Here is a 61,455-nt window from a genome sequence, read left to right as displayed (position 1 = left end):
AAAGGTGATTTATTGATATCACAATTTCTAAATTCACTATTCATCTAATTTGACACGATGAACTCAGCTATTTAATCGGTAAATTGAACTAAACATAATGTAATAACAATAATTATTACATCATAAATCGATTTAGTGATGTCAATATTTCATTTTGTAATGTCAATAAAAGAATTACAAAATGAAATCCTTCCTTTTATAAAGCTGGATCCATAGAATGAGTCTTTAAAGGTAATCAACTCCGACTTCTTACCAGGGGATGTTGCGTCCACTCATCCAGACATTAAAACGATAAGTTTATGGACTGGGTAGTTATTTCGAACTATGTTTCTCATTCAGTTGCAATTCATCAATTCAAAGGTTGTAAAGAACTTAACAAACGTACTAAGGACACGAGGCCGCCACAGCTGGGACTAAGAACTGAACTCAATCTCCTGGTGACATGTCACCAAATGACGTGTGAGGTGAAGTTAAGAAACGCCGAAATACCACCCATGTACATTATAATAATAAATATATACAATAACCAGATGTGATTACAAAACGTTCAGTCTACGAGCTGTTCCCAATCCAACACTTCTAAAATATTTGAACACTTTCCAGTTGCTATTGAAAAGTCTAAAGTGGCTACGGGCAAATCAATATGAAAGTAAATGAGATGTGGGTAATCTATAGCAAGCATGTTGTCCCCGTCCACGTTTAACATGTGCCTTCTAACAACCTGCGCCTTAATAGCAGTCAATAACAAGGGCATTGTGATAACAGCCAATGAGGAATCGACAACTCGCTACTACTGCTACATCCGGTTCCTATAAGTGTACACGCGAGCACTTGCGTGTTCAGAAAGAGTTGAATCGTTGTTTTCCATTTCTGGACTCTAGTTCTGTAAGTGAAAGTGACAACGTAAGTATTGGGGGTGAATTTGCTTAATTTCGTTTTCTGTACCCGTACAGCAGATGATAAACCACGTGTGTTTGTTTTTTTATAGGTTCGTGTGACGATGAAGGGCTTCACGTGTGTGTTGTCAATGTGTCTGGCCATGACGCTGGTACTCGCCGTTACCAAAGTGAATGCAGAGAATAAAGAAAAGATAGCCCCGGCTGCCCACGCCCAACACGACCCCTTGGGGGGAGTGAACGAGACAGCTGACGGGGAGAGGAACAAACATCGCGACCACGAAGCAGTCTTAGGTGAGTTGTAAGTACTGCGTGCCTAAAACTAACTAGCCTTTTGTGGGCACTTACAACCGGCACATCATCAATGGAAAGCTGAGTCCACAGTTATCATTTATGGTTATTTAGCATACTGGGGTTGTTTTCTACAGGATTCTTCCAATTTCCGGCGTTCGTTGTGTGCTAACTCAACTTTCATGATGAATATAAAATATAATACACAATGTAGTTAATGTGTACCCTAATTACACAGGAACAGTGTTCAAGTTTCACCTAGTTATCAAAATGTCTAGACCTAGAAAATAGTAGAATGGAAATGGCCACACAGGCTAGTCCTAGTTTTGTCCTTACTGTTTACATCACAGTAGAATTACATGCATTCAACCAAGTACAATCCTGTAAGTCGCCTCTTACGACAAACATAGTCGCCTTTCGGCACATTGTCGTAAGAGGCGACTCACAGGTTCGGGTGGACAGGCTCGCTGACTTGGTTGATTTATGTGATCATATCCCAACTGCGTGGATCAATGCTCATGATATCAATCACTGGATTGTATGGTCCAGACTTGATTATTTACAAACCACCATCATATAGCTTAAATATTGCCGAAGGCTGCGTTAAACATCAAACAAACATCACATTTGATGTCTTGCTTCATGGACTGTTTGATTGGCATTCTAGAAGTTCATAAATAAGTAAAAAATGTACAACTTTATGGACAACAACTCCTGGTTTGTTGCAAATAGTGATGTTTCCATGTACATTCTTACACCGTCATCAAGCTGGAGTGCAATAACCATGTGATGAGAGGTATATATGCATGACATGATAAGCAGCAGATTAACATTGACAACAATGGTAACAGGTAACAAGTAGCATACAGATAATTGGATGAAGCCAAATGTACAGTAAGGATAACAAATAACACCCAGGTAATGAAGCAAACGGGTAGTGAAACCAGACGTACAGTAAGGCTAAGGATTAAAGGGATTATACAGTTGTGACAAGCTGATTGTGTCCTAATTAAACTAGTCTATTGCTTAATTAGATCTTAATAGGCAGGTGAGGTATAATACCCTTGATCTCTGTTCATCCAAGGTTTTGGACGGTTGATTTCTATAGCTTCTGAGAGTTTTCTTGGGGTGAAGTTCTGATGTTTTGTAGAGTGGATTTGTACTTTGTGATACAAATTTGATGGCTAGGGGATTTTTGCTGGTGGTCTGAGTGGGTTGATTTGCTGTCTGCTTTTCTGTTGAAATCTTGTGTTCTTGGATGTGAGTATCTACTGGACGGGAGGTTTCACCACAGTCACAGTTAATTTTATAGATTACTCCTCTGGGGGCTTGCTTGTTGGATGGGGGTTGTGGCCATAAACTTGGAGGATGGTTCTAAGGGATGGGGAGCCTGTGAAGATGGTGTCAATGCTTTTTTTACTTGCTTCATGGAGCTTCTCCATGTTCAGAAGGGGAAGTGTTTTTTTGTCCATTCATAGCAAAGTGATTTCAACCCAACTTTCACATCTTTGTTTTGGGTTGTGTGGTTGTAGTGAAGGGCATTGGCAAGGAGTGAGTCGTCAGCAATATTTGTAAGCTATATCACAGGCTCTTATGAAGTCATCAAGTCTGGGTCAGACAAACCAGTTGTCTGTGTTAGGAGCAACAATCAATAATGTTAGGGTAAAATGATACATGATCAGCAAGGCTCCAGCTGAGAATTGATCTTTCCCGAGTTAAATTTTGTCTAGACTAACAAGTCTTTGCATAGTTCAATCAAAATCGTGTAACAAAATAGACATCCTGCTCATAAACATGGTTCGCAATCAACATGCACATTTCGGTCAACTGCATGATTTGCAAAGCATGTGTAACGTCAGCATTGCGCCAACATAGATTTTGCAAATCTTTGATGTTTTTAATCGAGGTGCTCAACTTGTATGATGCACTTCGCAGGGTTATACTAGATCTATTATTATTGCAACTGGTTGCACTGCGATCGAGCCTGGAAATTCCAGCCTAGTTCGGCACGGGTGAAATTGGTGGTTTATTCGCCCTGCAGTGTTTTATTCACGTTCATCTGCGTTGCCCAACTACATGTATGGGCAACAACTCACTGGACACTCCTCTCTCAAACATATTGTAGTCCAATATACAATGTCATCAAGTTGCAAGCACATGTTTAAAATGATGTCATGTTATAACAGTGTTTTATCATGAAATGAATCTTGCTTTGTTCTTGATTGTTCTTAGCGATTCATCGTGTAGTTATCTATATGGTCGGATGATGCCCTTGGCTTGGGGATATGTCTTCGTGATATGACTGCTTTGTGGAACAGGGCCTTATGTTGCACGACGATGTTAGTGCTACGTTAGTGCTACGTTAGGTGTAAGTAGGGGCCATAGTTACTGTTAAGAGCTGGTCTCTACCAAGGATCATGTCTGGTAATATTTTTTTAAATAAGGGCTGGGTCGACCACGGCTGATTTAGCCCCACGACATGAATACGATCAACCTTACTGAACTAAGCACCAACTCTGCGCATATCAGCTTGGGACATGTGTACATACTAAAGCATTAACTTTTGATCGAACATATGTTGTCCAGCGTTCCTGTTTACCGGTATTACCAGTTTTTTACCGGTAAAATTAGGCTTGGACCGGTAATTCACGTGACTGCCAGTCTCTGTGGACCGGCAAATAAAGTACCTTATAAATCTTTGTTGTTGAACAAAACATCAGTGATATTCATATAAGTAAATTTTTTGAACAAAGTCAGTCTGTTACCATCAGGGTTTCCCCATGTCTATTTCTAGGTGAAATATCCATTTGTAGTGACTTATATTAAGTCTCGAAATATTAAAAAAAGAGAGAGAAACTTGGGCCTGAAGTTTTGGTGAATGAGGTATGGATCTAACTAAGTTACTTCAGACATGACATCTTTGCACTGAACATGATTTTGAGAAAATTAAAACCAAATAATTTTCATATGTTTTTTTATTTGTTAAAAGTTGGGACTGGTAAAATTTAGGGGGGGACTGATAATTTTTAGAGTTGCCAGTCCACAAGGACTGGCAGTTTCAAAAGCCAGTGGGAACACTGGTTGTCCCTGGAAAACTACAAAAAGACAAAGGTCCAGGGCCCCAATACACATGGTGATCTTAGCGCTAAGCTGATCTTAACCTCTTACTTTTTACATAGACTTAGGACAGTCATAGATTGTGAATTGGCACCCAGGTCATGTCACATGATCCCACCCTTGGAACATGCAACCTGCAGAAAACATTATGAAATTCAAAGTTAATGATAAAATTATAAGTATGATCACTAAATTAGATGGAATTATTCTGATCAGTCATATATTTAATCAGTGGTACTAATATGAATAATTCAGTCCTCATGGATGATGTGTCAGAAATTGTCATGCTTAATTTCCATTTTTTTTCCAACATTCTAAAACAACTTGGCTTTTGGTGGATAAGCACTATCACGAATACCTCAGCTCAACACAAAAGTAGGTCTGTTCGAAGGATGTTGTTTATGTGTCAAGGACTCTATGATCCATACTGAAATGTCACATCATAATAGAATAAAGAAGTTGTCATCCATACAGTATCTTGCTGGCTGTATGAGTTGCTGAGGTTGTGACGTGGATGCTGTGCCACATGCAACATAGCTCCACAGGCAATGCGGCCAGTCACAGGGGAAGCATGAACAGCCATACAAACAGCCTATTGACTCTGGTATTTTGCTTAATAGGCAGCCAGCCTGTGCCTCTTTTGTCCATTGATTCTTGGCAGCCTCCTTTGTGGCGGCGAGACCCAGGATGCAACAGCTGCCAGCATCTCGGTTCAGTGTATACTGTTAGTACATGTATTTGGTTCTTCATCTTAAACACTAGAAGAGTATTTCATAAGACTTTGGGATAGCTGCAGGCATGGGTGGATTAGGCCCCCCAAATTTTTGTTTTGGGTAACCTGACCCCCTGTTGTACTTGTGATCCAATTGTTTTATCACAGCTGGAGTGGGTATGGTATTCTGCTGCTTTTAGCAATATTCCAGCAGTATCACGGTGACGGGCACCAGTAATGGGCTTTATTGTACCCATGTAGGGAATCAAAGATGGATCTTCTGCAGGACAAGCAGATTCTTTAACCACTTGGCTGGATAACCACTTCTTACCACAGCTGGTATTCACTGCATGCCCAAGTGTCTCACATCTCTCATGCAGTAAGATCAGGACAGTGATCTACATGTCTAAGCTACAATAAGCAGGACTCTTGTGCATTAGCACACACAGGTGGCCCAATCTTCTAAGGCGCCATGATTCGCTGTGCAGAGTTGCATCCCTTGGACATACCAGAAACCTATGATTGTGGGTTCAAATCCCGGTTTGCCCCGATTATGTTTTTAGGTTTGTCAGCACCATACCTGTGCTCGTGGGTTTCACTGAAGTGGTAAAATGTCTGAGACCTTGGTCACTTCAGGCTTTCCTTAAGCTGAAATGCCATGATATCACTGCAATAGTGAAAAAGCGACGTAAAACCCAACTCACTCACTCATGGACCTGCCTCCTCTACTGAAAAGCAGCCAAAAAAATCCCCAAAACATAAAATAGTTATTCATATTATGTCTCCTGCTAGTAATAAAAATGTAATGTATAAATTGTGTTGTTATATTGGGTAATAATGTATGGTGTTGTTATATTGGGTATTAATGTACTGTGTTGTTATATTGGGTATTAATGTACTGTGTTGTTAGATTGGGTATTAATGTACTGTGTTGTTATATTGGGTAATAATGTATGGTGTTGTTATATTGGGTATTAATGTACTGTGTTGTTAGATTGGGTATTAATGTACGGTGTTATATTGGGTAATAATGCACTGTGTTGTTATATTGGGTATTAATGTACTGTGTTGTTATATTGGGTATTAATGTACTGTGTTGTTATATTGGGTATTAATGTACGGTGTTGTTATATTGGGTATTAATGTACTGTGTTGTTATATTGGGTAATAATGTATGGTGTTGTTAGATTGGGTAATAATGTACGGTGTTGTTATATTGGGTAATAATGTACGGTGTTGTTATATTGGGTATTAATGTACTGTGTTGTTAGATTGGGTATTAATGTATGGTGTTGTTATATTGGGTAATAATGTACTGTGTTGTTATATTGGGTAATAATGTACGGTGTTATATTGGGTATTAATGCACTGTGTTGTTATATTGGGTATTAATGTACGGTGTTATATTGGGTATTAATGCACTGTGTTGTTATATTGGGTATTAATGTACGGTGTTATGTTGGGTATTAATGCACTGTGTTGTTATATTGGGTATTAATGCACTGTGTTGTTATATTGGGTATTAATGCACGGTGTTGTTATATTGGGTATTAATGTACGGTGTTGTTATATTGGGTAATAATGTACTGTGTTGTTAGATTGGGTATTAATGTATGGTGTTGTTATATTGGGTAATAATGTACTGTGTTGTTATATTGGGTAATAATGTACGGTGTTGTTAGATTGGGTATTAATGCACTGTGTTGTTATATTGGGTATTAATGCACTGTGTTGTTATATTGGGTATTAATGTACTGTGTTGTTATATTGGGTATTAATGTACGGTGTTGTTATATTGGGTATTAATGTACTGTGTTGTTATATTGGGTATTAATGCACTGTGTTGTTATATTGGGTATTAATGTACTGTGTTGTTATATTGGGTATTAATGTACTGTGTTGTTATATTGGGTATTAATGTACGGTGTTGTTATATTGGGTATTAATGCACTGTGTTGTTATATTGGGTAATAATGCACTGTGTTGTTATATTGGGTATTAATGTACTGTGTTGTTAGATTGGGTATTAATGTACTGTGTTGTTATATTGGGTATTAATGTACGGTGTTGTTATATTGGGTATTAATGTACTGTGTTGTTATATTGGGTATTAATGTACTGTGTTGTTATATTGGGTATTAATGTACGGTGTTGTTATATTGGGTATTAATGTACTGTGTTGTTATATTGGGTATTAATGTACGGTGTTGTTATATTGGGTATTAATGTACTGTGTTGTTATATTGGGTATTAATGTACGGTGTTGTTATATTGGGTATTAATGTACTGTGTTGTTATATTGGGTATTAATGTACGGTGTTGTTATATTGGGTATTAATGTACGGTGTTATATTGGGTATTAATGTACGGTGTGTTTATGTTGGGTAATGATGTACTGTGTAATGTTGGGTAATAATATACATTGTTGTTATGTTGGGTGTACGGCAGGGATCCGGAAATCAGTCTGTGCGCAGGACTTGTCCGATTGTGACAAAATGTCCGATTTGTGATAGTGCAAACCGGACATTTTAAAATTTGGTCAACATCAGTTACGACGGGCACAGAGACCTACATCCCGATAGGTTGAACTTGTATATATTAGATCTATGTATTTATCCAGTGGGATACCTTAACTATTGGGCAGTTTGGCAAAGACTATAGGACTAGTGCCAATTTCTAACGCTGGTAAATATATTCCTTCAGCGAATTCAGGTGACCGAAAGGTACAACAAACTTGGTCGATAAAAATATGAATGGGCAATTAACTGAATGGAGATTTGGGCTACCATGAATCTGTCATTAAACCAAACATGCCTAGTCATATGTTGATGAAATGCAGGGGTCCGATAAAGAACTTGTTGAATTGAAACTTCAAAAACATGTGAGCTACATGACAATATGAACATCTGAAGTGATGTGTTCTGCAATTATAACTTACAAGAGAAGGAACAGCTACGACTCAAACCACTTGGCAGATGACATTAAGGACTGTTTGTTTGCTAAAACAGAATTGTCGGAAGCTTATTGGGAATCCCCTAATTTAATGACATGCCAATGGAGATTTTACACTTAAAGTATCTCAAGTTAATGATTGCTTAAGGACGACTTTGTAAAACCCATAATAATGGTCCCATTAACAAATGAAACATTCAGAATTTAAAGTTTGTTTGTTGTTTAACGCCGCACTCATCAATATTCCATCTATATGATATCAGTCTATAAATAATCTGGACCATACAATCCAGTGAGTGACATCACGAGCATCGATCCATGCAATTAAGATACGATGACATGCATCAACCAAGTCAGTGCGTCTGACCACCTGGTCCTGTTAGTCACTTCTTTACGACAAGCACAGTCACCTTTTACAACAAGCATGGGTTGGTGAAGACCTATTCTACCCCAGATCTCCACGGGTCCAGAATTTAATGAACCAGTAGGGTTAATGAACCCTTAGTTAATGAAGTTTTGATACACTTGGTCCTGGTCTCTCTATAATGTTATAGGCTCATATTTCTTTTAAAAATCACATATGGACACCAGTGGCAACTAAAAATATAGCACTTAAAATACAGGCACATTTCCCAGAATTCTCTGCCATCCTTGAATCATAGTCTGAATTGCCACCAACCAAAGAGTTAAAAATTCATAATTTGAAACCCCTCAAAATTAGAACCCCGATGTTTAACTTTGGCATGTGCCAAGTGTGATTGTTTGTTTGTGTGTTTGTTGTTTAATGCCACACTCAGCTATATGATGTCGGTCTTTAAATAATTAAGTCTAGACCAGACAATCCAGTGATTGACATCATGAGCATCAATCTATGCATTTGGGATATGATGACATGCATCAGCCTGACCACCTGATCATGTTAGTCGCCTCTTGTGACAAGCATAGTTGCCTATGCATGGGATGCTGAAGACCTATCCTACCCCGATCTTCACGGGTCAGGGATGTAGATACTAGATATAGATGCTACCGGTAGATAAGTGTGTGTCAGACTCTGTATTGGTACATCTGGTTCCAGGATCCCGGGAAGAAGCGCAGGACGCTGATGACCTGACTCCGGAGCAGGCCAAGAACAGATTGGAGAAGCTGGCCAAGACACACGACCTGGATAAAGATGGACGCATCTCTAAGGAAGAGTTCATCACATGGATCCTGCAGTCTCTCAAGTAGGTGGAGAAAATGTCCATGTGCAACGTCTACTTGTATTTCAGTGTTTGATTGTAATCTGCATGCCAGCTGTGGTTACCGTCTCCAATAATCTGATTATTGTTTAATATAACCTGTGTTCTATGTCGCTACTTCCAGTTAGAAAGTCAGACTTTATTGAAAAAAAAATATTGGAGACAATTCCATGAAATATTTCTTACCTCTGTATGCTGATCTCTTCCTTATTCACTTGGACCCGTGGAGATCCGGGATAGAATAGGTCTTCAGCAACTCATGCTTGCCGTAAATGGTGACTATGCTTGCCACAAGAGGCGACTAACAGGATCGGGTGGTCAGGCTTGCTGACTTGGTTGATACATGTCATCGTATCTCAATTGTGTGGATTGATGCTCATGATGTCAATCTCTGGATTGTCTGGTCCAGACTCGATTATTTACCTAAAGCCTTCATATAGCTGGAATATTGCTGAGTGAGCCAATTAACAACAAATCGACCTATTCATTTTTATAGGCCAGGTCATGTCATGTCCTTTATAATCCTACTTAGATATTTACAAGGCAACTAAGGAACTCTGGGCAGAATCAGTTCCAAGTTCCCCAGGCATATCTCCTTGTTTGCAATTCAGATATGAAGAGATAGCCAGTGTTTTCCAGTGTGAATGAATGACTTGATTGCATTATTGCTCCGTCCAGTGTCTGTATATCCTGGGTCATCTGTCGGCAGGTCTCTGGATGAAGAGGAAGCTCTGAAAAAGTTGGCTGAGGAGGACGGTGATGGTGACGGGAAGCTGGCATTCGGAGAGTACCTCAAGCAGCAGTATGACTACTCTCAGGAGGAGCTCAAGGCCATTAAGGAAAAACCTCTGGATGATGATCACAAGTTCATGATTGAAGTGAGTAGAGCTGGAGGTCAGCGGTGGGTAGGGCTGGAGGTCAGCAGTGGGTAGAGTTGGACAGTGATGGGTAGAGTTGGAGGTCAGCGGTGGGTAGCGCTGGTCAGCTTTGGGTAGAGCTGGTCAATGATGGGTAGAGCTGGAAGTCAGCAGTGGGTAGAGTTGGAGGTCAGCGATGGGTAGCGCTAGTCAGCGGTGGGTAGAGTTGGAGGTCAGCAGTGGGTAGAGCTGGTCAGTGGTGGGTAGAGCTGGAGGTATAGATGTGGTAAAGGTGGTGATTAGTGTAGGGTGTAGGTGGCAGTCTGGAGGGATAGGTGGTGGTAGTGATGTGTAGTGTCAGTTTGGTTTCATTCCAGTAAATTTGTACACTTTTCCATACTCCATAAATTGATAACATGGAAAGGAATAGTTTCACTGTCAAAAGTTAACACATATATTCTGCATGACAAGGTAATGTACAGTTTCTGTGGAGTAAGAATACTCAGTTCAGTGTAGAGGCATCTTCAGGAGGCAAGAGAGTTAACTGACTATAAAAGTCCAGTTTACACCCTTGCTGAACTAGGCTGGAATTCCTGGGCTCGATCGTAGCGCCACCAGTAGCTATTACGAGTTATGTCGTTTCTATGCCTCTCCTATTGGCCAATCAGATTCAATCTCTCGTATCACTTGCATTTGGGTCAAACAAAACGGTGGCGCCCAGTCAAGACGATCTGATCGATAATCAAGATCTATATTGTGAGTGAGTGGGGTTTTACGCTGCTTTTAGCAATACTCCAGCAATATCATGGCGGGGGACACCAGAAATGGGCTTCACACATTGTACCCATGTCGGGAATCGAACCCTGGTCTTCAGCGTGACGAGCGACCGCTTTAACCACTAGGCTACCCGACTGCCCAGATCTATATTGTGATCAAACGAATCTTACATCGCAAAGGGCATCAAATCACGTGAGCACCTTGATTAAAAACATGAAAAGATTTAGAAAATATCTGTTGACAACGAGTTAGCGGTGCACATGCTTTGCAAATCCTGCAGTCGACCGAAATCTGCATGACACTTTACGAACCGGATTTCGGTGCGCGATTTTGATTGGACTATGCATAGACTCGTTAGTCCAGCCAAAATGTAACTCCATAATACCAGCCTAGTTCGGCAAGGGTGGAAACTGGACTTATATAGTCAGTTAACTCACTTGTCTCGGGAAGATGGTGTAGAGGTGGCATGGAGTAGCACTAATGTAAACTGTAACACTGTTTAATGCCCCAACATATCGTCACAGTTTCTATTGATATCACCAAATAATTTTCTAATTTGAAGTTTACACGATAAATAGCTTTTCTATTGGACGAGGGGTCAGTCACATGACCCAGAAATTGACGTTCATACGTTTTTCACGAGACTGTGTTCTTGAAATGACGTAAACACTGACGGACTACTTCCACAATACTGGGGAAACCCCTGGTAATTCCCTAGCACGAAAACATGCATAAGCGTTCTTTCTGATCATTTAGAAACTTTATTCTTGGTCTCAGCGTTTCAGTATACATTGAGAAATGTTAGAGAGCGTGACTGCATGATTGTTCAAGAATATCCTCGCTACGGCCCGTCCTAATGAACAAACGAAGAAATGCACTTCTAAATTATTGTAGTATCGACTCGATCCGTGCCTAGGCTGACATTGACCGTCCCCAGCAATCTATGAATTTACCTTTGTGTCTGTTTGACGCATCTTTATTCACCTTTCAATGATCGGCCAGTTCATCAATGATGACTAACACATGTAACCGCCACAGGTTCATTAACAACTTCGGAAATCTCTCCCGTCACGTTTATCGTGTCGGCCATTTTGACGTCTTGTACTTGATGTAAATGTATTTCAACGCGCTGTCATTGTGACTGACTTACTGAGGTAGTTTTTTACAGACCTTTCTCATATATTGAGGATATGATTTGAATACATGTGCTGTGGAAGATGTTTCTGAAGAGCAAGTGCATCCATACACCCATGTCACCTCTCTTTTTTTAGGAACTATTTTACTCCACGATATAGCTGGTTGTTGTATGTAAATATGAAGTCACACATACTAAATGAAATTGTGTTTAGATCTTGGCCTACATCCTTTGAGGCAAGAAATTGTGATAATTTTTTTTTATAAGAATTGACTTCACTTTGTGTGAGTTCATTGGAGTATGAACCTTCATAGAGTGAGGGCTAAACATTGTATGGACGTCGTCACAAACTCAGACGTTCATACAGTTTGGCCCTCACTCTATGAAGGTTCATACTGGAATGAACTCACACAAAGTGAAGTCAATTCTTAAGTACGTCCATGTGATGTTGGCAGACTATAGGCGAGGACGAAAAGCGTTTCACGGCAGCTGACCTGGACAAGAATGGGATTTTAGACAAGAGCGAGTATGTGGCCTTCATGCATCCGTACGACTACGAGCACATGCACGCGTACGAGATCGAGCACCGCTTGAAGGAGTTTGACACGGACAATGACACTGCTGTGTCTCTGATCGAGTTTCTCGCAGGTAGGACAGGGTTACTTCCTTTGGTTTTAGTAGTGACAAGGAGGAAAATATCCGTATTTGAGATTGTCTGCAATACTTCATTTCTATTCCAATGATTACTATAATAATCAAGCCTTAAAGTTGGTTTACTGCTATGGCAATACTATTGCAACAGTGAACACAACTCCAGTAGTCACCCCTTTCCACATTTGCAAAACAAGGTAACATAAAAAACAGGAACAAGCAGTATGTTAGTTTAACTAAACTTAAACTTCAAGTGAGCTGTGTTGTGACTCGTATGGCATTCATCATGAAATGATGACAGTTTTACATCTTCTCTGAAACTATAAGCATGATATGGCCTGAGCTCCGCAGTGGTGTCGACACGCGAGTCAGTGACCACAGAATTCAAGTCAGATCTGTTATTCCGTTACGATACCTCTCTGAGTGAACACCATGTTGAAATTTGTGTTGGAGTGAACTTGGACAGCACACTAAGGATGCTTAGGTTCCTGAGCTAATTTTAAATGTCAGCCATATTTGAATGGAATAGTTTGCTCATATCTCAACCATTTTTCCACGTATGATCATGAAATTGGATGTGCCGTATGTGGTGTGCATATCAACATATATCTCACCCACCGAAGATACCACTGTTTAACCATGTTGATCAATGTGCACCTGTGTTTCACATTGGGCAGCGTCATTCAGTGATTCATCTATCACTCCAGACAAAGTGCCTTTGTCAGACAAATTGGGGGAATTTATTGATGTTCAAAATTGCGATTTTTCTTCAAAAAAATATTTTCCATAATTTAGAGGTATTTTATCCTATAAGAATCTAGACTTTCCTAGTTGAATGCAGGTGTTTGTGAGTTGGGGATGTTTGTGGGTTGGGAAGTTTGTGGGTTGGGGAGGTTTGTGGGTCGGGAAGTTTGTGGGTTGGGGAGGTTTGTGAGTTGGGGAAGTTTGTGAGTTGGGGAAGTTTGTGGGTTGGGGAGGTTTGTGAGTTGGGGAAGTTTGTGAGTTGGGGAAGTTTGTGGGTTGGGGAAGTTTGTGGGTTGGGGAAGTTTGTGGGTTGGGGAGGTTTGTGGGTTGGGGAGGTTTGTGAGTTGGGGAGGTTTGTGAGTTGGGGAGGTTTGTGAGTTGGGGAAGATTGTGAGTTGGGTAGGTTTGTGAGGTTTGTGACTTGGGGATGTTAATGAGGTTTGAGAGTTGGGGAAGTTTGTTAGTTGAGGATATTTGTGGGTTGGGAAAGTTTGTGAGTTGGGAAAGTTTGTGAGTTTGTGGGTTGGGGATGTTTGGGATGTTTGAGAGTTTGTGAAGTTTGTTAGTTGGGGATGTTTGTGGGTTGGGGATGTTTAGGAGGTTTGAGAGTTTGTGAAGTTTCTTAGTTGGGGATGTTTGTGGGTTGGGGATGTTTGAGAGTTTGTGAAGTTTGTGGGTTGGGGATGTTTGTGGGTTGGGGAAGTTTGTGGGTTGGGGAAGTTTGTGGGTTGGGGATGTTTGTGGTGAGGCTGTTGTTTTCAGAATCTGCATCTTATGCTTTCACATAATTGATCTTGGTGAAAGATCTCCCATTTATTACCAGAGTTCAAGAGAGCACGGTCTTTCCTGTACTCATGGTACTCCTCAGCAAATATTGTTCGCATACAACAACCTGAAACCAGCGACATATCTTTATCAACATTGAAATTAGATAATAAGAAACCTTTAAGTGAGTAAAAAATACATTACTAGTCGGGTTTTTGTCTGATGCCGTTTGTATTGCAACTTGTGATTTTTAAATGATCAAACTTGCTTCACTTTTTGTAGTAAAAATGGTATCGAACATGCTGACAGGAACTCGTGTAGTGATCTATATATATGAACACTATGCACTCTATGACACATACCTGGCTGTGGTCTTTGATCTTCTATATCTGTCGATGTAGCGCTGGAGGTATAGATGTGGGTAGAGGTGGTGGTATAGATGTGGGTAGAGGTGGTGGTGTAGATGTGGGTAGAGGTGGTGGTATAAATATTGGTAGAGCTGGAGGTATAGATGTGGGTAGAGCTGGAGGTATAGATGTGGGTAGAGGTGGAGGTATAGATGTGGGTAGAGCTGGAATATAGATGTGGGTAGAGCTGGAGGTATCGATGTGGGTAGAGCTGAAGGTATAGATGTGGGTAGAGCTGGAGGTATAGATGTGGAGGTATAGATGTGGGTAGAGCTGGAGGTATAGATGTGGAGGTATAGATGTGGGTAGAGCTGGAGGTATCGATGTGGATAGAGCTGGAGGTATAGATGTGAGTACAGCTGGAGGTATAGATGTGGGTAGAGCTGGAGGTATAGATGTGGGTAGAGCTGGAGGTATAGATGTGGGTAGAGCTGGAGGTATAGATGTGAGTACAGCTGGAGGTATAGATGTGGGTAGAGCTGGAGGTGTAGATGTGGGTACAGCTGGAGGTATAGATGTGGGTAGAGCTGGAGGTGTAGATGTGGGTACAGCTGGAGGTGTAGATGTGAGTACAGAAATAATACACAGTTCATTCTACAGTGTAGGGGTGGCATGGAGTAGCACTAATGTAAACTGTAACAAGATAATTGATCTTTGAGAAAGATATCCCATGTATTACCAGAATTCAAGAGAGCATGGTCTTTCTTGTACTCTGCCGCAAATATTGTTTGCATACAACGCCCCGAAACCAGCTACATATCTTTATCAACATTGAAATTAGATAATGAGAAAACTTTTAGTCAGTAAAAAATACATTACTAAGCAGGTTTCTTTCTGATGTCGTTTGTATAGCAACTTGTGTTTTTCAAATGATCAAACTTGCTTCACTTGTAGCAAAAGTGGTATGAAACATGCTAACCATGCTAACAGGAACTCGTGTAGTCATCTATATATATGAACACTATGCACTCTATGATGCATGCCAGGCTGTGGTCTTCTCTTAACCAATTATCCAGTTTTGATATATTTAGACATCTCTCAAAGTTCTGGGTTTATATATGACTATCAGCGTTGTGACCAGCAGCTCCCTATACAATTTTTAAAATCATTGAAACCCTCTTATTATGACCTTTATAATGTAAAACTGAAAACGTTGTAGAAAAGCTCAGGTTAAATACAGAGCTGTGTCACTAGATTTACTTTTGTAGAAAAATATCCATGTGTCACCTTTGTTATTCCTTCAGATTTTCTATAGACTACATTCCTCCTGTCACCTGTGATAATCTGTTAATCATGAAATTAGGTTGCTGGTATGAAAAAATGGACACATTTCTCTGTCGACATATTGTCATGTCAGATTCACAGCACATGGACAAAAACAATGACATTTCTTTACAAAGTTCACAATAAACAATATAATAAAGAGCAAGATTTTTTACACTGTACCATACTTGGTAAAGTAATTTGACAAATTGAATGGTGTTTGTTTGACAGATGAGGATGATGAGGATGCCACGAGTATGGACCAGCTGAAGTTCAAGAGATATGACACTGACAATGATGGCTTTCTCAAGGGTGATGAGCTGAAGACATGGCTCACCCAGGGAAATTTGGAAACTGCCACCGAGGAGGTAGAGTATTTGACAAGCAAGGCTGATGCAAACAAAGATGGCTTCCTGTCCTTGGCAGAGATCCGGGATCATGATGAGGACTTCATCTCTAGCAAGGCCACAGACTACGGAGAAACATTGCTCAAATTTAAAGACGAGTTGTAACTGTATCCTGCTTTAGGCCTGTACATAATCTGTTTTCATTCTTCATCAAGGCGTGTGTCCATGTTTGACTTAGCTTGAGAGCTGGTGCTTAAAGTCTGTACCCTTCATCAGTCCTTACCTATACATGCAGCCTTGTCTCACAACATTCTCACTGCCTTATATGCTTGCATATTTCCTTACATGCCCTTCCAAAACAATACTTAAGCATCAGGCACAAATTAACCCCTTATTGGGTCTTGGATTCGGGAAGTGTTGTCCTGGGCCACCCACCAGCACTGAAGGTTTTATAGGCCATGTACCTATCTTGCAATACTTTTGTCTAGTGGATTTCATGCGCAATATATGAATGCAAGGAACGGATGAAGTGGCAGCATTGAACTTATCTTTCCCCCGATGAATCAAGAGCTTCCCCGATATGTTGTTAGTAATCTGTATGTCCTGTATATTCTGTTGGTTGTCCGTTACCCGTTTGTGCAATCTGATATTATCTTTATGTTGTTTTTGACATCTTGTTTGTCATCTGTTACCTGTTTTTTCAGTCTGTTATTTTATGGGTTGTGGCTCCCAGCATGGTTGTTCAGTGTGTTTACTGACAAGTGCAATAAAACCATGGACGGTTCCTGTCTGCTGCAAATGCTCAGTGGTATTTCAAGACTGAAGCAGGCTACCAAACTTTATACAACAGACAAGGAACAATGTAGTACAAATTTTCTTTTATTGTACAAATTTACAACATTGTTGATATATTAGTGTTACACATAACCACAGACTAGCAGAATGGTGCTACACATTCCTGGGAACATTGCGTTCAGGGACCAGTTTAAAAGTTTGATGTGGGATAAAATACTTTTAGACTTCTGAAATGAAATCATGTATTTGTGTTTTTATGGAACAATTATCGATAGAAGTTTATGTAGGTGTAGAAAATCATTTGTAGATGATATCTGTCATTATGCACAGCACGAGATGGACTATTGAGAAACGCTAACTTGTGGAAAGACCAACTCCTAACAGCATGTAAATGAAATACGATTGGTTCAGTTACTAAGTTGATTTTGTCAGATGGAAAACTTGCACAGCCATTGACACCCACATCCCTAAACTTAATTCCTTAAGATTTTGTATCGGACATCGAACTGTCCCCCTAATGACAGTCATGATCGTAAGATGACCACATGATACAGGCATCCAAGCTATAGAAATTGCTTTCGAATCTAGAATTTACAAATAACAAACAAGTCAGCAGCTAGACAAGTACAAATTTTTACAAGAGACAAATGGACAAAAGCATTCAGGATGTTAATGCCTGACACTGTGACAATAGTATTCATACAGATTTACTAAGACATGGCCTATCTCAGTTGTCTTGTTGACAAATGTTGGTGGTAGTCTGAGATGGCTGTATGATGTGAGGTGGAAAACTGTCAGCTCATCCAGAACTCGTAGCATTCCTTCCCCTTTCACCAACGTATGTTCCATATACAACCATTCCTGCCAACATATTAAGACATGTCCGCCACAGCGTGAATGAGATGCGTGTCATACCTAAATGAATAAAATATATCATTTGACAAGATTGTTCGGTTTTCTATCCAAGCTGTGGGAGACAGCAGCACCTGAAGTGATTTGGTCTGGTATTTCCTGAGGATAGGCTTGACAGTGCCCCTGGGGAAACTAAATCATTTATCCATGCAGTTTGGATACTAAGGCAATAGAACAGCGAGATCAAGTTTGTGACATCTTTGCTGTTTCATCTATGAACATGGGGGAGGGGGGTCATCCACGACAGCTCTGGAGCACCTTCTGCCAAAGGAAAAAAAACACATTTGACTCAAACCTTGATAGTTCAGTTTCCACCCTTGCAAATATAGTTGTTTTGGCTCGACTGTTGAGTCTAAATCCGATTTCGACATCCGGTTCATAAACAAGGTAACTGCCGTGCTTAATTTGTTTGGTTTCAGGATTTAGAGAGCATGTGTACCGTTAACTGGGTGTTGACACACATGGAAAGATTTACAAAATATTTTTAATCAAGGTGATACAGTGATGCACTTTATGTCAGTCGCACTTTATTTGATGCACTTCCCGAGGCTATGATTATTGTAATAAAACAAAGATCTTTATAATTGATGAGATCATCTTGACTGTGCAAGTGATATGAGAGGTGGAATCTGGATGGTCAGTAAGGGTACAATAACATAGAAGGGACATAACTCGTAACAGACACAGGTGGCGCTAGGGTCGCTGGGTACTTCAAGATCATGTGCACATTCCCCAAAGGGAATGTTCAACAGCAATTCACCATTAATTTATGCAAAATCATGACAGTAATCAGAGATGTCAGATTTTATTTACTTAGACTAGTTTATGCATCTATGTTTCAACTGTGATAAATTTAGGGAACCAGAGTGAAATTAGTTTTGTTTGTTTGGTGCAACTAGGTTTTCATGTCAACATGCACCTGGTGCAAGTCAAATCAAGATCCCTTAAACGATAGCCCTGTAAAACACAAAACTGTTGCTGGTGTTATAATCTTTAAGACATTTCTTTCAATGACAACTAAGGCATAATGACATGCACATGGTGATCTGCTTAATAGTATGTCCAATGAATTGATCCAGGGAAATATACTACTCAAAGTTTGCTAAGGATCACCACTTTCAAAGGAAATACATCAAATTGTTTAGACAATATTGCGTGAAGACATATTGAAAGAGGTGAGGTGAAATTGGGTTTAACGTCGCGTCCAAGATTATTGCACTTATATAGCGACGTACATGCACGTGTGTGTGTGTGTGGCTGCTTGTACTAGTCCGAACTGATGCCGATTTAAAGTGCTAGCTCACTGAGATACCATGCCGCAGTTTAACATGAATACCCCACGCAGACACAGTATACTGACTCCGAGCCGACCAGTCCTTGTTTTAGCCCCTTAATGCCGAACCCCAGACAGGGTGACAAGTACCATCTTTTAACGTCTTTTGGTATGACGCAGCCGGGGATCGAACCCTGAACTTTCCGCTCTCCGGGCGGACGCTCTACCACTAGACCACGGAGGCGGTCTACATAATGAAAGAACAAAGGTCCGTTGTCATGTACAACAAAGCGCCAACAAACACCATTTGACCAATAATCAGTCAGATCAGCCATTAAAATGAGAGTATCTGGCCAAAACTTATACATAAAAAAAAAAATCATGCCCCAAAAAACTCTCAGTAGCCAATATGTGATCAACTTGATGTGATCACAGCCTGAGACTGTCAATTTAAGCTCCCAATAAGTATCTGGATGGCACAAGGGAAGATTGTTCCACTCATTGAGAGCAATGCTGAGTTCCAGTCGAGTTGGAGTTAGAATAGGTCTTCACCAACCCATGCTTGTCTTGAGAGGTGGCTATGCTTGTTGTAAGAGATGACTAATGGGATAGGGTGGTCAGGCTCATTGACTGTTGATGCATGTCATCTTATCCCAACTGTGTAGATCAATGATCATGATGTCAATCACTGGATTGTCTGGTCAAGACTCAATTATTTACAAACCACCGTCATACAGCTGCAATATTGCCGAGAGCATCCTTAAACAACAAACAAACAAACAAATCTGGTGACCATGCTGGTGACTCCATTTGGACAATACTGATTGCACCTCACATACACATCCAGGATGTCATCCCTGTAGTGAACACCTGTCATCGTGCCCAACTGTAGGACAGCTCTGCTGATCCCAACCCAAATCATGATTGAGCCTCCTCCAAAGCAGTCATGTTAGGCTGCGTAGGAATCCTGAAATCTTTCTCCTTGTTTACGCCACACTCGGGCACAACGATCTTTGACATCATAGGCAGTATCTCAATTCATCAGTGAAAAGTACTGGAGTCCAGTCCTGGTCTCTTCAATTGACATGATCTTCACTCAAATCCCAACGTACCTGCCTGTGATGTCGGGTCAGCAGGATGTGAATGCATGCCCTTTGTGACCAGAGATCAGCCTCTTAGAGACAATTACGCAATCTGCGTAGAAACATTGATGTCACTGGCATTCCACAGGTCATTTCTAGGAGTGGTGGCAGCCATGAAGTGATGACGTATTGCTGCATTCAGGAGAAACCTGTCTTCCCGCTGTGTGGTAGAATGCTGTCGACCTCCTGCATGTTGCTGGGTAGCTGATCCAAAAGTCTGGGATTGAAAGACATTGGCAATGTGATGTTGTGCTGACCCATTTCAAGCATGCCTATGCATCTTCCTATATATTTGGTCATCAAACGACATCTTTGCTAGGGCATAAGTGCATTCAGTTGTTGCAATCCTCAGTAGCAAATGTTGTTGTGCTCTCTGATAATGATATGCAAAGATTCTGTCACGATACATCCAAACATGTTTTCAAACACCTCGTGCACATCGTGCCCATGACTGCATGCCTGTGTCCGTTCATCATGAAATTGTGGTCCTATAGGGGTTACCCAATCATTGTGCATAGGGACATTTCAATCATTACTTGTTGGATGATTTTTTATATCATCAAAGCTTGATTCTCAGCCAACGTTTAGTAGTATTTATATTTTTCATTTCACAATTTTCCCTCACATTACTACTAATGGCCAATGCAGTACTTTTCAATGAAATTTTCGGGGCTTCATCTGAACATCTCCAAAAGGTTGATGAGACAATCCTAAATCATCTTGCAATACATCAACATGGAGAAGATGAAGATACATTTGGCTGACCACATTATCAACTGCAACTTTAGCCACTAGCCTGAAGCCAGAGGCTAGTACAATTCCATTTTGTCTAGTAAGCTCAGTTAATAATAGTCCATATATTGACACTAAAATCAACTGAAAATGATGCTAAGAGCCATGTTCTGGCAAGCAGAATAAAATGTGTTTGGCACAGACTGCTATCACAGTTGAATAGTGTTTGGTAGAAAAAATAATTATACCAAGAAAATACCTACATGTGAATATACGTGAGACATGGAAACTTACTTATTGACAATCAATGTCGTGATTGGTCAGTTCCAACACCATGGACACTGATATGACAATTGGGTCTCGCTATTATAATACACTTCCAACACGATATTACAGTTGGGTCTCGCTATTATAATACACTTCCAACACGATATTACAGTTGGGTCTCGCTATTATAATACACTTCCAACACTGCGACTGGCATTTGACTGTTACCTTGGAAACCATCTTAACATGTGTTAAGGCAACCGTCTTCTCCTTTTGGTCCACAGCAGCCAGATGGGCCTGGGTTGCTAGGCGACGGAGAAACATCATGTAGTCAAGCCACAGCTGAAACACACCAAGTCCACTTATAACAACCTGACACACACACACAAGTCCGCTTTAATTTTACACACATACTATGACTGCCTCAGTAGGACATGAACCATACCAAGTCAGCTTTAGTTGGACAAGAATCATACCAAGTCTGTCTTAGCGGGACATGAATCATACCAATTCTGTCTTAGAAGGACAGGAATCATATCAAGTCTGCCTTAGTGGCACATGAATCCTGCCAAGTCCATCTTAGTTGGACATGAATCATACCAAGGCCACCTTAGTAGGACATGAATCATACCAAGTTTGGCTGAGTAGGCGATGAAGCATACCAAGCCCAATATCATTAAAATCAGACCTTAGTTCTCGCTACCATTAAACAAAGATCTGAAGACATTCCATTTGGGGTCACGTCAAAATGACCTTTCATCCGACCAATCAGAGCGTCACTTATAATATTATGAAAGTGACAGTTGGAATGTGATTTCTAATCATGCAACCTCAAAAGCTTTGACACGTGGTATTCCAAACGATAGTTATGGGTTTAATGATCGAATACATACAATCTAGACTAACTATTAGCCATTCCGGAATGTTCTTTTGTTCAGGTTTCAAATTTGTAATGGAGAATTTGTCAAAATATGTTACGAAGCGTAATCCCCAATTTGAAATTAGTGCCGTAAAGCTGGAGAAAGCTGTCTTCTGATTGATCATTCCACAGGTCGGTCTGACGTGACCCGTAATGGGATGTCCTCAGATCTTTGTTTAGCGGGAGCGAGAACTAAGATCTGATTTTAATGAGATTGTACCAAGCCTGCCTTAGTAGGAGGATTGAACTCATGCTACCAGCTTGAATGTAAGCCAAGCTAATCAGTTAATCTATTTAGCTAACACCCTACCATTGGCGCTTTCACAAATAATCAGTGCTTGTTTACCAAGTCATCAGCACCTGATTGTTTACAATAATGCGCACGCCCAGTAGCCATTTGGACTGCGAAACTCAAAACTTGATGAAACGTGTATGGAGTTTATTCAGATTACATTGGCTTCATTCGTCTAAAGAGCTAACCCATATCCTACCTCACAACCAACCCTAATGATTGTAAAGGAGTGCATTACCCAAAGGAGTAAGGGGTGTTTGAACGGAAAGGGGTACCCAACCATAAATCGGGTATCCAAGGGCTAAGAGTCTGGGTAACCTACCCTAACCACAACACACCTAGTTAACCCAAAGGATCGAAGAGCCACACGTGTAAGATCTGTGATTCGAGGGCCACAGTCGGCACCCTGGGCCAACATTGGCGCTAGTAAGCTGCGCCCGGTAAACTGCATTGTTACCCTCGAACAAAATATAATCAATGATGATAAATAAACTCCTCATTTCAAATTCATGCTACGGAAACACATGTTGCTTAGGTTTTTGTCTTGTGGTTTGTTTTTCCACAGCTAAGTAACCTAAATTCGTGTCCGTGTTCTTTTCGTTTATCACTTACCAAGCTGTCAACCTTTGTACCTTTCAGTCTGGATTGATTCAAATGTTTCTTCATAGAAACCTTGACTCTAGCTTTTCGACACTGGGGTATCATAACTTCTACTACTGAACTTGATCATGAATAGCTTGTCCAAGGAAATGTTTTTCTCGAAATTCCCGCTTCCGGCAGTAAGTCTTTTCGACGAATGAAAATACAGAGATATTTCTCTCCTTGTCTGTCTTTCTCTAACTTCCGCTTCCGATCACGTTGGATCCCTGCGTGTTGCAAAACATTTAGTCTGCAATATATCTTTGATTCCTTTAAACAGCTATGGCTAAGACACGTAAAATTCAACAGAAAGCAGCCCCCAAAGACGGGATGAAAAAGGGACAACACAGTATGAACCCAGGTAATACTTTGATACATTTTTAAGAAAACAACCTGGCCGGATTCTGTGACACAGTCACACATGGTAATATGGAATCGAACACAAGTCAACTCGTTCACTCGGAAAACCGTACATAAAAAATGCTTTACCATCACACTTTACCGGGGGTACTTTTCGGATTTCGGGTGCCTGTTTTTCCATTCGCGCAGAGCGGAGGATCGAAATCGCGTTTCCAGCTTGATGCGAAGATAGGCTAATGAGTTAACCAACTCTCTATCACGGGACCACTGTCCAACTAAATAATAAGTGCCCGTTTACCAAATGATCAGCAACTCGACACTTCATACACATTGTAATATTTTCATGAGATTACATCTTTAAAAGAGATAGCACATATCAAACTAACCCTAATGATTGTAAAGGGGTGCCTTGTCCTGCCTAAGTATTGTAAAGCAATGTTTGATTAGCAGAGGGTTCCCAATCTCAAGGTTGTGAGGGTACCTAATGATCTCTAAGGAGGTTCTTGATCACTATTAGGGCTGTGAAGAGTCCAAATTTATTACCTACCCCCCTATTACCTGACCCTACCCTAGTACCTGCTGTAGGTCTCAAGAGATGGATACAAAATATCCAATTGGGATATGTGCTATTTCTATCTGACATCCACTGGTCACTGACACATAGCTATATGTTGCAATGGTATTTCTATCTGACATCCACTGGTCACTGACACATGTATAGCTATATGTTGCAATGGTATTTCTATCTGACATCCACTGGTCACTGACACATGTATAGCTATATGTTGCAATGGTATTTCTATCTGACATCCACAGGTCACTGACACATAGCTATATGTTGCAATGGTATTTCTATCTGACATCCACTGGTCACTGACACATAGCTATATGTTGCAATGGTATTTCTATCTGACATCCACTGGTCACTGACACATAGCTTTATGTTGCAATGGTATTTCTATCTGACATCCACTGGTCACTGACACACAGCTTGGTTCCAGGCCTGCATAACATTTTACAATAGTCTGATATTGATTTTGCAGGCTCCATCAGCTCAACCATCATCATTCATTATTCCAACCACGTCTGTAACATTTATTGCATCTCACATTGCAGTACCATATTTGACGTAATAAGCGTCCCGCTCTAATAAGCGTCCACGGCGACATTTGCTAAGATATTGGCTAGTGATCAATCCCAATTAGCACCCCTTCCGATTGATCAATGTACACAAGTCTTATTTATTCACGTATAATACGCATTCGTGTGTTATATGCACCTTTAATTATGGGCAATTAAATTCTGGAAAAATATATCTGTCGTACATATACATTTCAGGCTGTCAGCATAAACCATGAAATTTATCTTTCAACTCTGTTTTTTTTTTTCACCAAAATAATATTCTTATAAGGGCCCCCTAGTTCTAATTTTGAGAGCACCCAGGGCGCTTATTACGTCGAATACGGTATGTCAAATTGTACCAAGGGTAGATTGTAAATGATGTAACAATGATTATTTGATTTTTCAGATCGGGTGAAAGGCCAGGGCGGACACAACATGAGAGATAAAACTACCATCAAGCGTTTGCTCATGTACAAAAACTTCAAGGCTAAGAGGTATACATTAAAGTCAAAATGATTTCACCAGCAAATAACTTGGAAGAAATGTTGATTCAGTTAATTCTGTGTGTGAAATTTAACCTCATATGGCTCTGCACTAATGTAGAATAAATAACATTTTTTTTAAGGAATAATAATAATAAAAAAATATTTAAAAAATGTAACAGTTGATAATTTGCATCTTGTATGTTTGGGGTTGCATTGGTATTCACTATCTTAAATTTTTTAACTAGTTCACTATCTGGACCAGTATTGTTAATGATAAACATGATAAAGATATCCTATGGGCTGGTAGAATTTCAGACATTTTGGAGGGTTTTGATATAGGTTATTACTATCCGGGGCTAGTTGACATTCTTGGTTAATTTGTATCCCTGAGAGACTATCCATCTATTTCCAAAATAAGCTAGATAAAAAGCGACCCATGCAAAGAACATATGTAACGCTGATATTGTATACCTTGCAGTACTATTGACAAAATGTCTACACTGTCAACACTGCTTTCTTGGGCTTTACATCATCAAATTGTGGGTACTTCAAGATTATGTGCACATTCTTCAGTTATATTTACAGCAATACAATCATATATATTTAAACTAGTTTATGCGTCTATCATGTCTATGTTTCAACTTTGATAAATTTATGGGACCAATGTACAATCTGGTTTTGTTTGGTGAAACTGGGTTTTATGTCAAAATGCCCCAGATGCACTTTAAATCAAGTTCTTAAAATATAGCCCAGACTTGGTTATGATTAAAACTCCATACATGGCAGTAGGCCGCCTTGCACAGTCTGTATGACTGGTGGCAAAGATAGTATAGAGAGCAAAGCAGATGTGACGCCACAATAAAGACATGACACTCTATCATGTCTATCGGCCTATCAGACAATAGTTTCATAAAATGAGCATGACATTTCTCATGTGTCTCTATATATGTGTCTGTTTCTTGGTACAAGGTCAAATTTTCCCTACTGTAACCATGGTAACATGACTTTGCAGAGACAGGAAAGGGAAAATACTATCCCCGGCCCCGTACCAGTCAACCCTGGCCTCTGGGACTGTCGCTCGAGTGGAACCCAACAGACGCTGGTTTGGTGAGAGAAATTTTCAATTTTATATGCAGCTAGAAAAATGTTAAGCACCACTCCTTGTTCACTTTCAAGATACCACCTATATTGAAGTTGGTACAAGCGCACTGCATGTTTTTTCAGACTGCTGCCTGCCTGCTAGCCAAATGCTGGTGACTTTTAGATTGGGCTGGTTACATTTCCATCTGGCCCGACTACCTTATTGAAAATTGTACTCAATACTCAATTATTTCTAGCATTTTCAACGAATCAAGTCTGTTAAGGCGTTATTTAATGTCAAAGTATTTTGTCATTTTGTTTTCTTTTCGTAGTTTATCGGAAACTGCTTTTTGCTGTACACTGATCATGACTGATGATATGCATATACATACGACCCAGTAAGATCCGGGGTAGAATAGGTCTTCAGCAACCCATGCTTGTTGTAAGAGGCGACTAACGGGATCAGGTGGTTAAACATTGGAGAAACAAACAAACCAAACAAAGCATATACATACGTTTTTATCTATGCATGTGATAGTCAAAGAACCACAACAAGCCTCAGACAAAAGTACCAAGAAATGTATCAGCTTCGCCATTGTTTAGATTTATAATCTCAAAACTATTTTGAGTCCTATTGCCAATTACGGTCTCCATAAGGTAGGGTTAGTATGAGTGTTTGCAACATGTTTTATTAACACGGCCTCCTGGCCGGTGTACATTGGAAACTAATGCATACCCTGGTTACAGGTTCTGGACTGAATGACATCATAGGAGTGAAATAATGTCCTTATTTTACATATATTAATCTATTTTACAAACTTTTGGCTCCTGTATTGATATGGTTTGTTTGTTTGTTGTTTAATGCCGCACTCGGCAATATTCCAGCTATATGACTGCGGTCTGTAAATAATCAAGTCTGTACCAGACAATCAAGTGATTGAAAACATGAGCATTGATCCATGCAATTGGGACACGATGACATGCATCAACCTAGTCAGAGAGCCTGACAACCAATCCCATTTGTCGCCTCTTACGACAAGCATTGTTGCCTCTGACGGCAAGCATGGGTTGCTGAAAACCTATTCTACCCGAGATCTTGATGGGTTAGGTATTCTATTGCAGCAGACAGAGGGGCAAGTATGATAATGTGTTGATGGCTGGCTGGCTTGTATGCTTGAACACAGGATGTTCTTCTTTCTAGGAAACACACGAGTTGTGACACAGACAGCCCTTCAGACATTTCAAGATGAAATGGGCAAGGTGAAGCGTGATCCATACAAGGTCGTCATGCAGCAGACAAAGCTACCAATCACATTGCTGAATGAGGTTGCAAAGGTCAGTTTCATCTGATTACATCATCAGACTCAAGTATCGGATAATAAGAGAATAATATACTACTCAAAAGAAGTTAAGGAACACCCAATGTTTTCACATGACTATGAAACAGCCTGTCAGTTGTGGGTATTCTAAACAGCCTGTCAGTTGTGGGTATTCTAAACAGCCTGCCAGTTGTGGGTATTCTAAACAGCCTGTCAGTTGTGGGTATTCTAAACAGCCTGCCTGTGTGGGTATTCTAAACAGCCTGCCTGTGTGGGTATTCTTTAACTTGTTTTGAGTGGTATATGTGAACTATGAGGACTTGTGGATTCTTTCCTGATTTAATTTTGTGCCAAGCCTTGGTGAGAAACGATCAACATTATTTGATGGGAACAGAAAATGAATAAATCTGAGTGCGTTTTTTTTCATAATACTGATATTTCATCAAGAAGAGTACAATAATATTGGTATGTATGTATGTATGTAAACTGCATCATCCCAGTGAGTCTATGGTTGGAACAATGCCAATATTATGCCTTGTCATAACATGTATGATGGATGACGTGGTCTTCAACTATTTGCGCCAATGCCTTGTCATGACATGTATGATGGATGACGTGGTCTTCAACTATTTGCGCCAATGCCTTGTCATGACATGTTTGATGGATGACGTGGTCTTCAACTATTTGCGCCAATGCCTTGTCATGACATGTACGATGGATGACGTGGTCTTCAACTATTTGCGCCAATGCCTTGTCATGACATGTACGATGGATGACGTGGTCTTCAACTATTTGCGCCAATGCCTTGTCATGACATGTTTGATGGATGACGTGGTCTTCAACTATTTGCGCCAATGCCTTGTCATGACATGTACGATGGATGACGTGGTCTTCAACTATTTGCACCAATGCCTTGTCATGACATGTACGATGGATGACGTGGTCTTCAACTATTTGCACCAATGCCTTGTCATGACATGTACGATGGAGGACGTGGTCTTCAACTATTTGCACCAATGCCTTGTCATGACATGTACGATGGATGACGTGGTCTTCAACTATTTGCGCCAATGCCTTGTCATGACATGTTTGATGGATGACGTGGTCTTCAACTATTTGCACCAATGCCCTGTCATGACATGTACGATGGATGACATGGTCTTCAACTATTTGCACCAATGCCTTGTCATGACATGTACGATGGATGACGTGGTCTTCAACTATTTGCGCCAATGCCTTGTCATGACATGTACGATGGATGACGTGGTCTTCAACTATTTGCGCCAATGCCTTGTCATGACATGTATGATGGATGACGTGGTCTTCAACTATTTGCGCCAATGCCTTGTCATGACATGTTTGATGGATGACGTGGTCTTCAACTATTTGCGCCAATGCCTTGTCATGACATGTACGATGGATGACGTGGTCTTCAACTATTTGCACCAATGCCTTGTCATGACATGTATGATGGATGACGTGGTCTTCAACTATTTGCGCCAATGCCTTGTCATGACATGTTTGATGGATGACGTGGTCTTCAACTATTTGCGCCAATGCCTTGTCATGACATGTACGATGGATGACGTGGTCTTCAACTATTTGCGCCAATGCCTTGTCATAACATGTATGATGGATGACGTGGTCTTCAACTATTTGCGCCAATGCCTTGTCATGACATGTACGATGGATGACGTGGTCTTCAACTATTTGCGCCAATGCCTTGTCATGACATGTTTGATGGATGACGCGGTCTCCAACTATTTGCGACAATACCTTGAAACGACATCAGGTTGCTATGGGCGCTTTAAAAACATGGAAGACAATGAATTTTAATTCTTAAATTGGTGTGAAATACCCAATCAGCAGGCGCTAATGCTATGATGCTCATTGAGAATTACCTGCAGTAGTTTCACCAGTACTGTAGGCATGTACACCAAGAGACCGAACATTCAGCTTGTAACATCCCGTCCACACACCTCTAGGGACACGACCGCCTCCGTGGTCTGGTGGTGGAGCGTCTGCCTGGAGAATGGCTTGATACCTGGCCGCGTCATACCAAAAGACGTTAAAAGATGGTACATGTTGTTAACCTGTATGGCGCTTGGCATGGTCAGCACGGTCAGCACGGTCAGCACGGAGTCTGTATACTGTGTCTGAGTGGGGTGTTCATGTTAAACTGCAGTAGGATATCTCAGTGGGCTGGCACTATCAAATGGGCATTAGTCCAGACTAGTACAAGCATCCACGCACGTCGCTCTTACAGTGCAATAATCTTAAACATGATGTAAAACCCCATTTCACCTCACCTCACCTCACAACACCTCACCTCACCTCACCTCACCTCACCTTACCCCACCTCACCCCACCTCACCTCACCTCACCCCACCCCACCCCACCCCACCCCACCTCACCTCGCCTCACCTCACAACACCTCACCTCACCCCACCCCACCCCACCCCACCTCACCTCACCTCACCTCACCTCACCTCACCTCACCTTACCCACCTCACCTCACCCCACCCCACCTCACGACACCTTACCACACCTCACCCCACCTCACCCCACCTCACCTCACCTCACCTCACCTCACCCCACCCCACCTCACCTCACCTCACCCCACCCCACCTCACCCCACCTCACCCCACCTCACCCCACCTCACCTCACCTCTAATGAATGTATCATTATATGTTCACAAGTACAGAGATCTGTTTTCAGTGAAATGTGTTTGTGTGACAATATCAGTTCTGCTTTACGACCGCTAGTGGGTTCGGTATGGTAACGTTAAATGTCAATTATGATATGATGAGCAGATGGCATCATATGGAACGTTATGATGTCTTGATGTCCATTGAGGTTGGTCATCGCTATATGTAGGGGGCACGGGTGGCCCAGTCGTCTAAGGCGCCGCGATTTGCTGTGCAGAGTTGTGTCTATTGGGCACGCCAGAAACCTATGATTGTGGGTTCAAATCCCTGTTCGCCCCGATTATGTTTCTAGGTTTGTCAGCACAATACCCGTGCTCATGGGTTTCACTGAAGTGGTAAACGTCTGAGACCTGTATCACTTCAGGCTTTCCTCCCACATTAAGCTGACACCCCGCGATATAACTGGAATACTGTTAAAAGCGACGTTAAACCCAACTCACTCACTCACTCACTCATCGCTATATATAAGAGCTATAATCTTGAACACGACTTTAAACCCCTTTTCACCTCACCTCAGGCTGGCCAACTTGTATGTGTTTCTACATGATGGCAACTAGCCAGTCTGAAATCTGCATATTATGACAAATAATGGTAATAAATCATCTCAGATCAGCCAACATGTTATTTTATATTTCTGTTCATACTCTGCATATTTCGATTGTATGTCAATTTGATGACTTCAAATACAATAACTGGTATAACTTTGATGTTTTTATCAGTCATGAAGGTGATTCCTTGAAGCTATCTTGTCGTTGCTTAACTTGTTTGCCAGTTGTAAGATGCTGATGGTAGAAATACTTGATTCATTGAATCATTGTTGTTCCAGAATGCCAGAGTTCATCTACTTGACACAGAATCATTCGAGACAACATTTGGGAAGAAATCTCAGAGGAAACGTCCGAATCTGAAAGTAGCAGACATGTCGGTGAGTGCAGATGGACAGGTCAACTAATTATGAAGAATTAATTTGTGAATCAAACTAACAGTACAATTGTTGATAGGCAGTATGCAAGCAATCTGCTGAACCTAACAATTGGTGGATGTTTTTTTTGTTTTTGTTTAGTTTGTTGTTTAGTTTGTTGTTTAGTTTGTTGTTTAACATCACACTCCAGCCATATGACAGCGATTTATAAATAACAGTCTAGACCACACAATCCAGTGATTGACATCATGAGCATCAATCTACACCGTTTAGATACAATGACATGCATCTACCAAGTCAGTGAGCTGACCACCGATTAATCACCTCTTATGACAAGCATAGTTGCCTCTTACGGCAAGCATGAGTTGCTGAAGACCTATTCTACCCCGGATCTTAATAGTAAGGTATTCTATTACAGCAGGCAGAGATGTTGAGGGGGAAGTATGACAATGTGTTGATGGCTGGCTGACTTGTTGTAGGCGCTGGTGCAGCAGGCGGAGACGTTGGGAGGCCAGTACGACATCAGCAAGGACCATGACCTAGTGGAGGAGGACACCGGGGTGAAGGACGAGACCCCAGAGATTGTCTTCAAGGCAGGGCAGTCCAAGAGAATCTGGAATGAACTGTACAAGGTATGGAGAGGAGGGGGTCATAGCAGTGTTTGAAATATATAAAAAATGACAGCCTACCATCAGGAAGTACAGATTTTAGAAGCTGCAGGCCCTGACAAAGCTCTTCAGGCCCTCATTTAAATAACTGCTGCTTATTGTGACAAATAAATTGACATGTAAATGTATTGCAGACCATAAGGACCCATGCAAGTTTTGAAACCATGGGCTGAAACAAGATCTATCTGCCAAGGAAAGGCGCTTATTTCGAAGACTGGGATATGGTAAATGAGGCCAATTGAAGCACACTAGACAGAGATATTACAACCCAAAATTGATTCCTCGTTATGAATCCCGATTTGGAAAAGATCTAGATTTGTTATCATCATTACAATGGTGCCCGAATTGGATTAATTTGTGTGGTCATGCTCTTGATAGTGGGTAATGATACCAGTGAGTGTGGGACATGACATTGCTCATGACATCGACCACTGGTTTGTCTGGCCCAGATTTGATCTGTGTGATGCAGCAGACAGTGGCAGCAGACAAAACAAACAAACAAACAAACAAATTGTATCGTCACTGTCCTGTAATGCTTCCTTCCGTGCTGCAGGTGATCGACTCCTCTGACGTGGTGGTTCAAGTCCTGGACGCCCGGGATCCTCTTGGCACGCGCTGCTACCAGGTGGAGAAATATCTCAAGAAGGAAAAGTCACACAAGAATCTGATCTTTGTTTTGAACAAAGTTGACCTGGTGCCTATCTGGGTGACGGTAAGTACTCCTGGTAACATTGGGTACTGTGGGCTGTTCTAGACTGTCAACCACAAGTTGGCCTGCTCCAAGTCAGATTACCCTGTACAGTGAATAGGACAACACTGTATCATTGCTGATTTTGTCCTAAAATAACCAGTTTGCTCGGATGTTGGAGGTCTGACTAAAAACTCAGAATTTGGGAGATGTGTGTGCTTGTTATTGTCCTGTTCTTGTATATAAGGAAACATTGTGTGATTCTATGTTATTTTACAGCAAAAGTGGGTGGCCATTCTGTCTGCAGAACATCCGACCATGGCGTTCCATGCCAGCATCACGAACTCCTTCGGAAAGGGGGCTCTGATCAACCTCCTCCGGCAGTTTGGCAAGGTAGGTAAAGGGAGACAACTCCTGTAAGGGAGTGATATATCTCTGTTACAGCCTCATATTTCTGTTACACTTTTACATACCCAGTGGGGATTCCGTGTTCCTATAGTTCCCCAGCAACCTGTGCTTGTTGTAAGAGTCTGTGGATCTGGTTGTCAGGCTCAGCGGCTTTGTTGATTGACTGTCATTCTACCTGTCAGTGCTAATATCAACCACTGGTTTATCTGGCCAAGACTTAATTATTTACATACTGCGATCATACAGCAGACAGACAGACAGACAGCTTCATCCATCTGTTACAGCCTTGACTTTGTGTTACAGCTTCACATTGACAAGAAGCAGATCAGTGTAGGGTTCATCGGCTACCCTAACGTGGGGAAGAGCTCCATCATCAACACCTTGAAGGCAAAGAAAGTCTGCAAGGTCGCCCCCATTGCTGGAGAAACCAAGGTCAGTCTTACGTCTATTGTGTCATATTCGGGTCCTGTGATAAACTACAGTCAAAACTCCAGTACTTACCGGATGAAGGGAACAACCTTTTACTTCGAGACAAACATAAGTTTGACACATCAAATTTTAACACAATGGTGTTTCACTGAACATTTACATATATCCCCCATCCCCCCCTATCCCCCCACCCCCACCCCACTCCAACAGCTGTTTATCCTTGCCTTGTAAGATGTGACATTACCCACAATGCTGTGCTGCAGGTGTGGCAGTACGTGACGTTGATGAAGAGGATCTTCCTGGTGGACTGTCCTGGTGTGGTGTACCCGACCGGAGCCACACAGACGGAGATTGTACTCAAGGGAGTTGTAAGTTTCAGCATTCAGCATTATCATGATTCTCCATGAAAACTGCAGGAAGTACGAGACAGTCAAGTAATCTAATACCCTCTACTGTACCTCTTCCTTTGCATAGCTCTGAACCAGTGTCAACCAGTCCATTAGACAGCAGGTCGATTTTGACCAGATTGTAGATTGAAGGGAATAGAATATTTTTATGATGCAAACTTATTTCCTCTTATACTGGCTATGTAAATGATACTGCCTTGTGCCATGCTTGGCTGTGAGTGAGCAATGTGAAATGTCTGCTGACCACAGTTGCATTACAAAACAAGATGGTTCTAGATAGGAAACATTTCTGCGAATTGATATGAGTTCATAAGTATATGTTCTCAACCTGATTACGCATTGGAGACTCCAGCTAGGTGCCTACACCTGTTCTAGTGATACTGAAGCTGGGTGCCTACACCTGTCCTTGTGTGACTGAAGCTATGTGCCTACACCTGTCCTAGTGTGACTGAAGCTATGTGCCTACGCCTGTCCTAGTGTGACTGAAGCTGGGTGCCTACACCTGTCCCAGTGTGACTGAAGCTATGTGTCTACACCTGTCCTAGTGTGACTGAAGCTAGATGCCTACAACTATCCTAGTATGACTGAAGCTAGATGCCTACAACTATCCTAGTATGACTGAAGCTAGGTGCCTACACCTGTCCTAGTGTGACTGAAGCTAGGTGCCTACACCTGTCCTAGTGTGACTGAAGCTCGGTGCCTACACCTCTCCTAGTATGACTGAAGCTATGTGCCTACACCTGTCCTAGTATGACTGAAGCTAGGTGCCTACACCTGTCCTAGTGTGACTGAAGCTAGGTGCCTACACCTGTCCTAGTATTACTGAAGCTAGGTGCCTTCACCTGTCCTAGTATGACTGAAGCTAGGTGCCTACACCTGTCCTAGTGAGACTGAAGCTGGGTGCCCATGCCTGTCCTAGTATGACTGAAGCTAGGTGCCTACACCTGTCCTAGTGAGACTGAAGCTGGGTGCTTACACCTATCCTAGTATGACTGAAGCTATGTGCCTACACCTGTCCTAGTGAGACTGAAGCTGGGTGCCTACGCCTGTCCTAGTATGACTGAAGCTATGTGCCTACACCTGTCCTAGTATGACTGAAGCTAGGTGCCTACACCTGTCCTAGTGTGACTGAAGCTAGGTGCCTACACCTGTCCTAGTATTACTGAAGCTAGGTGCCTTCACCTGTCCTAGTATGACTGAAGCTAGGTGCCTACACCTGTCCTAGTGAGACTGAAGCTGGGTGCCCATGCCTGTCCTAGTATGACTGAAGCTAGGTGCCTACACCTGTCCTAGTGAGACTGAAGCTGGGTGCTTACACCTATCCTAGTATGACTGAAGCTAGGTGCCTACACCTGTCCTAGTGAGACTGAAGCTGGGTGCCTACGCCTGTCCTAGTATGACTGAAGCTAGGTGCCTACACCTGTCCTAGTGAGACTGAAGCGTGGGTGCTTACACCTATCCTAGTATGACTGAAGCTAGGTGCCTACCCCTGTCCTAGTGAGACTGAAGCTAGGTGCCTACACCTGTCCTAGTGTGACTGAAGCTAGGTGCCCACACCTGTCCTAGTATGACTGAAGCTAGGTGCCCACACCTGTCCTAGTGAGACTGAAGCTGGGTGCCTACACCTGTCCTAGTATGACTGAAGCTAGGTGCCTACACCTGTCCTAGTGTGACTGAAGCTGGGTGCCTACACCTGTCCTAGTGTGACTGAAGCTATGTGCCTACACCTGTCCTAGTGTGACTGAAGCTAGATGCCTACAACTATCCTATATGACTGAAGCTAGGTGCCTACACCTGTCCTAGTGTGACTGAAGCTAGGTGGCTACACCTGTCCTAGTGTGACTTAAGCTCGGTGCCTACACCTGTCCTAGTATGACTGAAGCTCGGTGCCTACACCTGTCCTAGTATGACTGAAGCTAGGTGCCTACACCTGTCCTAGTGTGACTGAAGCTGGGTGCCTACACCTGTCCTAGTGAGACTGAAGCTGGGTGCCTATGCCTGTCCTAGTATGACTGAAGCTAGGTGCCTACACCTGTCCTAGTGAGACTGAAGCTGGGTGCCTACGCCTGTCCTAGTATGACTGAAGCTGGGTGCCTACACCTGTCCTAGTGAGACTGAAGCTGGGTGCTTACACCTATCCTAGTATGACTGAAGCTAGGTGCCTACACCTGTCCTAGTGAGACTGAAGCTAGGTGCCTACACCTGTCCTAGTGTGACTGAAGCTAGGTGCCCACACCTGTCCTAGTATGACTGAAGCTATGTGCCTACACCTGTCCTAGTGAGACTGAAGCTAGGTGCCTACACCTGTCCTAGTATGACTGAAGCTAGGTGCCTACACCTGTCCTAGTGAGACTGAAGCTAGGTGCCCACACCTGTCCTAGTATGACTGAAGCTGGGTGCCTACACCTGTCCTAGTGAGACTGAAGCTAGGTGCTTACGCCTATCCTAGTTTGACTGAAGCTAGGTGCCTACACCTGTCCTAGTGAGACTGAAGCTAGGTGCCCACACCTGTCCTAGTGAGACTGAAGCTAGGTGCCCACACCTGTCCTAGTATGACTGAAGCTGGGTGCCTACACCTGTCCTAGTGTGACTGAAGCTAGGTGCTTACGCCTATCCTAGTTTGACTGAAGCTATGTGCCTACACCTGTCCTAGTGTGACTGAAGCTAGTAACACCTGCCCTGTTTTGATACGACCTCTTCACCCCAGGTTCGTGTAGAGAACATCCGGAATCCTGAGGACTACATTGGTGCTATTTTGGAGCGTGTCAAGACTGAGTATATCAACAAGACGTACAAGATAGACAGCTGGACGGGGCCTGAGGACTTCATCGAACAGATAGCACGCAAGTCAGGACGGCTGCTGAAGGTCAGTGCCTAGGTATCTGTGTGTACTTACCAGGGAAGGAAATAAGGTTTGAGATTCTACAAGCAGGAGTAGTAATATATAATACTGACACCCTTTCAAAAGCCTGGAACTCCGAATTCTACTAGCCCGCAGTATACCTTTACATTGGGCAAGGGGGCACGGGTGGTCCAGTTGTCTGAAGCTGCAATTTGCTGTTCAGAGTTGCATCCCTTGGGCACGCCAGAAAACTATGATTGTGGGGATGGAATCCTGGTTAGCCAGATTTTGTTTCAAGGATTTGTTAGCACCATACTCATTGCGTGGGCTAATACTACTGTCCTAACAAACCTATAGATGTTTAGATACCTGCAGGTTGCTTTATGTCAAACTGACATTAATACAAAGGCCAGATGACCCGTGAAGATCCGGGTTATCATATGTAAAAAATGGGTGTTCTTTAATTTCTTTTGTGTAGTACATCTTACTCGGTAATGAGAGGCTGAACTTTTGTATGTGTTGAAATCATCAATCAACATCACATACATCTCATCTTGAACACAATCCATGTGTATACCTGACACACAGAACATCATATTGTCCTGCATTGTGTTTGAGTTCGTCAAATGTTGCGGATGTTGCAGGGTGCAGAGCCAGATGTCAGCACCATGTCCAAGATGATCCTCAACGACTGGCAGCGAGGCAAGATCCCATACTTTGTCCGGCCACCAGAGTCACAGGTAAGGTCAAGGCTGTTGGTGAATGTTCTTTGTTAAATAGGAGTAAAATCTTTCAGACTTGACAAAATCTTACATTCAAAAATGTTAAATTTCTTCCAACTTAAATTGTCTTCTTTGAGTTTTCAATTTGTTATCAGAAGAATAAGAAGTAAAACATACAAAGTATATTATTACATTAAGTAATACGTTACCACTGTTATACCGAGGCTGTTGTCTCCCACAACTGCTCTTATAGCGAAATCTACCACAGAGATTCAATTACCTCATGCAGCACGTGCGTAGCCACCTGAGCTGCCATGTGACACCCTTCACTCTTGTCTCTTCGCTTGCCTCAGCAAGACGTTCATAGACTGCTCGGAAGCGTTCCTGTTTCTTCATCCTTTGGTGATATTTATTACTGTTTATTAAAAGCATATAAACTGTATCTATTGAGGGCGTTTGCTTTAACTATGCTCGGAAATATTTTTCCCGCCCTTTTCTCTACATACTTACGGGGTGTTTCGTCTGCACGTTGCGTCTTACGTCTTGTTTATTTTTACATCACCTATTTCTCTAACAGTAAAATATGTGTATGTTTTATATTCGCATTACTCGTTTATTTTCTTGTGAAAATGTTCATTGTGAATATTTGTGGCGCTTGTGTTGTAACCATGTTTTGTTCTTTGTTTAGAGCTTAAACAATGTCTGACATGGACACTTCGTCTGACAGGACACTTGTTGACTCCAAGCTGGCAGCCTTTTCCCAGTATAGGCCGCTGGCTGTTCCGTCCCCGGCCTCTTCGGTGGCCGGGGGTTCGGACGCGGGGTCTTTCGGTGCGACGGGGGCTCCTGTGGTCACCAGTCCTTCCCCCGAACCGTTGGCTCCACTATCGGTTAAGGACCGCATGGCCATGGTTTATGACCTCTTTGAGGACATGCCCAAGCCCCTGCCTGTACCGCGGGGAATCCACGGCTCTGCGGGTTACGTCGAGGTCTACGAGGAGTCGTCTGACAAGGCTGTCCCTGCTTCAACCTTGTTGGGTGGTATTAAGCCTTCCCTAGAGAAAGGATTCATTCCCGGTGCATGACCTTGCCTTCCCCGAGGCCGGTCCCACCGCAGAGACCCACGTTGCACGGGGATACCTACTTGGCAGCAGCGGCCAGTCTGGTCAAAGGTTCTCCCACAGACCGAGACCAACACATTTACAACTGTTTAATCGGTTTAAATGCTTCGCTTGAGTATGTCGTCGGGGCTTCGGCCTTTCTTTCCGGCACGTGCCACTTCCTCAGACAGCAAGCGTACCTTGCCGCCTCGGGGTTGGACGCTGCTAACCAGGAGGTCCTCCTTTCGCAGCCGTGGTCTGGACTGACCCTGTTTAATAACAAGATCCCTGGCGTTCTCAAAGAACAACAGGCTGCTGTGTCCAACGAGGCCTCTCGGCACACGCTTGATCTTGTGGGGCCCTTGCATCGACGCTTGGGTGCTGCGGCCGGTAGGTCCAAAGGGTCGGGTCCTTCTTCCTCCGGGAAGAAGCCCCGCCCTGAGGGCGCCGGTAAGGGCAATCTGCCGCCCTTTCGCGGGAAGAAGGGACACTGGGGGAAGCCCAAACCGTCTAAGGACGTCATGGGCTCCTCCAGGTGACTCTCACTCGCCCCTGGACAGTTGCGCCTGCCGCAGCCTGTCAGGCCTCCCTTTCCTTCCCCGGTAGGAGCCAGACTCTAGACTTGCTGGGAGAATTTGGAACAAGTGTTCGACGTCCCCCGGGTGGTCAACACGATCCGGTACAGCTATCGGCTAGATCTAAAGGCGGATCCGCTGCTCACCGTCGCCCCGTTGGAAGGTTTCTATTCAGAAGCTGATCTTCCCATCCTGGCCGATACCATCGGCAGGTTGGTGGAGAAGAGGGCGGTACGGGAGTTAGCCCTACCAGAAATAACACCGGGGTTTTACTCCAGGATATTTCTCGTTCCCAAGAAGGACAGTGCCGAACTCATAACCTGAAATCGTTCAACGAGTTTTACCTACACAAACCGCCCAAGTTCAGAATGTTGACCTTGGCGAACCTGTAAGCACTGATCATGCCCGCTGACTGGCTCGCATCGATCGACCTGAAGGATGCTTATCTGCATGTTCCGATTCATTCGGACCATCACAAGTATCTCAGGTTCGTCTTTCAAGGCCGGCACTACGAAAGGGTAGCACTCCCATTCTGGCTTATCGTCCGCTCCCTGGCTGTTGACCACCCCTATTGTGGGGTTCCTCCACAAAAGCGGTATCAGGTACTTCGCGTACCTGGACGACTCGCTAGTGGTCAATCGAATGACGGACACCCTGTCACGCCAACTCCATTTCGCACTTCGACTCTTGGAGCAATTGGGGTGGATTGTCAATCTCCCCAAGAGAGAGTTAACCCCCTTGCAGAACTTGCAGAAGTTCATCGGAGGTCGTTTCGACACGGTGACCCATCGCCTCTTTGTCCTCCCAGATCGGTGGCACAAGATTCAGGCGATGATTGCCAAAGTCTTAGCGGTGCAACAGACTGTTTACTTTTGGGAACAGCTGTTAGGGCTACTTGTATCAGCCCAAGACTGCACCGAACGGGGTCGTCTCCAACTCGGCAACATTTGCCCTACACTCTAATATCTCTGTTCACAGAATATTGAGAGGTTGTTACTGGCGTTCTGACTTGGTACTTGCCAATCAATACCGCAGAAAGGTTTCTGATGAAGACGTGGAGGGTGTGCACCGTCTTGGGCCGCTGATCACGGCGCAAGCGGTCATCTAAGGGGTGTGCCTAGCGCAGTTCCAAACTCCTCAGGCTTCAGACCTTTGCACGGTGGTCAATCTGGGTCATCTCCAATGTTCCCACCGCTGTGAGTATCAGGAGTGGGGGTCCTGCAAACAGCGCTCTCACACCACAGGTGAGGCGTCTTTTTGTGTGTTTTGTCCTTATTTGTATTTTTGACAATTATTTATTTAATTGTCCGTCATGTGTTCCAATGTTCCAATGCATGCTTACAAATACTGGAATTAGGTCACGCGCCTAACGCATACTTTAAGTAGGCTTGCTTTGGGATATACAGTCCGAGCAGTCAGGTATGGGTTGTAGCGCTCCCCACCGCCTACTGTGGTAATCAGCCTCGGTAAAACAGTGGTAACGTATTACTTAATGTAATTCGTAGAATTTTCCTATTCGCAATATTCTATAAGTAATACGTTACCACTTGGCTGATGCCCGCTCGACCGTCCCTCGAGCACTTGCTCTCGCAAGAGACAAGAGTGAAGGGTGTCACGTGGCAGCTCAGGTGGCTACGCACGTGCTGCATGAGGTAATTGAATCTTTGTGGTAGATTTCGCTATAAGAGCAGTTGTGGGAGACAACAGCCTCGGTTTAACAGTGGTAACGTATTACTTATAGAATATTCCGAATAGGAAAATTCTACAACTTTTGCTCTTTCTTTCTTGTTTGTCATACAGCATGTGTAGGTTTAAATTAGCACAAATAGAAAACTCTACATTTGTGTAATGTGATCATGTGACGCTCAATACATGTTCCAGGATCACAGCAGAGTTGAGACAACAGACACACCAACACCTACACAAGAGGTCAAGGACACACTGGTCAAGGACACAGAGGGGTCAGGGGACACAGAGGTCAAGGGGAAGGCCAGTAGGAAGAAGCAGCCGAAGGTGATGCAGGATCTGAAGAGGATCCGTGTGGTGCCAACATTCGGGGGGGACGATGTACAGGACATTCAGGAGGATGGTGGGAGCGGTGCAGAGGAGGAGGACAGTGAAGGGGAGGACAGTGTTGGAGAAGACAGTGCTGGGGAGGACAGTGATGAAGATGTGGCGGTGGATGAGACTAAAGGAGAACAGAATCAATCAAGTGAGGAATCTTGTACAGTTCTGGACAAGTCCTCCTCTCATGCTGCCAAGGACAATGTGAGGGCAGCTGGTAGGAAGAAGACACAGAGATCATTGGCAAATCGAGGGGAATCCAAAGATGTGAAATCTGAATCTGGGAAGCTGGAGAAGAAGCAAGTGGAGCAGGAGCCAGCAGGGTCTGAAGTCAACAGTGTGGCCAGCGGGAAGTGGACTGTCACAGCTCTTCCAGCACAGACGAGTACTGATCGCAGGAAACCGGCTCAGACGGGTACGTACTGGTTGGATGTTGTCTTCAGGTGTACCAAAGTGTTATGCCATCCCACTGATGACATCCTTTGCTTGTTACATTTGCAGCTTGCATCTTGAAAGTTAACCTTCTATCCATTAGACATCAAAGATATGTCTGGTAGGTAGTTGTTTTGGAGATGAAAGTTACAAAGATAATCAGGAGAAAACTTCTGTAAGTTATCCTGGGCCATTAAGTATGAACTATCAATTTGTTGTGTGCGGAGGTGCATCTCTTAGCTCCCAGGAGTTGAATCTACGATTCATCTTCATTATGATCTGTGTCACTACCATGTCCATTGAACACGCCTGCATCAGTTGACATTTTTATCTGATACAATTAAGAGCAGTGTAAAACCAAACTCGTTCACTCACTCTGTTCTTGCTCTCTGATGTTTTGTCCTCTGAAATGCTGAGATGACATATTAAGGATGTGTCTTGTGTTAAGGGGAAGGCTGTCTTTACGAACTGAAGGAGACGTCAGCAGTGACTTGTGTCGACGTGGTGGACCCTGGAAAACGGGGACAGAAAAAGCAAACCAAGAAACGAAAACTTCAGGAGGAGTCTCCGCAACCAATGAACAGTAAACAGGTAAGATCAAAGCCATAGCATGTCCCCTTTACTGTGAGGTCAAGGTCATACCATGTGCACTTCACTGTGAGGTCAAGGTCATATGTGCACACCACTGAGGTGAAGGTCATTCCATCTGCACAGTGAAACAGATAGACCAAGATCAGCTTTGGGTGGGGATTCCTGGGAAGAATAGGTCAATGGTCTGTCATGGTATCTAAGTTTATCTGTTTCACATGTCCCTGTGTCCCCTTTTGGGATCCCAGGGGCACAATGGGTGACATTATCCATTACTAATTTAAAATCCTGCTAAGATCAAGTGGTACTGGTTTCGATGTGTCACCTTGTTGATAGCACTGTCCACAACTGATTTTCTGCAGCTCTACAGTTGTTGACAGAGTTGTTGGTTAACATGAGTTCAGGCTGCAGGGCCTTCGCCCGATTTCAGTGTTCTGGGCCCCGTTCCACAAAGCGAACGTAGCGCTACGACTGTCGTAAGCTAATGTTAAAGTATGGGTGTTACAATCACCTTAGGGCTACGATCGCTTTGTGGAACGGGGCCCTGATCCTTTGTTGTATGAGGTTTTGATAACCCTGATACCAACCAACTTTTGTGTTTCAGCGCCGACGTCTAGAGCGGGAGGCCAGGAAACAGAAGATCGGTGTTCACTTCTACTCCGAGTCCAATGTAAAGAACCGTAGCTACCGGTAGAGTTGAAGACTAGAGATTCCTGTATTATTTGGGGGTGTACCATATGTATGTCAATAAAACCGGTTTTGTTATTTGTGTGTTCTGTTGATGAATGATAGGCCTGGAACATCTGCCAGCGACAATGACGGCTTGAAACATCTGCCAGCGACAATGACGGCTTGAAACATCTGCCAGCGACAATGATGGCTTGAAACATCTGCTAGTGACATAGTGTGATTTCAGCCCTTTTTGAAAATTAAATACAGTAAAGTATGTTTATAACGAACACTCTAATAATGAACTAATAGATATAACAAAATGTTAAGTCTGTATTTCATACTCATTTTTCTCTTGTGAATTAACTTAATGTATCTTGGAAAATTGATATTTGAAACAAAATCACAATCAATATTTTCACGATAGTTACATTTAAAGTAGTATTACATTCCTAAACCAGAACAAATTTACAGTGAGTATAAAGGTAACACATTAAATATAATTATGGTGGTTCTCTTGACAACTTTTTGAGGTACAATCGAGCATGCTCTTTCTTCGAAGATTTCAAAGAGCATCATACGACTCATGCTCAAAGCTAGTTTGACCAAGGTTACAATATTCAAGGTGGCTGAAGCTTTCAAAATGTTTTGTAGTTGCCATATAGAGAACATTTCCAAATTTGAGCATCAGTGACAAAAATAATGTCTGAAGAAAATCCCTGTTTTGACTTGTGCCATATATTCCTGTGTGTTTGTCAGGTGAACAATTGACTTGCCTTTGCATGTGTGTGTGACAGATGCCACCGATGGGGCAGGATACACTCACATTTTCGCAAATACCTGGTATCATCAATATTTGATAGTGATTCATAAACACATGCTCATGATGAAGTTCGATAGTCGGAATGTACAATCGACTTCGCTTTTAGCAGAGATTTCTCATGAATAACGGAAAGGGTTTTGTTGGTTTTATTAACTTTGTTTACTAGTATATCAAAATAACAGTTAATGGTTACTCTCCAATTACATAGAAACAATGGCTCTAGTATCTAGGCCTCATAATATCCATATTGGCCTCACTGTATGCTGAACACCTGTGAACATGCACCAATATAATTACACTGGATACTGGGAGGAGGGGGGAGCAATATCTTGATGCAGCCATGCTGAATTCACAGGCAACGATTCTGCAGGCAATCGCATATTCATGATCCTAAAAAAGAGGGGACATCGCATTATCGACTTAAATTACGGCCGCTATAAGTGATAACAGGAGACAAGAAAGCCATAGCACGAGACGAGAAAGAAGGAACACGAGGCGAGAAAGCGAAAACACGAGACAAAAAAGCGATAGCACGAGACGAGAAAGCGATAGTACGAGACGAGAAAGCGATAGCACGAGACAAGAAAGCGAAAACGCGAGAAGAGGAAGCCATATCATTGAACGTACTTCAATTACGACACATAAAATGATAACATGAGTACTTTAATTACGTCCGATAAAGCGATAACACGAGACAAGAAAGCGATAACACGAGACGGGGAAGCGATGACATGAGACAAGAAAGCGAAAAACGAGACGGGGAAGCGATAACACGAGTCAAGAAAGCCAAAACACGAGACGGGGAAGCGATTACACGGGACAATAAATCGATAACACGAGACAAGAAAGCGAAAACACGAGACGGGGAAGCGATAACATGAGACAAGAAAGCGAAAAACGAGACGGGGAAGCGATAACACGAGTCAAGAAAGCGAAAACACGAGACGGGGAAGCGATAACATGAGACAAGAAAGCGATAACACGAGACAAGAAAGCGATAACACGAGACGGGGAAGCGATAACATGAGACAAGAAAGCAAAAAACAAGACGGGGGAGCGATAACACGAGTCAAGAAAGCGAAAACACGAGACGGGGAAGCGATAACATGAGACAAGAAAGCAAAAAACAAGACGGGGGAGCGATAACACGAGTCAAGAAAGCGAAAACACGAGACGGGGAAGCGATAACATGAGACAAGAAAGCGATAACACGAGACGGGGAAGCGATAACACGAGACAAGTAAGCGAAAACACGAGACTGGGAAGCGATAACATGAGACAAGAAAGCGATAACACGAGACGGGGAAGCGATAACACGAGACAAGAAAGCGAAAACACGAGACGGGAAGCGATAACATGAGACAAGAAAGCGAAAAACGAGACGGGGAAGCGATAACACGAGTCAAAAAAGCGAAAACACGAGACGGGGAAGCGATTACACGAGACAATAAATCGATAACACAAGACAAGAAAGCGAAAACACGAGACAAGAAAGTGAAAACACGAGACGAGAAAGCAAAAACACGAGACGAGAAAGCGAAAAACACGAGACGAGAAAGCGATGGCACGAGCGAAATCGTTGTGCCTGTAACTATCGCTTTCTCGTCTCGTGTTTTCGCTTTCTCGCTGCCGTAACATAAGTTACGGTCACCATAGTCTAACTGCGCATTACAAATATGCACCCGTTCTTGATACACCGCGCGTGGGCCTAAATTTAATCAATATCCCATGAAGAATGTAACAAAAGGCGACGCTAGCAACATAACAACTGTCTGTATATTTCAGTTGCTTGGTAAATTATAACGTCTGGACGTGTGCCAGGATTCTTTGATCGTGGTGTGGCGCTGGTACCATGGTTGAGCTTAACCATACCCATACCCATTTGATATTCGGTGGGTGGTTGGTGGTGGTAGGGGTGTGCTGGGATTTTATGGAAATAAAATATTGTCTCAGGAATTTTTTGAAAAAAATAATCATGCTTCAGACTTTTGAAAAAAGAAGAAATTGTCTGCCACAAAACTTACATTGTTGCAAGGTGTTTTTCTTAACAAAATATTCAAGCTGCCTCGATTATTGCGATTATCGCCATTCAATAATAATACGCCTGGGAGCATTCGTCACCATAGATACCCTGTGTACAATGTATGAAGCCCCTTTTGGTTCCCCCCCCCCCCCCCCCCCCCCCGCCGTGATACTGCTGGAATATTGTGAAAAGCGGCGTAATACCATATTAATCACTCACTATACATTGAATTCCGCACGCCTTGTTGCTATTGACAGACCTCATGTTGCCTCAGATAAGTAGAGTTTTCAAGCACAACTCGAGCGTGTCGGTTACTGCTTCCTCCACACAAGTCTGTATTAATGACATCAGTCATTACAAGTTTCACAAAATGTTAGGTCATCCAACACGATATCAACATGAAGTACTTAATGGGACGTGAATTGTTTCCAAGCGATAGGTAAGTGAGTGTGTGAGTTGGGTTTAACGCCGCTTTTAACAGTATTCCAGTTATATCGCGGCGTGTCAGCTTAATGTGGGAGAAAAGCCCGAAGTGATGCAGGTCTCAGACGTGAAACCCACGAGCTCAGGTATGGTGCTAACAAACCTAGAAACATAATTGGGGCGAACCAGGATTCGAACCTACAATCATAGGTTTTCTGGACGCAACTCTGCACGTCCTCCCAAGAAACAACTATTTGGGGGCGTGGCCTAAAGATGACAACTGTTTTCATTGGCTGCCGCGTTTATCCATCTTGTGATTCTTAGCCGTCATACATATAGTGTTTCTGCTATTTCTGTTAATCCTACAAAAATAACTACATTGCATACACTGTTAAATGTGTGAAACGATCTTTGAACTTGACATTGTGAATAATAAAAGTAACTCTTAACAATCGGTAACTAGCGTTTTATTACTAACATCATGTTTGGGCATTAAAACACCTGCTGCCTCGGCCCTGTTCCACACAATAAATGCCTGTGAATAATGTATCCCCTCATAGTCTATCAGTAAACAACTGAAGGCATCTTCAGTCTTGTTACTGAGGTGACATAAGTTTTGGACACGGTAATCAAACGGATGAGCAGACAGGCAGACCGGGCGTCGGCCCAATCGTCATGCTCGTTGAAATTGACCAGAGCATCAAATACCGAGAACCCGTTTTAACCCCAGTAAGGGGAATCCCCTCAGTGGCGGAAATTTTCGTTTGGATGCCGATTTCGCCTGTCGTTCATAATCGTCTGTTTTACGCTATTTCCGTTTCTCAAATTCAATTTTGGCCAGTAAGTATGCCCTTAAGTATTAAAATCTGCAAAGTTGCCATGTTGACTTTACTTGGCCTTTTAGAATCCAAGTATAGGATGATTTAATATGCCCGCGGCACACTTCCTCATTTAAGTGAACTTACATTTGTGTCCAGTCAAGTAAAATGGTGAAGGGAATTGAAACTACTTTGATCACAACATGTTAGTCAGCCATAGACATGTATCTTCAAGTACGGGCTACATTGACGCTTTGCACAGCAAAAAAAATGCAGTTTCCGGTATCCGGATACCTGCCGGATACCACCGGACACTTACCCAAAACGCGTCCGGGTATCCGGTGGCAGATACCAAGCCGGATACCAGATCCGTGGTATCCGGCATGGACACCTCACCTGAAAGTATGCCACCTGGAATCCGGGTATCCGGCAGCGGATACCTCACCGGATACCTCAATCTGGGTGTCCAAGGATCCGGCACCGGATACCAAGGATCCGGCACCGGATACCTCATTCTGAGTTTCCAAAAACGTGTCACAATTTGGGGGTGCATTTTGTTCAATTAAGTGTGAAACACCTAAATATATATTGGAAACTAGCCATGAAAATTGAACATTGCTGAAGGAATCCGGCAGGTATCCGGATGCAATCCTGGTAAATGATGTTAGCCTGGGCATATCAGATAGCTGTAGTAACATTCTGTGTCATTTTAGTTGTAAATATCCCCTTAAAGTTGAGATCTATGGGCATGTACTTTTGGAGAAGACAATTTTTTCAATCTTTTTAGATGTTAAGCTGTTTAATGAACAAACATCAGTTCTAATACGTGTATGATGATATCCTTAAATTTCATGTTCAGACTTCCAGATTGTTCTGAGTGAAAGTATAAACTCATCGACTGTGTGCTCACTTGGGCCTTTGGTCCTAGTGAGATGATAATATGATTATTTGTAAAGGTACAAGTACTTGTTACGAGCATACCAGCTTCATTTAAGTTTGAAACACAATATGCCTCACTCTGAGGGTGACATGTACCAGATTTCATCACACTACAGAGAGCTGTTCCTCAGTTACTGTGAACATTTTTACTGAAAGACATTGAAAGCTAATCTGACCTTCAATATCAGTTGCGACTATTTCAAAAACAATTGTAAATTGCTTCATTCAGTATAACATTGACAAACATATGACAATGATATACAACTATATGAGTAAGAGTTATTTAGACTTCTGCAGGAAAAGGCACATTAGAGAACAAGAGTCATCAGAAAGATGACATAACCCCCCGGCAGATGTCTGTAAAGTAACCACTAGTAAATGTGCATTTCTGTATGTAATGAGTCAACAGTTTAAAGTTCTTTAAGAAGCATACATTGTTTATCCACAAAAGATCCACCATGGTCGCATCCATATGAATGCCAAGTTTTGATCAAATACATTGAATGGTTTTCGAATTCTGCCCCAGAAACGAACCTCATCCCCAATTGAGTCTATGTCCAACTTCATTCCATAAAAATTTAAAAAAATAAAAATTAGAAAAATCCCAAAATATCAAAAGGCAACACTTCAGTATGTGCCTGATAGCTTTGCCAAGTTTCGATCAAATACACTGAATGGTTTTTGAATTCTGCCCCGGAAACGAACCCCATCCCCAATTGAGTCTATGTCCAACGTCATTCCATAAAAAAAAAAATTATTTTTTTTTTAGAAAAATCCCAAAATACCAAAAGGCACCACTTCAGTATGTGCCTGATAGATTTGCCAAGTTTCGATCAAATACACTGAATGGTTTGGGAATCCTTCCCCTGGAAAAGGAAATGATTACGGATGGACAGACAGACTGGCTGATCGCTATATGCCGGGGGGGGGGGGGGGGGTAAAAAGTAAGTGTATGACCTGTTGCCAACTTCTATCCCTGCCCTAAGGAAGAGTTTGGCCATTAACAATTTTTTTGTCTGGCTATGACATTGACCTTTGACATAGCAGATCAATGTGTTATTCCAAAGATGTCCAAGCAATGCATGGTTTCATCCGATAACTGTGGCTATCAAACTGAGGCAAAATATTGGAAAATCCCCATTTACACACCTGGCTAAAGAAACATAAACAACAAACAAATTATCAATTTCTTTTATTTATATGCCTATATCACACACTGAACATTGTTCACATGATGGTTCCTGATGCAGTATGCAATTTCCTCCTATTCTTCAATACTGACTGTTCGCTTGAAAGCATAAGCAGACCATGCTCACCAGTTCAGAGTTACTTGCCCTCAAATATCCTTTCCCTTCTATATTGCCATGGAAAAACAGGAACCAGGATGAGGGGAGGCCAGATCGGCTCTATCCCTGTTGCATTGTGTTAGTAGAATTGTGAACATTCTATTTGGTGTTTGGGTCCACATTTATAGACAAGTAGTCGCAAACATCATTCCTTTCAAGTGATTACCACATGGCCAAAGACAATAATTTCTTCAACGTCCTTGAAGGGTCCCACTCCGACTTGGCATTGGTTGGTCTTCTCACATTAGCCAGACCAGCCTTTGTGAGTGTGTCCCAGTGTCAATTGGGATATAACTTCTTGGTAGGCCCCCATTGAAATAACAGGATTCTCCTCATCACTGTCTGCCTATCACTTCTGATATCTGGAAGGGTCCTTCCAGACTGTCAACCAGTCATCCGGGTATCTCAAGCTGGACTTCAGTTTCTGCAAAATTATGTATAAAGATTGTAGCAATAGAAAAGAATTGTTGCAACATGTACTTACAGATAAAAGGCAGCAAATTCACTTAATTTATCATCTTTGAGTTTTGTTATATACCAAACATTTGAGATATATATTGTTCCATGCTGATGAGTTGAAACAATCATTAACTGACATCTCTTAAAAATGCTTCCCATACAAGCCAAAGTAATAGATGAGGTAGCAAGTGGGCTCATTGATCGCTCGTAATCGTACCCAATAACGTGGGATGTTGTCCATAACAGTCATCATCGGTGCGTCTGGATCGAGCTCATAACATTACTCACTGGTTTGCCTAGTTGGGATTTGAGATTTGATTATTTATAATCCTTGTCATTTAGCTGAACTATTGTTGGATGTGGTGTTAAATGAGTGAAATGGGAAGAGAGCCCGAAGTGATGCAGGTCTTACATGTTTACCACTTTGATGAAACCCACAAGCAAGTGTATGATGCTACCCTCGATTCAAACCCACGACCATTGGTTTCTGTCAAGCCCAAGAGATGCAACTATGCACAGCAAGTTGTGGTGCCTTTGATAATTAGGCCATCCATGCCAACAGGTGATAAAGAACAAGCAAACTGAAAAAATATTTGCAGAATAGCTACATGAACATGATGAACCAAACAGAATAATTTCAAATATTTACCACTCACTGCTACTCTTCTCTTGTTCCTCATTGCTTCCCTTTTTCCATTGATGCTGTGCAGATGACTGACTCATTCATTCATCCAGACATTCTGCAAAAATAAGTAGCATTCACATTACAGAATTATCCAAACTGTACATTGAATTCAATTGAAAAGGCCCCAGTTGAGTTTCCAACTTAGAACTGTCCTTATTAAAATATTTCATCCCAAACATTCAGAGATAAAACATAATCCCATATTTAACAACTGTCAAACAATTATTGGGTCATTCAACATACACTTTACATAGGGAATCACTTGTTGGAAAAAAGATCCTCGCCAAGGTCAGAGTCATTCAATGAAATATTGAATTATTTAGTTATGAAGCTTATACAAAACAAGGACATAACAGTGTAATTATAAAAATATGTTAAGCGTAAAAAAAGTAAAGTCTTTGGTGGCCATTATTGTAAATTATAGTCTGTATTAGCATCCCACAAAAGTTTAGAGTTAATAATCGTTCCTAGATCTTTGTACATTTCTTCATTATCTATAAAAAGCGGATCTAATTTGGATCATCTTGTTTTGACCACAAATCCATTACGCCCCTTATGCAAATCCTTGTCGTCATAACAAACAGTTGACCATAATACTAAAAAAAGGACCCTTGGCGTTTACGGTAAAGTATGTAGAGCAGGAAAATATCAAAATCAATCCGTTCCATAAGATCTCTGCACGGAAATCATAAGGTCACGAAGCCCTGCTACGTACCTGGCATCCGCATTTGCTGCCAATCGCCTTTCCAAATACTGTTGACTTCCGCGTTGTGGATGGCTCAGAGGAACTTCGGCCGGCATTTCCGTGGTGGAGGTGAATGAGAACAATGTATCGATACACGAGGTAAGCTTATCGTAATCAAGCATGACAGCGTATATCGATACACGAGGTTTGTTTACGTCCATGTTCTAAAATGGCGCCCTGGACCGCAGGGGAATATGGGTAAATTGGCTTGTTCCGGGTTAACACAAAGCTGGGCCCCCGTCTCTAATATCACAATATTGTTTGGCGCAAGTTGGCGATGCGCATAGGGAGCCCGGAACCAGTTTAACACGACATAAGCTGGTTCCCGGCTCTCTATGCGCGTCGTCAACTTGCGCCAAGTTATATTAAAGACGAGGCCCAGCTTATACACTGAAAACGATCAGTCATTTCGTCAAAATTGGCCAAATATTGAGATTGCAGCTGAGGTAATGCTGGCAGCTGAAGTGACACATTAAGGTAAGGAATATGTGAATATTACAATGATCACGTATTAAAGTAATTTACCACATGTAAGCCTGTCACATGTGACACATTAACTTTCATAGCCAACATTTAAGTAAATGTATCAGGATATAATTATATTTTTATATAACAAGTAGCCTGTCTATCATATGTTAGTATTTGCTTATGTATATAATGAAGAAATATGTTTACTTTAACTGGATAATTTGTATGCTAATGTGACTCACTGTCTTATTTCATATACTCCCTTTACTCTGTGAGATGATTAATAGCCTCAACATATTTTTCCAGATGTGAAGAATCAAGAACAGCTTTAATGACAGGGAAGTTTTGCATCAGAGATCATCGTGATGTGGAAGATAAGACATTTTAAGGGTATGAACATTTTCACTTGAACTAGCTGAACAATAACCATGATGACAACTTTATCATGGGGGAATTTTGGGTGGTGGGGTAGCCTAGTGGTTGAAGCGTTCACTCTTCGTGCTGAAGACCCATGCAGGTTTGATTCCTGCCACATAGCTGCGATATTGCTGAGTGTGGCGTTAAACATCCAACAAAGCTAACAGCCGCATACATACTCACATGGGGATTCCAGGTTGAAGTTAGTCCCCATCAACATGATCAACCTATGCTAGTTGTAAGAGATAACTTAATGGATCGGCTGATCAGGCTCGCTGACTTGGTTGATCCATGTCATTGTATCCCAATTGTGTGGATGGATGCTCATGATGTCAATCACTGGATAGTCTGGTCCAGACTTGATTATTTACAGACCACCGTCATTTAGCTGGAATATGGCTGAGTGCAGAGTTAAACAACAAACACCAACATGATTCTACAACCTGCTCTTGTGGATACCATTTTGAGGATCCTACACATAACTTCTTTTCGGGTCTTAACTATTGCAATATGTTCTACTACATGTGTTTTAAACATATATTTTTTTCATTGGCTTATCTAAATGATGCTCAAATACAAAATAATTAATAATATAATACTAATTCTATACTATTGCAAACTATCAGTTGAGCAATAATGTAATCATCTGATTATAATTAGATAATGAAGGAGAAGTCCATATTGATTAAATCTATTCTGAGATAAATGCACGTATTGATTGATTTATTTCAATGTTTTCCTGTACATAATTTTCAACAATTCCATATAAAGCTTTCTTATATCCATGCTGTATAATAATAATACCTATTATTTCTAATAATAGCATAATTTGGACACACAAATAAGTAATGAATGGTATTTTTATAACAGGTGCCACACATGCGGGATAGGTCATTTCACATGAATCATTTTTATGTGAATTTAAATCACTAATATCCATGCTGTATAATAATAATACCTATTATTTCTAATAATAGCATAATTTGTCACACACATATAAGTAATGAATGGTATTTTTATAACAGGTGCCACACATGCGGGATAGGTCATTTCACATGAATCATTTTTATGTGAATTTAAATCACTACAAGCTGATCTGAGTCCTGAAAGGATATGCCTTCGATTCTGTGAAAATGGAAATGCTTAAACATCTCCCAATATTAACCATGCTATTACAGAATCTGTTCACTTGTTTGTGTATGTAAAATATTTTTGAACCATTACATCCATCTAATGATTGTTTGTATGTGTGATGTGCCAGTAGAGGTATATATGTACAAGCATGTGCATACGCGTATAAAAAATATGTATGTTTGGCTAGGTACCAGTATAGGAATTAGTTGTTTTGTGCGACTTGTATATTAGCATCATCATAGTTTCAACAGACAGTTTATGTATATCAAATGTTAAATGTCTTTGAAGGGAGAATTGCATATCAAAACTGACATTATTTTATTACTTATGAGTAGAACTTTTTAAGTATCTGGCAAGATACATTTCCTTGGTCCACAGAAACATGTTACTAGTAAACTGTAAACTGACTTGTCAGTGTGGTTGGAAACTAACTAAGCTGTCACTACTCAATTAAGTAATTAACAGATAATTGCAAGTGATAATACCCACCTGACACTAATTGCCCTGTTAATCCCTAATCCACCATGAGTTGACATTGATTTCATCTTGCTAATGAGCTGTTGTGAGCGTAACAAGATGATAAACATCAAAGGTGGGGCAGGCTTTGATCAAGTGTTCTGTAGAAGAGATTATGTCATTTGTTTAATGTTTATTTAGGATTAGCTACATCCCTTGATCCTACCAAGACCATACTTGAGATTATCAGACAGTTTTTCTGGATACAACCTGATGTCTCAACTGTATTGGATTCTGCCTTGTAGCAAACTATGTGTGTGACAAGGACTTTGACCACTCTGTGCAGATGCATAACAATGCACTTGGGGTATGATTCAATTGGGGTATGATTCAATTATGTCACACAAGTCAAAGATGGGTTCCACTGTATTTAGAAACAGACGATAGATGCAATACTGTGTAACTTTATAACAATCAAACGAGTATTCAAATAGGAATACACATATTTTTACAATGACCCTTGAAAAGTTCCAAAACCAAATAGAACTACTTAAATAATGATTACACTTGACCAATATATTTGGCAGTTTTTCCCGTTATTGTTAATCTTAATTAAAGATAGGATAAATGATAAAAATATGATAATGATTTTACTCATGACTAATCATGGGCAGATACAGCTTTTTTTACAGCTACAGTATTTATTGTCTTTGGTGGTAATTTATACAGAAATAAAGATTTATTTTCGAAATAAAAAGGGGGGTGCGCACCACAGCACCCCCCCTCTGTATCCGCCCATGCTATTGCCAGCAAGGTCCCCAAAATGTAATATACATAGTTTTTAGTCGATTGTTCAGGTGGTTCTTTTTAGTTGATTTTTTTGCACCAGTGTCTATTTTGGCCTACCAATTAATGGTAGATATTAATTATCAATAATAAGTGAGATAATTATTTTCAATGTGGCTCCCATTGCAACTGAAGCAAGGAACGATTCAAATTAAGCCTGATTCAGCTGCTACATTTATATGTTCTTGCTTCTCTAATCAGTAATTCAATCAGTTGTATAGTGACTTGATATTTGGTGAAAATATCTGTTGTATGAAATCCTAATGTTACTTACTTTTGTATTTGAGATGATATTTGTATTTGGTAGCCTAGTGGGTAATGCGTTCTCCGAAGCACTGGGTTCTGTTCCCCACATGGGTACTGTGTGAAAAGCCCATTTCTGGTGTCCCCGCAGATATATTGCTGGAATATTGCTAAAAGCTGTGTGAAACTATACTAACTTGCACACTCATTATATAATATTTTGAGATCACTTACATGACTTGTGTGATTGAAAGTTTTGATAATTATGAATACCGTATTCGACAGAATAAGCGCCCAGGGCGCTCTCAAAATTTTGTGCTTTATGCTGGCAGCCTGAAATGTTAATGTACGACAAATATATTTTTCCAGAATGAAATTCCCCATAATTAAGGGTGCATATCACACACGAATGTGTATTATATGCAAATAAATAAGCGTTGTATACATTGATCAATTGGAAAGGGTGCTAATTGGGATTGTTAACTAGCCAATATATTAGCAAATATTCCCGTGGGCGCTTATTAGAGCGAGGCACTTATTACATCAAATACGGTAGTTCTGTTTTTATGTATAAGAACCTATTTTATGCAATTTGCATTGCCTTGTTTACCCTTCCTTATGTTTTGATGTAATGCAAACATTTGAGAAAAATTCAGGGGAGCCTGCCTTATGGCACTACAGGAATTGTTTTCAGAAGATCAATTACAATTTTGTATTTTCTGTAAAATTTACTGTTTGCTATGGCTTTTTTACATTGGTTAACATGGTTTGGTTAACAGTTGCTTGATAAACTGTCATTACCTTACTCATTGAGAAACCAACTTTTTACCCTTTGTCAATATATGTGTGTTTCTTATATTTTTAATAACAAGATTTTAAAGATGTTATAAATTGTTTCAGGCACCTGGATTTCACAATGACACCAGATCAGACAAGTCATACAAAGGACTCTCAGGGTGATGAATAATCCTCCCCAGAACAACTAGCAGGTTCACCTCAGAAAGTGATGATTCTGAATGAATAATGCCACATCAGTGTGATTCTGTAGGTTGTTTTATTACGACATTAATCAAGTCTAAAGGAATTAATACCACAGCAGTGAGACTATGTTTATGTGGTGTACACTGACGCTGACTATACAAATCTGAATGACTTTTGTGGTTTACTGCACAAACATAATTGACTTTAGATATTCTTCTCCCTTGAAATTCTTCTGAGATTTGACCGATTTGTTTATTTAGAAAATGGCATTGAAGCATCTGTTTCTGTTTTTGAATGTTCTTGCAAACACCTTTGGTTACTGAACCAATGAAATGTCATAAAATCAATAAATATGATTTGTTATCTTAACAACTTTTTTTGTTTTGCTTCTTTAAAGAAATATGATATTGATCATTCATAACATAGGTGCTAACATATATCAAATATACTAATGCCCTGAATGTTTTCCTACAATTAATACAGCTCACTGAATGAAGTTTTTAGTTCCATGTCAGTAGAAAAATTACATTGATATTTTTATGTACCGGTACTTTATTAGGTGTTTTCTGTGGATGCACCCATTTGGGTTAATGATATTCTGTTTCAAACTTCAATGAAACTCGTCTGTCAAGATGTAACAAGTACTGATACAGTTCCAAAATAATCTTTTAATCTCACCAGGAACAAATGCCCAAGTGAGCACATAGCCAATGACTTTCATTTGTTTTGTCAGAGTGAATATGGTGTTATGTCACTTTATGAGCAAAATTCCAACAATATAATGATGGGTGACACCAAGCAATGTACCGATGTGGTGAATCGAGCGCTTCAACCACGAGAAGCTAGAACAAACTGGGAATATGAAGATGAAATGTAAGGATACCATCATACCAGGACTGAATGCTTTTCATTTAATACGCTGAACATCTAAAATGAAATATATATGAATTTGAAAAATGTTTTCACCAAAAGTACCTGCCCATAGATCTCAACTTTAAGGGGATATTTACAACCAAAATAACACAGAATATTACTACAGCTATCTACTATGCCCAGGCTAACATTATTTACTAGGAGAAAGACATCTCGAAAAATTGCATCCGGATACCTGCCGGATACCTTCAGCAATGTTCAATTTTCATGGTTAGTTTCCAATATATATTTAGGTGTTTCACACTTAATTGAACAAAATGCACCCCCCAAATTGTGACATGTTTTGGGAAACTCAGAATGAGGTATCCGGTGCCGGATCCCTGGACACCCAGATTGAGGTATCCGGTGAGGTATCCGGTGCCGGATACCCGGATTCCAGGTGACATACTTTCAGGTGAGGTGTCCATGCCGGATACCACAGATCTGGTATCCGGCAAGGTTTCTGCCACCGGATACCCGGACGCGTTTTGGGTAAGTGTCCGGTGGTATCCGGCAGGTATCCGGATACCGGAAACTGCATTTTTTTTGCTGTGTTGGGTAAACGAACATGGTTGAAACAGCTGGGAAGAACCTATCATAAAATACATCCTGCGAAAATGAGATCTACCATGGACCTGTAAATCAGTTTACTATATTTTGTGTGTGTTTCCATATGAGCAGTAATGTTATTTACATGATAGGTTTGTGTTCGTTACATCCTTAGTAGTGATTATTGTGTGGCTTTTCAACTTTGAAATAGGATGCGGTTACTTTCTTCTTCATTGAGCGAATTCAATTTTACGCCATTTTAAAAATGAACGACTGTTGAAAATATTGAACAAGTCGTCCTGACTGAAGCTGGAATTTGAAACTGGCGTGCTTACCCATAATTGGAAAGTTTACTTACAATTTCCTCAGTGTTTATAACCCCCCCCCACCCGGTTTCTGGACATCAAGATTCATACCACTTGTTTCACTGCTCGGGTGAACAGTCGGATGCAGGGGCAAATACATCCTGTGCACGTCGATGAGATGAAGTGATCGAAGGCTGAGATCCAAGCATGGCTGGTGTTGTCTTTGATGTGATGTGATGGTGCTGTTTCTGTTGATCCCGACGTCAGCTCAAGGTGACATTATCAATTGTGTATGATCAATACCTAGCGTCGTTATTGAAGGGCCACCCTGGTATGTAGGTTTTCAGACATGAACATAAGCCAACACGAGTCAATAGATGTGTTTCTGCCTCTGTCTCACTACTTGGGTGCTTTTATGAAACTTCCAAAATGGATCGAATACTCAATTAAACTGGCAAATCTGAAAAAAACCCACTTGGTTTAGGTCAAATAAATTCATGATCAAATAAGCTGTTTCATATTCACACACGTCCGCTACTGCTCACTCCATAAACAGTTTACAAGTTGCAAATGAACTTTTTAATGATAACCTTTGTTTGTGAATGCATCGGCTCTATTAATGACATGTTTATTCAAATGTTTCAGGCATACTGCCTTTTTAACAGGAAGGGATAGGTGCCACGAATATGTTTTGATGTATGTAATTGTAACAAAAGTAGATTTGAAAAGGTGACAGACACGTTTGAGAAAATGATTTCTAAACTTGAGTTCTTTTTAAATTTGAGTCATCTGGTTGAATAATTATTATATCATTCTAATTCAAATCCTTTAATTCAAATAATTAAAAAAGACCACAATCTTGCTGTGCTCTGCATACTGATCCATGAAAGCTTACAAAATTGAAAGCTTACTTCTAAGCATAGGAACTATACCTTTGTATAACTTTATAAAGTATCTGTAACTATTTCAAAAACAATATAGATTTAATAATACAAACTACATTTAAATTTATGCATGTTGTAATATCATACAGAATTAAGAATTGTTTTAACAATGCCACTGTTAGATATAATCTCTGTAAACCCCCTACTATCTATGTTTACTATGAAGTAATGATTAAACGGATAAGAGAGATCATTTTACAACTACAAACCCTTATTCCCCGAAGTATGGCCGTCAGGGCATACATACTTTAGACTACTTACATCCAAAATGTAGGACATTTTTATTATATGTTATTGAAAACAAGGTGAGATGAGGTGAAATGGGGTTTATCGTCGCGTCCAAGATTATTGCACTTATATAGCGACGTGCAAGCACATGTGTGTGTGTGGCTGCTTGTCCTAGTCCGGATTGATGCCGATTTATAGTGCTAGCCCTGTGAGATACCATGCCGCAGTTTAACATGAATACCAACCTCAGACAGTATACTGACTCCGAGCCGACCAGTCCATGTAAACAAAGGCGGTAAAACCCTTTCCATAATCATAAGATAAATGTACCAAACAACAGAGTCGACTGTACGTTTTTGACCTTGTTAGCATGTGTTTAAGAATCAAATTGTCATAATTAGGAGTCATTTGGGTTTTGAAAGTTTAAGTAGTATAGCTGTAGATTAGATTCTTCATATTTAAATTTTGAACCGAACGCTTCCGAGAGCATATCATGTGTGTGTGTGTGTGTGTGTGTGTGTGTGTGTGTGTGTGTGTGTGTGTGTGTGTGTGTGTGTGTGTGTGTGTGTGTGTGCGCGTACATGTGTGTCAGTGGGTGTATGTCAGTGGGTGTACATATGCATGTGGACCCGTGAAGATCCGGAATAGAATAGGTCTTCAGCAACCCATGCTTGCCGTAAAAGGCGACTAACGGGATCGGATGGTCAGGCTCGGTGACTTGGTTGATACATGTCATCGTATCCCAAATGCGTGGATCGATGCTCCTGATATCAATCACTAGATTGTCTTGTCCAGACTCGATTATTTACAGACCGCCGTCATATAGCTGGAATATTGCTGAGTAAGCATACTACACGTCACAGTGAATCTACATGTTTTCCCCCAACGCAAAGACGTGACACCGGAAATACCATGTCAACAAATTTGTACTGAAGTACGCAATTTCATCCTATTATTGCAAAATCTGCATAGAAAAAGTTTTATTGTATATGTGGAATTGTGTTTGTAATCTGTGTTTATTATATATAAAAATATATTTAATATTGCATAGATCAACGTGTGTGAAGTGCGGTGATCATCGTTGAGGGGAAGGACCAAGAGAAACAACAACGGTGACTGGTCAAATTGTTCCATAGGTAAGAAATACCCGTCAAAAGCAACAGCTGTACCGAACTATACTACTCTTCCGGTTGTTATCATTATTTCATGTATACATATTAAAAGCTGCAACTAAAATAAGACGATATTGATATATATTAATTCTGATAAAATAATAGTTTCAAATACAATTCTTCGATCATTGTATCACAAATTTGAAAAGGGGATGCGCATGGGAGAGACGCGATCGGAGGGAGGTGTTTTTCGAAAGTGAGTGCGACTCCACATCACACACACACACGCACGCACGCACGCACGCACGCACGCACGCACGCACGCACGCACGCACACGCACACACACACACACACACACACATATGTCGACAACTACATGTACATGAGGAAGACAACATGGACACCCGGTATGGCCTTTGCGTATTGGATGTTCGCAGTTTTGTTTGTGACCAGCTTAATTGCAGTCAGCGGTGTCGTCATGTATTGCAATAAACGCTCTTGTGGTGCGTGCTACGAACAATTGTGGAAAACTTCTTATACTTCCTATACCTATACTTTCAAACAAACTTTGTAAACACATGTACAAGCCTCACATGGTACAGCACGTGCACCCCGAGACCCACATTTTATACAAGGCAGCTCCGAAGGAAGCTAATTCCTTTCATGGTGTCAGCAAGGGAAGAAGGAAAGGAGGCTTTCTTGGTACAGGTCCCATACACCTACGATAGCACGTCAAGGACTATATGATTGTGGAACATTAGAAGCAGGAACCCTCTTGACAGCCCGTCAGAGAAATGACAACTTTGCCCAGACCCACATATACCACAAACCACAATTAACACAAATACATATAGGCTACCGGAGGATACTCACGTTTCTACAATATGTTGGAACATTCATGTTATTTATTCTAAGCTCACAAATTCTTTCACAAAACTTTCTTCAATTTTTGACTAATGATCATACATAAATCTCTCTCCTAGAGACCTTGGCAAAAATCAGGGATGATCTCCAAGATAGTCTCCCCGGATATACATGTTTTCGGTCCGTAGGAATGAAACAGTATCGAGCTGGAAGATACAGTGGTGGTGTGTCCATGATCTATGTCCATGATCATTCCTCACGCTTATTTAAACATGTAAACAGGGAATGGGATGACAGTGTCATTCTTGTCTCCGAGTTCCCACTGGTTGTAAATATGTATGTTATATTTTACTTTGTTTATATTACATCTCGATCTCAGGATCAACATAATGGTACAGAATTATTAGAAAATATGTTGACTTCTCTGAAAATGGAACATCCATGCTACAAAATACTATGTGGTGACCTTATCTATAGAGTGAGTGAGTGAGTGAATATGGTTTTACGCCGCTTTTAGCAATATTCCAGCAATATCACGGCGGGGGACACCAGAAATGGGCTTCACACATGGAACTCATATCGAGAATCGAACCCGGGTCCTCGGCCTGACGAGCGAACGCTTTAACCACTAGGCTACCCGACCGCCCCCACCTTAACTATAGAACTGGCACTGAGGATGACTGCATTGAACTTGATTCTATAGAATACTTACCATTGGATGATATTGGATATGACGTCTCTACAGCTAAATTACCCAGGCGAAAAAAACCCCAAATATACAAAAATATGAAAACCATTTGAAAACCATATTTCTAATGGAAGGTGACTTTCCAGTGACTTTGCCTTTATGGGTCATCGTAGCTATAGTACCCTTGACTGTATATGCATGTCGCAGTCTCTTTTTCCATATATTGAACATTTTACTGTCACATTCAATACAATGTCTGATCATCTGTCTATTCCAGTTATGCAAATACAATTCCAGAAGAATCCAAGAAATGATTAAATATTTTAATATAAAA

General features: G+C 41.5%; 3 protein-coding genes, 2 long non-coding RNA genes and 1 pseudogene across 5 annotated transcripts; 4 read left to right on the top strand and 2 right to left on the bottom strand.

Annotated features, from left to right (window-relative positions):
* The first annotated feature begins 768 nt into the window (after positions 1-768).
* LOC139478612 (reticulocalbin-2-like) lies at positions 769-17,877 on the top strand. Its single transcript, XM_071261164.1, has 6 exons — positions 769-903; positions 989-1,190; positions 9,044-9,191; positions 9,916-10,084; positions 12,431-12,623; positions 16,037-17,877. The coding sequence occupies exons 1-6, from the start codon at positions 769-771 to the stop codon at positions 16,315-16,317; spliced, it is 1,128 nt and encodes a 375-aa protein (XP_071117265.1). The 3' UTR covers positions 16,318-17,877.
* On the top strand, positions 14,352-15,317 carry LOC139478613 (uncharacterized; annotated as a pseudogene).
* Positions 17,027-23,248, bottom strand: LOC139478614 (uncharacterized). The gene is made up of 3 exons (XM_071261165.1): positions 23,097-23,248; positions 21,502-21,615; positions 17,027-18,120 (listed from the first exon to the last, which is right to left on the bottom strand). Exons 1-3 carry the CDS (start codon positions 23,187-23,189, stop codon positions 18,094-18,096), a joined length of 234 nt encoding a protein of 77 aa, XP_071117266.1. The 5' UTR covers positions 23,190-23,248; the 3' UTR covers positions 17,027-18,093.
* A 91-nt stretch (positions 23,249-23,339) lies between these two features.
* Positions 23,340-42,808, top strand: LOC139479728 (uncharacterized). The gene is made up of 15 exons (XM_071262583.1): positions 23,340-23,484; positions 25,012-25,099; positions 26,103-26,197; positions 27,372-27,505; positions 31,025-31,123; positions 31,600-31,752; positions 32,342-32,500; positions 32,756-32,869; positions 33,188-33,316; positions 33,577-33,681; positions 36,428-36,586; positions 37,207-37,302; positions 40,841-41,438; positions 41,904-42,046; positions 42,648-42,808. Exons 1-15 carry the CDS (start codon positions 23,406-23,408, stop codon positions 42,735-42,737), a joined length of 2,241 nt encoding a protein of 746 aa, XP_071118684.1. The 5' UTR covers positions 23,340-23,405; the 3' UTR covers positions 42,738-42,808.
* Positions 42,809-48,870: 6,062 nt separating this feature from the next.
* LOC139478966 (uncharacterized) lies at positions 48,871-51,270 on the bottom strand. The gene is made up of 3 exons (XR_011654337.1): positions 50,944-51,270; positions 50,193-50,283; positions 48,871-49,508 (listed from the first exon to the last, which is right to left on the bottom strand). It is a non-coding gene; the product is annotated as an uncharacterized lncRNA (long non-coding RNA).
* Positions 51,271-51,328: 58 nt separating this feature from the next.
* LOC139478965 (uncharacterized) lies at positions 51,329-56,050 on the top strand. Its single transcript, XR_011654336.1, has 3 exons — positions 51,329-51,450; positions 51,748-51,831; positions 55,438-56,050. It is a non-coding gene; the product is annotated as an uncharacterized lncRNA (long non-coding RNA).
* The last annotated feature ends 5,405 nt before the right edge of the window (positions 56,051-61,455 follow it).

The sequence above is a fragment of the Haliotis cracherodii genome, unplaced genomic scaffold (genome assembly GCF_022045235.1).
Source record: "Haliotis cracherodii isolate W230 unplaced genomic scaffold, xgHalCrac1.p SCAF_4, whole genome shotgun sequence".
In the NCBI taxonomy this organism is placed as follows: Eukaryota; Metazoa; Mollusca; class Gastropoda; order Lepetellida; family Haliotidae; genus Haliotis; species Haliotis cracherodii.
Note: the sequence above shows the minus strand (reverse complement) of the source record. Positions and strands in the feature narration are given on the sequence as shown.

Bases quoted from the DNA above. Each gene is read 5' to 3' on its own strand.
- LOC139478612 (XM_071261164.1), top strand. From the start codon at position 769: ATGAGGAATCGACAACTCGCTACTACTGCTACATCCGGTTCCTATAAG. The intron at 1,191-9,043 runs GTGAGTTGTAAG...ATCTGGTTCCAG, and splicing joins CGACCACGAAGCAGTCTTAG to GATCCCGGGAAGAAGCGCAG. The intron at 12,624-16,036 runs GTAGGACAGGGT...TTTGTTTGACAG, and splicing joins TCTGATCGAGTTTCTCGCAG to ATGAGGATGATGAGGATGCC.
- LOC139478614 (XM_071261165.1), bottom strand. From the start codon at position 23,189: ATGATACCCCAGTGTCGAAAAGCTAGAGTCAAGGTTTCTATGAAGAAA. The intron at 21,616-23,096 runs GTAAGTGATAAA...GGTGTGTTTCAG, and splicing joins GTACAAAGGTTGACAGCTTG to CTGTGGCTTGACTACATGAT. The intron at 18,121-21,501 runs GTAACAGTCAAA...TTCCTTTGGCAG, and splicing joins ATGTTAAGATGGTTTCCAAG to AAGGTGCTCCAGAGCTGTCG.
- LOC139479728 (XM_071262583.1), top strand. From the start codon at position 23,406: ATGGCTAAGACACGTAAAATTCAACAGAAAGCAGCCCCCAAAGACGGG. The intron at 33,317-33,576 runs GTCAGTCTTACG...GCTGTGCTGCAG, and splicing joins CCATTGCTGGAGAAACCAAG to GTGTGGCAGTACGTGACGTT. The intron at 37,303-40,840 runs GTAAGGTCAAGG...TACATGTTCCAG, and splicing joins TCCGGCCACCAGAGTCACAG to GATCACAGCAGAGTTGAGAC.